At 51.0% G+C, this 69234-nt stretch overlaps 4 protein-coding genes across 11 annotated transcripts in view; 1 reads left to right on the top strand and 3 right to left on the bottom strand.

Annotated features, from left to right (window-relative positions):
• Positions 1-10957: 10957 nt before the first annotated feature.
• On the bottom strand, positions 10958-20717 carry LOC102569363 (zinc finger protein 436). Its single transcript, XM_019482393.2, has 7 exons — positions 20560-20717; positions 19995-20124; positions 19800-19889; positions 19403-19529; positions 15181-15297; positions 13626-13715; positions 10958-12834 (listed from the first exon to the last, which is right to left on the bottom strand). Exons 2-7 carry the CDS (start codon positions 20118-20120, stop codon positions 11537-11539), a joined length of 1848 nt encoding a protein of 615 aa, XP_019337938.2. The 5' UTR covers positions 20121-20124; positions 20560-20717; the 3' UTR covers positions 10958-11536.
• A 1969-nt stretch (positions 20718-22686) lies between these two features.
• On the bottom strand, positions 22687-26917 carry LOC106739708 (general transcription factor II-I repeat domain-containing protein 2-like). Of its 6 annotated transcripts, none has more exons than XM_059732499.1 (2): positions 26826-26917; positions 22687-24887 (listed from the first exon to the last, which is right to left on the bottom strand). In XM_059732499.1, the coding sequence occupies exon 2, from the start codon at positions 24876-24878 to the stop codon at positions 23082-23084; it is 1797 nt and encodes a 598-aa protein (XP_059588482.1). In that variant the 5' UTR covers positions 24879-24887; positions 26826-26917; the 3' UTR covers positions 22687-23081. The 6 variants fall into 6 exon arrangements, with proteins under 6 accessions (XP_059588482.1, XP_059588481.1, XP_019337941.1 ...); XM_059732498.1 differs by having other exon boundaries at positions 22687-26424; positions 26828-26907; XM_019482396.2 differs by lacking the exon at positions 26826-26917 and adding an exon at positions 26508-26786.
• A 45-nt stretch (positions 26918-26962) lies between these two features.
• LOC102566818 (zinc finger protein 883) lies at positions 26963-39134 on the top strand. 3 transcript variants are annotated; one of them, XM_014604541.3, is made up of 5 exons: positions 26963-27526; positions 28318-28444; positions 31075-31191; positions 32006-32095; positions 33651-39134. In XM_014604541.3, the coding sequence occupies exons 1-5, from the start codon at positions 27500-27502 to the stop codon at positions 35123-35125; spliced, it is 1836 nt and encodes a 611-aa protein (XP_014460027.1). In that variant the 5' UTR covers positions 26963-27499; the 3' UTR covers positions 35126-39134. The 3 variants fall into 3 exon arrangements, with proteins under 3 accessions (XP_014460027.1, XP_014460028.1, XP_014460029.1); XM_014604542.3 differs by having other exon boundaries at positions 33654-39134; XM_014604543.3 differs by lacking the exon at positions 32006-32095.
• A 23031-nt stretch (positions 39135-62165) lies between these two features.
• LOC132243298 (cathepsin W-like) overlaps positions 62166-69234 on the bottom strand; it is a 12743-nt gene continuing 5674 nt past the window's right edge. The window contains exons 3-11 of the mRNA XM_019481703.2: positions 68501-68614; positions 67928-68064; positions 67335-67431; positions 67047-67127; positions 66283-66396; positions 65696-65760; positions 65481-65574; positions 63611-63669; positions 62166-63119 (exon numbers count right to left, since the gene is read on the bottom strand). Coding sequence (XP_019337248.2) covers positions 63006-63119; positions 63611-63669; positions 65481-65574; positions 65696-65760; positions 66283-66396; positions 67047-67127; positions 67335-67431; positions 67928-68064; positions 68501-68614 — 875 coding nt within the window. The 3' untranslated portion in view covers positions 62166-63005. The remainder of the gene's footprint in view (positions 63120-63610; positions 63670-65480; positions 65575-65695; positions 65761-66282; positions 66397-67046; positions 67128-67334; positions 67432-67927; positions 68065-68500; positions 68615-69234) is intronic.

Genomic DNA, 69234 nt, shown 5'->3' on the forward strand with positions numbered 1-69234 from the left:
CGTGTGGATGTACCCATAGGGTCTAAGTTAGCATTCAAAATACTTTTCTATTTTCAAAGCCTTGTGATCTCAAATAAATTCTTATATCCCTATGGAAAGGTGGTGCCCTGTTGTCATTCTGGAAAATCATTGCAATTTCATCACTGTTTGGCAAGTTATATCTTCTTCTGTCAGATTCTTGATCATGATGGAACACCATACTAACGTTTGCAATTGAACAATTTTCTTTAGCTGCTCTTTGTTCTTCTTCCCTTACAACTTCACCTAACATTTTGTAAGAGGTTGAAAATGGGTTGATGTTTCTAACTAAGTGTCCAGGTCTTTCTTGCATTAAAGCAGGACCTCATTGGCAATTTGGGGGATGATTTAATCAGTCTTTAACTGCTTTGTTTGGATCCAAAATATAAAGTTGGCCATTGGATCCTTGCATCTCCTTCCCTAGGCTGTATATGAGGTGTTGGGTGATAAAATTGTCTGTAGACAGGAAAGCAATATGGCCCTGTTCAGGAATGGGTACAATATTTGCTCCCCAAAATGCAAAACTTAAAGACCTGTTAAACAACCAAATGTTTTTTCTGGGAGTTTTCATAAAACGTATGCTGTGGGTTGCTCATGAAATCTTTCAATAATGGGGGAAATTCATGGCGGTCAGGCAACTTCACTTTTCTTTTGTGACAGCAATTTTTAAACTTTTTATCTGATGGCTGCTCAGCTGCAAAGTTTAAAGAATGACAACATTGGCAAATGACATCCATTCTACCATAGGAATGCCTCTCTTATTTGGAATCATCTTTGTGTTCTTGCAGAGTGAACTGAGTCCAACTGTTTTCTCCCCGCACCGTGTTCTTGAGACTCATTTGCCCAGCTTTCTTGATGCTGTGTGGCATCTGATTATTATCTTTTTGTAGTGCCTTCTTCTTGAGACTCATTTGCATGACTTTCTTGATGGTGTTGGTCATCTAATTGTCTTCTCAAAGTGGAATAGTTTTGGGACTCATTTGCACAACTGTCTTGATTACAGCGTGTATTTATTTGTCTTCTCACAGCAGCCTCCTCTTGTGATCCATTAGCATGGCAATCTTGATGACATTGTGCATCTAATTATCTTTGCACAGTAGCTGCCTCTTGGGACTCATCTGCATGACTCTCTTGATGTTGCTACAAGTCCAGTTGCATTCTTGGTGTAGCTCGGTCCTCAGATTCATTGTTTTGTGTACATCTTTTTCTACTTGCATCTAATTGTCTTCTTTCAGCAGATTGTTCTAGAGTCTGGCTCAGTCTCCAAAGTTGTTCATGTTTTATATTTTGATGATGTTTTCTCTCTGCAAGAGAATTGTATCCCATTGTAAAACACTTGAAAGTTTTGTGACAATAATGGAAAAGTACGATTTTCTTGATGGTGTTGGGTATCCAGTTGTCTTCTCACAGTATCCGGGAACCCAGCTCCCACTTTTTCTCAGCTGGCTCTGCTGCCCCCCAGTGCCTGGTGGGGCAGGGTGCCCAACTTGCACACACACTGCACAACTTTTATTACATCAGCAATAGCTGGTAGGGAGGGGAAGTGGTAGGGAGGCAGGGGGAAGCCCCACTGCTGCGGGGTGGGGAGCTGTGGCACTGGAGGAGGAGGTGGAGGCAGTGGAGGGACTGTGTACATGGCAGGTCAGAAGAGCTGGTAGAAACGGGGCACAGAGTGGTCACCCATACCCAGGCCTGCTAAAGGAGAGGGGGGTGGATGAGTGTCCCTAGGGGATCGAGGGCCCTGAGAGAGAGAGAGAGACACACACACACACACAATCTCAGGAGCCTCGCCAGTGGGGGCTGGTCATTCTCAGTTAAGTTTGTAGTTTAACCTGCCCTGGCCGGGGTCAATGTCTTAGAGGGGAAGCTGTCCTGAAGACAAGGGCTGGGGCCTTGAAGATTGACGACCAGAAAGACCCATCCCTTCCAAGGCGGGCAGTGTGGGAAGACTTGCGGGGAGCAGCATCTACCCAAGGCCAAAGACGCGGTAAGGGTGGGGTAAAGGGGAAATTTGGAGCCCCATGAATACACCCCAGGGCCTATGCCCCTCCGGGTCACCAACAGGGAACTGCCTTCCCAACAATAACATCAAAGATGTGGCAGGTGAGAAGAGCAGTGCCCAGACCATCTAGGTGGCGCTGAAGCTGGGTCTTGCCCTGATGTTGCTGCGGGGTAAGGCACCGATGATGAGGGCCCTGAAACCTTACAACACATGTAACCTGGGTGGTACTCCAAGAAGTACCCCCTCTCCAATTGAAGGGATCAGAGCAGGTGCACAAGTGCTGTGGGAGGTGTAGGGACCCTTCTCCCCCTATAGAGCAGAGCCAGACCACCAATGGGCCTTAACCATATACCTTTTAATGAGAGAACAGTACTGGGAACATAACCAGTATAAACCAGGGTGGGGTATAGGGGACACTACAACACCCTGAGGGGGCAGGATTCAACAAAGGTTAGACACTTACAATCATAGACATATTCATCCAGGTGGCAAAAGACAGGGTTAACCAAAATGTAAAACACAAACAGCGGAATAAACAATACTGGTGGGTGAAATATAAAAGGCACAAAATACAAAATATCAAATAACAAGAAATATAGCGCCTAGATACCTGGGAGGAGAGGGAAAGCACAATGATGCCTTTCCATTGCAACAAGGATTTCTCCCTGTTACTTCACTCCCCACCCCGCCAAGTCATCCCAGCTGGGACTTTAACACAAATCTCCCACATGGGTAGGCAGAAACTCTGCCACACAGCCACCAGTGCTGGTACTGCTCCAAGCTGCTAGGGGTCTTGACCTTCCTGGAGCCCCGGCCTCACATTAAGCTGCCTGGCCTCTGATTGGAGGAGCTGGAAGCAGCGCTGGGAGCCTCTCAGGTTGCTGCTCAGATCCTTGCTGGAGCGGGGAAGCCTCTCCTGCTGGCCACAGCCTCTTGTAGGTGATCCTGGATCCCAGCAGGGAGCCTCTCCTGCCAGCCACACGCCGCACTGCTGAGGGTCCAACTGCTGCCTGCAGGTCCCACTCCTTCAGGGTCTTTTGGGACAACTGCTCCCACCCTGCTGGCTCAGCTCTTGCCAGCTCTTTGAAGCTCCTTCCTTGTGGTCCCTCACTGGTCTCCCCTGAGTCAGTGTGCTGCCCCTTTTATTCTCCTCCAGGTGACCCAAGGGGCCAATCAGGGGACAAAGAAGGTGAGTCTCTGGGTTCTGATTGGTGAGGAAAGGGAATCCCCAGCCCTCCAATCATCTTTTACCCCTTCAAAACCCCTGGGCCAAATCATTACCAGCTAGCCCGTCACACCATACCAGCGAGTGTGTGCGCATGTGTGTATAACTAGCCAATTGCCATCAAGAATGATGGATTTCAAATAACAAAGGAGTGTTTACATGGCCGCCCACCACCCCCACTCGCCTTCAAGGACGGCCATGTAAACACTCTCTCCACTGCCACCGCCACCACCTTAAGCCTCTGGTATAGGGGCTCCCTTTGTAGCAGAAAGCCCCCTTTTCCTCTTGCCTGCATTTGCTCTCCCCTCTTTGGATATGTTTCTCTTCTTCTACCTTTTCTTCCTTCCTCTTTCTTTCAGTATAAGATAAGGAATTGTGTTTTAAACTTTGTATGTGTGTATTTTGTATCTCCCCTTGTATTTTGGTATTTTTATCTATGTGTGCGCCATGGCATTACTCTTGTAGCTTATATTTTATAATCCTCACCTTTTAACTAAATGTGTTTAGTTTCAGAAGTAAGTTATACATTGTAACAATGTTAACAAGGGCAGGAATCAAACTGCCCTTCCCTGTATCAGGCGGGCCCCTGAAAGAGCCAGTGAATCAGTGATTGAATGCGTAACACAGTAGCAGGTAGCAATTAACACTTAGGGAAACCGCAGATCAACTAATGGGAAGAAATCAATAGGAGACAATGTAGCAACCAGTAATTCTCTAAACTTCAGTGTTCAAGGGCTAGAAGCCCTGGTCTGAGTTAATCAACGCCAGGGACCAACTTTTGGGCTGAATATCTCCAGATCGACCGCTCCCAGAGCCCTATTCAAAATTCATCAATGGACTCCCAAACCTGCATGTACATGCAGACGACCCCTGGGGCTGACAGATGCTGTCCAGTAGCCACCGAGGGGGAAGTCCCACGAGGGTCAACAACCCCTGGATTGGGCAAACCTGAAAACTGGGGAGTCACCAAAGTCTGCCAAGGACAGATAAAAAGCAGTGAAAAGTGACCCTCAGCAGCACCCTCTTGATCTCCAACTTGACCAGCACCCGACCTGTCCAGCCAGAAGGACCAGCCAGCAACCCCCTTCTGGAATATAACACCATGCTGAAAGAAGCCTCGACTGGCCATTGATGGCAGACTCCAGCGCCTGTGGGATAGGTATACCTGACACTTGTAGCTTGCTAATGTGTGTGTGTGTGTGTGTGTGTGTGGCGGGGGGACCAGCCCCAAGGTTTATGATTTGACTTCATTACAGCGTTTCAGTCCGCCGAATAAAGCAGAATTTTAAGGATCCCGAGTTGGACATTTGTAGCCAACACCTTCCCCCACCTGCCTCCACCTCCTCCCCTGAGTAGCAGGGCTTCCCCCCTCCTCCAAATTGTCCACATCCTTTCTGTAATGAGTCGTCCAAAACTAAACAAAATACTCCAGATACTAAACAAAATACCTCACCAGTGCTGAATAGAGGGGAATGATCACGTCTCTTGACCTACTGGCAACACACCTACCAATGCAGCCCAGTATGCTGTTAACCTTCTTGGCAACAAGGGCACGCTGCTGGCTCATATTCAGCTTATTTTCCACAGTAACCGCCAGGTCCTTTTCCGCAGAGCTGCTGCCCAGCCAGTCAGCCCCCAGCCTGTACTGGTGCATGGGATTGTTCTGTCCTAAGTGCAGGACTTTGCAGTTGTCCTTGTTGAACTTCATGAGATTCCTTTTGGCCCAATCCTCCAATTTATCAAGGTCATGTTGAATCCTAGCCCAATCCTCCAGTTTATTTACTACTCCCTCAGCTTGGTGTCAACTGCAGACTTGCTTAGGGTGCACTCCACTACATTTTCCTGGTCATTAATGAAAATATTGAACAAAACTGGCCCCAGGACTGAGCCCTAGGGGGCTCCACTTGATACTGGCTGCCATTTAGACATACAGCCATTGATTACTACCCTCTGACCCTGATGGTCCAGCTAGTTTTCTATTCACCTTACAGTCCATGCATGCAGTTTGTACTTCCTTAGCTTGCCTATGAGAATCGTGTGGGAGACCATATCAAAAGCCTTGCTAAATTCAAGGTACACCAGATCCACCAGTCTCCCTGCATCCAGAGTTAGTCACCTCGTCATAGAAGGGTTGGTCAGGCATGACTTGCCCCTGGTGAATCCATGCTGACTGTTCCTAATCACTTTCTTCTCCTTCAAGTGCTTAGAAATGGATTCCTTGAGGATCTCCTCCATGATTTTTTCCAGGGACTGAGGTGAGGCTGACTAGTCTGTAGTTCCCTGGATCCTCCTTCTTCCCTTTCTTAAATATGGGCACTATATTACCCTTTTCCAATCATCCAGGATCTCTCTGTTAGTTTTCAAAGATGATGGCCAGAGGCTTTGTAGTCACAACAGCCAACTCCCTCAGCACCCTTCAGTGTATCCCATCTGCCCCCTTTGACTCGTACAATTTGGCTTTTCTAAATAGTCCCTAACCTGTTCTTCTGCCACTGTGGGCTGCTCACCTCCTCCCCAAACTGTGCTGCCCGGTGCAGTAGTTTGACAGCTGACCTTGCCTATGAAGAGTGAGTTGAAAAAGGCATTGAGTACTTCAGCTTTTTCTGCATCTCTGTCACTAGTTTGCCTCCCCCATTTAGTAAGGGACCCACATTTCCCTTGATCCTCCTTTTGTTACTAATGCATCTGTAGAAACTGTACTTGTTACCTTTCACAGCTCTTGCTAACTGCAACTCCAACCATGCTTTGGCTTTCCTAACTTCCTCCCTGCATGCCCAAGCAATATTCTTATACTCCTCCCTAGTTATTTGTCCAAGTTTCCACTTCTTATAACCTTCCTTTTTTGATTTAGTTTACTGAAGTGTTCCCTGCTAAGCCAAGCTGGTCTTCTGCCATACTTGCTAGTCTTCCTGCACATCAGGATGATTTGTTCCTGCACTCTCAGGCTTTGAAGTACAGTCAGCTCTCCTGGACTCCTCTCCCCACTCAGACTGAATTCCCGGGGGATCCTGCCCATGAGGTCCCTGAGTGCAGGGCCAGCCTTTGTGGGGGAGAATTGGAGCGACTGCCCTGGGCCCTGCACTTTGGGGGGCCCTGTGGAGCTGGGTGGGAGCTGGATGGAGCAGCTGTGCCTTTGCCCCTCACAGTGTTAAAGGGCACAGGCTGATTTGCTCTGGGCCCTGCACCCCACTATGGTCGTCTCTGCCTCAGTGAGTTGAAGTCTGCTTTTCTGAAGTCCAGGCTCCTTACTCTGCTGCTCTCCATCCTTCCTTTCCTCAGGATCCTGAACTCATACTGCCAAGTTTCAAGAAGATTGGTGCAGGGGTTTGGGGGGAACTGGCCCTCAAGCTGTGAACAAGCTAAACTGGTGCCATGGGTGCTGTGGGACTGACCGTGTCTGTCTTGGGCGGGGAGGGGAGACACTGCTGCAGGCCTGGCTGCTAAGCTGCTGTGTTCCCAGTTACCGATCAATCAATCACGATTTACTCAGGGCCCAGCTCAATACACAGGACCTAGTTACTACATAACGACTTAACAAGCATCAATTAGCACCTGCAAAACCAGGCTAAGGAGAGGAAGGAATCAACATAGACAATCAACTGCCCCAAGAGAGACGGAGTTTTGTCTGTCAGCAGCTAAGGGTGCAGGGCCCCACAACCTCCCCGCACCGATCTCCTCCACAGCTGGCAGGCGTCACAGAAGGGGCCACCATCCCTGCAGCTGTCACCCCGCTGTGCCTGAACATGCAAGGCCATCTGAAGCAGCTGGATCTGAAGCCAGATCGAATCACTGCTGACTCGCACAGGCCTAATGAGCAGGATGGGGTAGTAGTCAGAGAGCCAGATAAGTCTTGGTAATTCCTCTGTGACATCTTGGATCCAGGCTCTGGGCTAGCATCAAACTTCCTGAGACAATGGGTCAGGTCGGCAGATGGATCCCTTCATCCCCTGCAGAAGGAAGTCTCCAGGAACCACCATCCATTGCTGCTTCTTGGTGGTGCTGGCCTTGATCCTTCCCACCTTGAAGAGGCCTGGCCTGTCCTCCTCCACCAATAGAACATGTTCCTTACCCTCTGTTGCTAGGGCTGCATGTCTGTTCTCCAGACAAACTGCTGCAGGTGGAGGTGAAGCTGTCTGCCTGCTGCCAGAGGTCAAAACCTTCCAGCTTCCACCTTCCCGGAAATCCATATCCTCTCCCTTCTCTAGTGCTGCCTCTGGCATAGCTTCCTTCATGGTCCCAGAGGTCTCCTCCAGCATTGAATCAATGAACTCCTCATGGCGGAAGATGCTGCAGAACCTCACCACCTCCTCCTGTAGCTCTCTTGCTTGCCCCCCACAAGAGATACCACCAGAAGACACCACTCACACTGCAGGCACTCCCCCACCCGGCTGTCATTAGAAGAAACCTGCAAGCCGCAGTCCCTACAGCACCAAACCTGGACATGGGTGGGAGCCATAATGGTGAGTGGTCCTGCCTGGACAGAAACCTTACAGGTGCAAGTAGAGGCAGTGGCAGCAGCTCTGACACTGAGACGTCCTCCAGGCATTTCCCTACGTCTCTTAATCAGCCTCTTCTATCTTACTGCCCTTCTTCCAAGCACACCTTCCCTAGTGAACTTGCCTGAAAGCTGCCAGCCTGTTTACTGTTCCTTGGCCCCAAAGGGTTCCTTTTCCCTGATTCCTCACACCAAGCTGAAAGGCTCTCCTCTCAAAGGGAGTGGTGGGAGGCAAACTGCCTGCAAACTGCTTGTCCTGTTTGCTGCCCCTGCTCACAGATCCATCATCTAAACCAGGGGTGGGCAATTATTTCAGGTGGAGGGCCACTTATTGAGTTTTGGCAAACTGTCGAGGGCTGCATGAGAGGCAACCAGGGGCAGATAAATGTTAATTTTCTAAAATTTTTAGGGCCCCTGTGGGCTGGATAGAATGGCCTGGCAGGTTACATCTAGCCCATGAGCCACATTTTGCCCACCTCTGATCTAAACTCTCCATAAGGCTACAGTCAAACCTGACACAACACAAGACACCACCCTCAGATCTGCCACAGGTAAAGCAGGGGAACCACTGCAGACAATGACCTGCTTCTATGAAATGTTGCCAATATCCACTTAAGAGGTCCAGGGTAGAGGGCCATACCCCTTGCTACAGAGGAAGGCAAATGCCCCCAGTTCATACCAATCTGATGGGGCAGAGGGGTTGTTGGTTGTAGCCGTGTTTGTCTAAGGACATTGGCAGACAAGGTTCTTTGGGTAAATGTGATATCTTTTAGTAAACCAATTAAATAGTTGGGAAAATTGTTCTTTGCAAGCTTTTGGGCACAAACACCCTTCTCCAGGCATAGAGAGAGTCTGCTAGTGAATTGTGTGCTCTCCTGGGTAGAATAGAAGCCAATATGCAAAATACAGGCATGTGAAAATGCAAATGCGTGGCAGTGAGGATCAGAGCATGGGAGATAATAGGTGAGAGACAGGGGGTAGGTGGGGAGGAGGAGGAAGAATGTTCACCTGGTGATAGATTGTAGCTGGTAAAATGCAGACAGGTTACCTGGGGTTATCAGATGCTAGGCAGGTTATAATGTACCATAAATCCAATGATACAGGGTCTGATCCTGCCTCAGGCAGGGGGTTGGATTAGATGTGATTTCTGGAGGTCCCTTCCAGGCCCATTTCCATTTTCATGATTGGCCTGAGGGATGGCCCTGGTGGGACAGACAGTCCTGGCCAGTTCTATGTCCCTGTAACCAGGACTCAGCTGCTCCCTTGATACCCTCCTGCCCAACAAGGGGTCCAGTAGACAGCTCTCAAGGCCACAAGGTAACATCAGGTCCATCCTGGAGAGGCCAGGCCCCTCTCTGCCAGCAGTCCATGTGTGTAAGGGCAGTATTCTCCCCCTCTCCATGGAAATTATAAGAATTTAAAAACATCCAGCAGACCTGGTCTAGCTGCACAGCCATCCTGGCTGCCACTCCATCTCCGCTCTGAACCAGGCTCCATGTCCTTCTCCAGTCTCCCCATGCCTCTGGGATGGAGCTAGGCCCTACGTGGGGTAGGCAAGAAGAGGCTGAGCAGATGCAGGTGTTGGGGAGTCCTGAACACTCCTCACCCATTTTGGCTGCACTGGGTGTGCCAATGCATTCCTTCTCCCAGTCTGAATCACAACCCTGAGCATGAGTGAAGTGGGTGGTAAGGGAGGGTGTTTCAAGGGAGCTGAAAGGCACAGGCCAGGAATCACACCCCATGCTAATAAAGCAGTCCCAGGAAAGAACAGCGATCACAAGCCACGACTTGGCTTTCCTGCTCCATTGCCCAAGAGATTGTTCTCTCCAAGAATTGGGTGGGAAAAGATTTGAACCTGAAGTATATCAAACTCCCCCACACCAAGGCAGAGGGTAGAAAGAGAGTTGAGACCTTGTCACCCAGCCACGAGCTGGTCCTGTTGCTCAAGTGATCGGATCCCCATAAACTGGTGTCTAGTTGAGAGGAACTTGTTTTGACTTCTCTTGTGCTTCTCCAGATAAAAGACTCCCCAAGGCCCCCTGCGTGTTGCATGGGCCTGGGTAGCATTTGGACTCTGTAGGGTCCTGAGCAGCAAGGAGGGGAAAGTTGCTTTGGAAAGTGCTTTAAGCAGCACTTCCAGATGAAGCCAAAGAACATTCCCACAGGGGCCTGGCTGGACTGGGAGTATCAGGGAAGCCATGGAGGGACCTCCTCTGGGTGGGTAGCCCTAAGAATCCCCAACAGGGGAAGCAGAAGTCAGACAGGACCTGGTAAAGTCTGCCACAGAGGGGATGAACCGGCTCAGCTCTATCAGGATGCAAAGAGAAGCCTCCATCATCTTCACCATCTTGGCTGGCTTGAGAAACCACGTTAGGATGTTTTGGGGAACAAACACTGGACCTGAGGGGTTGTGCCTGCTGGTGCCTCTCAGCCAGCCTGGCAGAAGGACACACATCTCAGCATTCTGATTGCTTTCCCTCACTGCCCCCAGGACAGCTGTGAGTCTCCCACACAGCATCGCCAAGCATTCCTTCCTGAAGGGCCCTTAAAGGCAATGTCCCTCCACCATCTTCCCTAAAGCCAGCACCTGTGAGGGCTCCCAGCACCTCTTTGGCCCCACTCCCCTCACTTGCTCCAGGTCCCATGGATATAATGCTTCAACTGAGCTGGCAGGAAGGGCTTGGGCCAGACCCTGATGGAGAGGCTGAGAAGGGGAATGCTTTGGGGAACTGGTTATCTGAGGCCAGTGAGAGCCTGATGTTCCTGGCTGAGAATGCAGGGGAAGAGTACTTTAGCTTTGCAAGGGCATATGATGGGCAAGATGGACCTCTGGTCTGACCCAGTCCATAGTCTTTCTTATGTACTGGGAGGGGATGGAGGAGGCAAAGCAGTGGAGCAGGTGCTGGGGACATGGGTTGTGCCCACATGGCTAGCTCAGGCAGGCATGAGAAGCTTTTCAAACCTCCTCTCCCACTGCACCAGCAGCTCTAGCAAAGTCCCTGTCATCAATATAACTCTGCCAGCAGAGGACAGTGCTGCTCTACTTCAGCCCAGGTCATCTGTGAGGCAGTGCAGCCAATCTCTCCACTGGTCCAGGCCACATCTACACTGCTGGGCATGGCTACAGGCAACAGGAGAAACTGTAATGCTGGGGGCCTGAGTCTCCCCATGGGAAGCTGCTTTCCTGGCAGTGGCACAGAGAGAAACCCCTCCCAAGGAAGGCTGACAACAGCAATTTATTTATTAGATTCACATATTGCCATAGCCAAAAGGCTCAGAGTAGCTTACAATAAGCAGCCAACACACAGGATTCCTCACACAATATTCCAGAATGCAAGAGCTCCAACCCCCTGCTTAATGCAAGCAAATGCTGCTACAGATCCTAACCACCACTTTCATCCAGAGACAAGAGACATTTCTGAACCTCACCCTCATGCTCCCCTCCTAACTACTACCGCCACTGCTCCCTTCTCCCCCCAAGCCTGCACCCCATCTCCAGCAGAGCAGCTGCAGCTATAACCCCCCCCACCCCACGACAGACCCCCAACTCCTCCTCCCTCCTGCACAATATTAAGTTCCAAAGAAGTTGAACACAAAGTAAAATAAATGGTTTCTGTGTCTGCCGTGGAGCCAAGCCATGCAACGGGGCATCCTTAGGTGCAACACAGACAATTGACCCAGGAGAAACTAGGACCCACCTAGCACAGTCCTAAGCTTATTTGTATTCTCTGGCCCAGATGTGACTTGTAAATCTAACTGTGACCTATTTAGACTCCTGGCAGACCACCTTGCATCCTCATGACCATGCAAACTCAGTGCCAGAGGAATGAAGAGACAAGGTCATTTCAGGACAGGCACTGGACATTTTCCTACAGGGCACAGGCTGCAGGGAAGAGGAGGTGGTGGCAGAAACGGACCCATGCGAGTCATGAGGGGCTGGTCCATGGGTTCCCTGGTGGTTGGTGAGAGAGGAGCTATGCCGGAAGCTGAGCCCACACTGCACACAGTGGTAGGGCTTCTCCCCTGTGTGCAGACGCTGGTGATCAGTGAGGGAGGAGCTATGCCGGAAGCTCATTCCACACTCGGCACAGCCATATGGCTTCTCTCCAGTGTGCACACGCAGGTGGTTGGTGAGAGATGAGCTAATCCGGAAGCTCATTCCACATTCATTGCAGCAGTATGGCTTCTCCCCCGTGTGCACACGTTGGTGGTTGATGAGGGACGTTCTGTGCCTGAAATTCCGTCCGCACTCACTGCAGCCATACGGCTTCTCCCCGGTGTGCAGGCGAAGATGGACACGCAGGTAAGATAGGTTGTTGAAGCTCTTCTGGCACTGGGGGCAAGGGTGTGGCTTCTCCCCTGTGTGCACACGCTGGTGGACACGGAAGTAGTATGGGTTATTGAAGCTCTTCCCACAGTCCCCACAGTGGTGCATCCTCTCTGTGCTGTGGACAAGCTGGTGCTTGGCAAGTGAAGAGCTCTGGGAGAAGTTCTTTCCACACACGGCACAGTGGTATGGCTGTTCCCCAGTGTGCAGGCGCTGGTGCACACGGAGGTAGGATGGGTCATTAAAGCTCTTCCCACAGTCCCTGCAGTGGTATGGCTTCTCCCCTGTGTGCACACGCTGGTGGACTTGGAGGTGGAATAGGTGGTTGAAGCTCTTTTCACACTGGGTGCAGCGGTATGGTTTCTCCCCGGTGTGCACACGCTGGTGGACGCGAAGGTGGTCCAGACGGGCATAGGTCTTCCCACACTCCAGGCAGAGATGGGGGCGCTCCCCAGAGTGTGTTCTTTGGTGCTCCACAAGGCGGTATCTGTACCTGAAGCTCTTTCCACACTGGCCACAGGAGTGGGCCAGCACTTTACTGTGAGTCCGTCCATGCAACTCAAGCTCCTGTTCATCACTAAAGCTCTTTCCGCATTCCCCACAGATATATAACACCTCCCTGCTATGGATGTTGTCCTCATGGCTCCTTGGGGGTCTCTGCACAGGGCTCTTTTGGGGCTCAATGGTTTTCTGTGCGCATTGCATAGGGAGCTGGTTTCTAACTGGTTCAGGCTCCTCCTCAGCTGGGTTCAGTATCCTGGCACCTGCTGGATAGAGAAGACAACCAGAGATAAGCTCCTGTGCACAGCTATTCCCCTGTCCCAAACAGACCGCAGAGTAGGGCCAGGTCTAGGCACTTGAATACTCAAGAGGTCAAATGCTAAGTGGCCACATTGCAAGGGATGGAGGAGCAGGTCAATGCATGAATTCACTAGTACCCTAGTACATTTCAGTTTCAGTTTCCCAGTGGTTCTGTCCCAAACCAAAACCCAGTCTAAGCAAGGAGAACTACACTGCTTTGGATTTCTTAAAAGGAGACACAGGTGGCATACGTGCACTAGCAAATGATCGGACTGGTTCTATGCCAACTAGGGCTGAGGGTGAGACCAGAGGAAGAATGAGGCTCTCTAAGGGCTCGTCTATACAACAGCACTGGGGGGACTGGAGAAGAGTCCTGCCACGCTTTAGACTCAATAAGTGAACCTGTGAGCCTGCCTGGGGCTCCTCCCCAGTACTTGCTCATCAGTTATGAGCCTTTGGCAGTCCTAAGACTAGTACCTGACAACAGGTCTGAAGTAGCCTTGCTGGCAAACTTCCAGGTCTCCTGCATCAGCAGGCAGGGGTGTGTGGGGAATGCTGAGCATAGTTATCTCTGGGATACAACATTGCTGCTGTGGTATAAGCAAGCTCTAAGGGCTGCTAGTCTTAGAAATAAAACCCAAATGATGTCAGCCCTTGTCCCACAAGGAAACATTTCTGAAAGGGGAAGATTAGAAGCCAGGCCTGATATAAGATTTCTAGCTTTCCATTCTGGAAGAATCAAAGCTCTGCTTCCTACCTGCGTGTAGAGAAGTGCCTGATCTGAGGAATAAATCCATGGAATTTTCTTCTTCTAACAAGTACCAGGTGTCCTCTGTGTTAGAAGAACCTGCAACGGAACAAAGACTTTGGAGGTTAACTTCCATGTGGACTCGGGGTCTCTAGCCAGTTAATTGAATCTAAAACAGCAACCCAGCCACAGATTCAGGCAAGCAGAGGCATGATTAAATGAGCTAAGCCACAACACGTGTGTAATAATTTTGTGGATGGCTTCCATGACCCCATTAACTGAATGTGTGGCAGGGTCCCAGCAGTATGTCAGGGCTGTGGGATGGGTTCCAATACAGATTCAAAGCTGCGACCAACAATCAGTCGACTGTCAGCCTCAACCCCGAGACCACACCTGTTGACTGGACATAGGTGGGGAGTCCTGATTACCCCTCACCCCTTTGGCTGTGCTGGGAGTGTCACTACATTCCACCTCCCAAATCCTCTGATCACAAAAGCAGCTCAGTCTGAATCATAATCATTAGAATGTGAGAGAAGCAGATAGTGAGGGACAGTTTCAAGGGAGTTAAGATGCAAAGGCCAGGGATCACACCCCATGCTAATAAGGTGACCCTAGGAAATAAAAATGGTTATAGGCCATAACTCAGTTTCCCTGCTCCCTACTCAATTGGCCAAAAGATCCTTATCTTAGAGAAACAGGTGGGAATACAGAAATCAAAACATGAACTGTATCTAACTCCCCCACACCAAGACAGAGGGGCAGGAGTCTGAAACTTTCCTTAAACCCTGTGGACGGATTCTGAGGGCCCTGAGACCTTGCCACCTAGCACTGAGAATGTCTTTGTATTCTCTACTGGATGCAGCTTCTCTTGTTAACATTGCCTGACTGATCAAATCCCAGTAGGCAGGAGTATAGTTTGGAGAACTTGCTTTGGCTTCTCTTGCCTTCTTTGAATAAAATAAAAGCCCCCAGAGATATCTTGGGTATAACAACACAGATTTCTACTTGCCAGGGCAGGGGAGCCCAAGATTGTGATCTTGGGCTCCCCTTCCTCTGGAAAGTAGTAATGGCATGACTGGGATCTGATCCCCAATCCCAAAATCTCATACCCTGCCATGCAAGTGTAGCAGGACAGGAGGCACAATTGTTGGGATCAGGGAACAGAATCTGTTGTGCCATTAAGTGAATGTCTGCCAGGGGCCATACACCTCATCATGCCTTATCAGAGGACTCTGTAGAGGTAGGGGCACCTTGAACTGGAGTGTAGCTGTTGGCCATCCTATAGAGATCCTCATCAAGGTGCCCAGGCCTCAAATTCCAGAGAAGGGGTTTATTTGGATTTCATCACCCAGCAGCCCTAAGAAGGGAATCATTGTCTGTGCCAACATCATTGAATTGCAAGGACTGGGAACACGTACATGCCTTGACAACACAGATCAGGGAAAGCTGTCCAAGGTCAGTGCCTTCGGATGGCAGCTCAGAGCAGGTTTGCAGGGTTCTAGCTCTCCCCATCACTGGTTATGAGTGCTCAGGCAGGGGTAGGGGGATGATAGCTATGACTCACCTGGGGACAGGCCTTCAGACCACGTCCTTTCTCCATGACCCTCATCCTCATAGACCCAGAGCTCCACCTCCCCTCGGTGGATGCGGCAGATCAAGTCAGGTGCGGGACCTTGATATCCTGTTTTGGGGAAGTGCATGAAGGGTAATTATGCTTGGTTACTCTTCACTCAGTTCCCATTTGGGATTTGAGGAATGGGTCCAAAGGACTCAAACGTTCTGAGGGGACCTTGAAGGAACAGGGAAGGTGGACATTTAGTATCAAGAAGGCACTCCAGGCAGAAGCCTTCAATAGATGATGGCTTTTGTTACCCAGAAAAACAGAAGAATGGATGTATGAGATATAAAGCATCAACCTACTCAGAGGTATCTAAAAGGTATAAAACTCCTGGTAGCACAACAGAAGGTGGGCAGAGGCCCAGTGATCTTTGTTGGGCCTTAAATTATACTTAAATCATTCAAAATTAAAATAAAGCTTTATAGTCGCTGCTTACACTGTTCAATTATCATTTAATTTTTACACTTAGCATAAGTCGACTCCATATACTTAGTGTAGGTTATTTTCTTAGCATAAGTTAGAACTATTTTTAATATTTTAAAGGTCATGCTTCTCAGTTTACAAGTTAATCTATTTTATAGTTCATACTTAAAGGTTTAGATCAAAAAAGTTGTAAAGCAGCACATAGGCCTCCTAAAGGTTATAAAATTCCACTATATTTGACGTTTAACATGTTTCTGTTTGTGGTATGAATGTGGCACATGTGAAATAGTGAAAAGAAGAAAGCACACCTGCAACAGGCAGCAGACCTGAAGTCAACGGCCGAAGATGCATACAGATAAGGCCAAGGTGAAGAAATCCGCCCACGACATCTGATCAAACCAAGACAACAGCTGACATAAAGGAGCAGCTAACGTAAGAGGTGGCAAAGAATTGCTGGAATAAGTATGGGCGAGATAGAGTCCTTGGGTGATAGCTCTGCAAGAATAGAGTCTCAATATGCATGTCCAACAAACGCCCGGCTCCATTCATCTTCACACCTGATTTGGCTGGCGACCAAATCAAGTTGAGCAACTGAACATAGTAGCATCTTGCAGAACAACTTTTGCTGCTATAGTGTGTGTGTGTGTGTGTGTGCGCGTGCGTGTGCGCGTGCGTGCATGCAAGTTTAACATAGATATATAAGAACATAAGGTATTCTGTACTGCATGAGAACAATGTATTAGTAATGATTTAGTTCCCCTCGAGGGTGGGCTAACAAAAACAGGAGTCATCATTGACTCCAAGATGAACATGGGCCGACAATGCGAGGTCATGGTCGGCAGGGCTAACCGGACCCTATCGTGCATCCACAGGTGCATCTCAAGTAGGGCCAAGGAAGTGATCCTCCCCCTCTATGCGACACTGGTCAGGCCACAGCTGGAGTACTGTGTCCAGTTCTGGGCACCCCACTTCAAGAAGGATGTGGACAACATTGAGAGGGTCCAGAGGAGGGCCACCCGCATGATCTGGGGACAGCAGAGCAGACCCTACAATGAGAGGCTATGGGACCTGAACCTGTTCAGCCTTCACAAGAGAAGGCTGAGGGGGGACCTTGTGACTATCTATAAACTCACTAGGGGGGACCAGAAGGGTTTGGGGAAGACCTTGTTTCCCCTAGCACCCCCTGGGATAACAAGGAATAATGGCCACAAGTTGTTGGAGAGTAGGTTTAGATTAGACATCCGTAAGAACTACTTCACAGTTAGGGCGGCTAGGATCTGGAACCAACTTCCAAGGGAAGTGGTGCTGGCTCCTACCCTGGGGGTCTTTAAGAAGCGGCTTGATGCCTACCTGACTGGGGTCAATTGGGCCCAGTTTTCCTCCTGCCCAGGCAGGGGGAATGGACTTGAAGATCTACAAGGTCCCTTCCGACCCTACTTCTGTGATTCTATGATTCTAGTTTAGCAAGTCTATTGTTATACTTCACTAAACGCAGCGTATGACCTTGTGTCCCCCTCGCCCCTGGCTCTCCTCAGAGCAGAGAAAACGTGTGTTCTCTGCTGCATGCACCTGCTCTTGGTCATGTAGCCCGATTGATAATATCCCAGGAAACCAGACTCCAAGTTCAGAGGAACTTCCATTGTTTTCTCCTGTACTTTAAAGATGCCTTACTGAGAGTGCAGGAACAAACCATCCTGATGTGCAGGAAGACTAGTATGTATGGCAGAAGACCAACTTGGCTTAGTAGGGAACTCTTCAGTAAACTAAATCACAAAAAGGAAACTTATAAAAAGTGGAAACTTGGACAAATAAGTAGGGAAGAATATAAGAGCATTACTTGGACGTGCAGGGATGAAGTCAGAAAGGCCAAAGCACAACTGAAGTTGCAGCTAGCAAGGGATGTGAAGGATAACAAGAAGGGTTTCTACGAGTATGTTGGTAGCAAGAGGAGAATCAGGGAAAGTGTGGGACCCTTACTGAACAGGGGAGGCAACCTTGTAGCAGAGGGTGCAGAGAAGTCTAAAGTGCTCAATGCCTTTTTTATCTCCACCTTCACAGGCAAGGGCAGCTCCCAGACTACTGCATCTGGCAGCACAATTTGGGGAAGAGGTGAGCAGCCCACAGTCCTGAAAGAACACGTTACAGACAACTTAGAAAAGCTGGATGTGTACAAGTCCATGGATGGGATACACCCAAGGGTGCTGAGGGAGTTGGCTGATGTGATCGCAGACCCATTGGCTATCATCTCAGAAAAAGTCATGGCAATCTAGAGAGGTCCTAGATGATTGGAAAAGTGCCCATATTTAAGAAACAAGAAGAAGGATCTAGGGAACTACAAGCCAGTCAGCTTCACCTCAGTTCCTGGAAAAATCATGAAGCAGATCCTCAAGGAATCCATTTCTAAGCACTTGAAGGAGAAAAAGGTGATTAGCAACAGTCAGTATGGATTCACCAGGGGCAAGTCATGCCTGAACAACTTGAAATAACCCAATTGCCTTCCATGATGAGGTGACTGGCTCTGTAGATGCAGAGAGACTGGTGGATGTAGTATAACTTGATTTTAGCAAAGCTTTTGATACTGTCTTCCACAACATTCTCACAGGCAAGCTAAGGAAGTATGGGCTGGATGAATGGACTGTAAGGTGGATAGAAAACTGGCTGAAGCATTGGGCTCAGAGAGTAGTAATAAATGGCTCACTGTCTAGCTGGCAGCTGGTGTCAAGCGGAGTGCCCCAGGGGTTGGTCCTGGGGCTGGTTTTGTTCAGTGTCTTCGTTAGTAGACCTGGTAGATGGCACAGAATGCATCCTCAGCAAATCTGCAGATGACACCAAGCTGGGGGAAGTTGTAGATATGCTATAGTGTAGAGTTAGGATTCAGAGTGACTTAGACAAATTGGAAGATTGAGCCAAAAGAAATCTCATGAGTTTCAACAAGGACAAGTGCAAAGTCCTGCACTAGGATGTAACAATCCCATGCACCAGTACAGGCTGGGGGCTGACTGGCTGGGCAGCTCTGCAGAAAAGGAACTGGGGGTTACAGTGAACAATAAGCTGAATATGAGCCAGCAGTGTGCCCTTGTTGCCAAGAAGACAAATGGCATACCGGGCTGCACTGTTGGGTGTGTTACCAATAGGTCAAGGGAAGTGATTATTCCCTTCTATTAAGCACTGGTGAAGCCACATCTGGAGTACTGTGTCTTGCCCCCCACCCCCCTACAAATAGGATGTGGACAAATTGGAGAGTCCAGAGGAGGGCAACAAAAATGGTTTGGGGGCTGGGACACACGACTTATGAGGAAAGACTGAGGGAACTGGGTTTATTTAGCCTAAAGAAGAAAAGACTGAGGGGGGACTTAATAGCAGCCTTCAACTACCTGAAGTGGGGTTAGACATTAGGAAGAATTTTCTCAGTAGGAGGGTAGTAAACCACTGGAACAGGCTACCCAGAGAGGTGACTGAAGCTGCATCCTTGGAGGTTTTCAAAACTTTGGCTGGGGTGATCTAGTTGTGGCTGGTCCTGCTTTGAGCAGGGGTTGGACTAGATGACCTGCAGACCCTTCCAACCCTAACTTTCTATGATTTTATGATCCTGGGTGTAACAACTTGATCAATGACAGCAGTGGGGAGAAACCAGATTTAAGCCAGCAGCTCAAACTTCATGAGAAGAGTATAATAAAAACTAGGAGAGGAAGGGGATATTTCTGAACTCCCCCAGCTCCAGGGAAAAGCAAGAAACAGAACTTACCCAGAGAAACAAGGGCTTGGTAATTCCTCAGCATCTGGTCCTGGTAAAGCATTTTGTCTCTGTCTTCCAGCAGCTCCCACTCCTTCTGGGTGAAGTACAGCGCCACGTCCTCAAAGGCCTCCTGGAGCTGCAGGCACAAGCAGTACGCACTCAGTCCCTTCTGCTCCAGCCTCATCCAGCCCCCACAATCCTGTGCCTTCCTCTGCACTCTAAGGATTTGCCAGCCAGGTTACACTGGACATGGATGTGAAACATCCCGCCGCTCAGTTGGTACAGGTTCCCCAGAAAAGCCCCAGGTGTTGACACAGCACAGGGTTTGTTTATACTAGAGGGAACTGATGCTCTAGCTAAAGCAGCAATGATCCTAGGAATTAACTATTTTCCCCTAGACACCTACCCAGGGAATACCAGGGCCTTGCAGGGCAAGGTCAGGAGTCTCCTCCTGCAGTTGTGGTGGACAACACTTTGCTGGCCTCAGTGTGAGCATCTGTTGACATAAATAGTTGCTATGAATAGTTTCACATGCAGGACATCACACCCAGGCCTAGAAACAAGAAGGACTTCGGTGCCCCCGGAACGTATGTAATCTTACCAGAGCCGGGGCTGCCGCAGCCATCCCTGCTGTATTCCCGGGAGGAGGGGAAGTGAAGGGCAGGGGCAGAAAGGGGGGACGTGAATCTGCAGTGGTCTGGGCTTGACTGGCGCAGGCTGAACTCATCGACCTGGAAACAGGAAACGTAAGAGAGCGAAGCATCGCAGTGCCACGCGCAGGGGCTGCTCGCCAGATCCTGGAATCACAAAGCATCTGGATTCCCTCGGGCACCAGTCACAGCCGCAGCCCGGAGCAGCAGACAGCCCCAGCTCGGGGGCTGGGACCCATGTCACTGCCCTGCGACTTGTCCCAAACGGAGCTCCCAATGGATCTCCCTCCAGGGTCCTCAGGTGCACCAGCGTGGCGCTCCCCGCTCTACCGCCCGGCGGTGCCGGTGCAGCTCTGTCCCTCCACGGCCCCGGGCCGGAGGGACCCGCCGGGCGTCTTCGCAGAGATGCCGCAGCTCCTCGGCGCCGGGCTCGGCGCTCCGGACCCCCAGCTCCTGCAGGCGGCACCCGCGCGCGCGCAGCGGGACCAGGCGCCGGGGCCTGACGTCACCACGCACCGCGGCCCACTCGGGCGGCGGCCCGCCTCTTGCGGGGTGGGGGCCAGCCTCCGCCGCTCTGGTAGCCCCGGGGGACGGCGGCTCGATGGTCGCTCCGCTCCTCCTACCAGCCCCGCCCGGGGCCGCGCTAACCCGTTCCTTCCCGGGCTACCGCAGCGGCGTGTGCCCGGGCACGCGTGCAGGTGTTCTTCAGCATTCCCGCGTGCACGTGTGCGTGCCCGTGGGCTCGATCACGTGTGCCCCCGCGTGTGCGGGTGGTGGGGGAACGTGCCTGTGCGCCTGCGGACGGGGCCTGGCCTTCGTGTGCTTGCCCGCGTGCACGGGTGAGCGTGCGTGTGGCTGTCGGCCTGTGCGGCTGTGTTCTGCATCCGTGTGCGCGTGCACGTGCACGTGCCATGTCCCCCATGGTCCCCGGGCCGGGGGGCACCTCCGTGACGCATCCCAGGTTCCTGTTCCCGGCAGCGAGGCGCGGCCCAGAGCCCCTGCCCTCCGGCCCCTCGCGAGCTGCAGACACGCGGGTCTGACCCGTGCCAGCACAACGGGGGCCCTGCTCGCGCATCTGTCGCCAGGACAAGCCCCTTCAGCACAGGGAAACCCAGCCCCAAGCGGGTGTGGAGACCTTTGGGCAGGGCCGCCGCCTGGCTGAGGGAACAGCCTCCTGTCCTCCAGCCCCCCGGGACCTCACACTCGTCACTGCGATGGGGCAGGAGGCAAAGGCCGAGGAGGGGCCCGGCTGCCCCACAGGGAGGGCCTCGCTCCTGCAGGGACCGACTGGTCAGGGCGGGTGAGAGGCGCTAAGGCCAGATCCTGATCCACTGGATAGGGGCCCTGCTCACGTCCCCCAGAAACTGTTCCTGGGTCTTTTTGTGTGATGTGGTTTAAGGGGAAGGAAGGGGCAGTGTCCAACAGCAACTCCGGCGCAGCCCTGAGGACAGGGGGGAAGTCCGGCCAGGACGTGGCTGAGGAGGTCAAACCTTAAGAGGCCACAGCCATGACAGAGCCCAGTTCCTCTTGGACTGTTGCATCTCCATGAGGAAGGATAAAGCCAGGAGCTGCTGCCTTTTGTTTCTGTCTCACTGGTTCAGACTCCCCCATAGCCCCAGGGCTGGTGAGCAAGGAGATGGTGGGGGGTGACTTGGAGCCCAGCCCCAACCTGGGAGCACGGGAAGCTGAGCTGAACGGAGCGGGCATGGCCGGTGACGTCCATGAGAACCAAACGACCGTGTCGATGGAAAGGCCCTCCCTGGTGTGCAGCTCCACAGCCCCTGCACTTCAGCCCAGCCAAGGACACAGTGAGGAGAACATGGGTTTGACCTGGAGGGAGGTCTCAGGTCTGTGATACCATGTCTGTGTCCATGGCACTGGGCCCCCCAGAGTAGTTCATGCAGGAACCATTTCTCCTCATGGCCTCCATGGAGCCCAACACCCCAGAGGCAGGAGGGCAGCTCCCTGGGGCCTAAGGGGAGGGAGCCTTTCCCTTCCCCCCCTGGGGTCTGCCCTGATGGTGACAGGACAAACCACCCCAGCTCTGCCCACCCCTGCCATGGGCAGAGGGGTCGAGTCCCCAGACCAGGGCTGCGCAGCCCAACCCCCAGGGCTGGGGGGCAACTACCACAACTGCCCCTTTGGAAGGAACCATTGTTGGGGGGGGAGTTCCACCCCCAGGGGAGCCAGTCTGGGGTATTATTTTCCCCTCCTCTAAAGACATTATAAATAAACCCCTTCCCCTCACATAGTGCCTCCCTTTCACCCTTGAGGAATTAAACATACTTAAGTGCTGGGGCACTTTCCCAATCTCCTGCCCCCCCCCCCCCCCCATTGAAAATGGTCCCTTTCAGACCTGGGCGAGGGAGAGTGATGTCTCCAGGAGACACATGGGCCCAGGGTGCTCCACCCCAGAGCCAGCATCCTGGAGGGGCAGGGGCAGAAGGGACCTGGACTTCTGCTTCTTCCAGGCTGAGGACAGCAGGGCTGGCATACAGCAGGGGTGGACACCTATTTGGGCTAAAGGGCCACTTAACGAGTTTTGGTGAGCTGTTGAGGGCCGTGCACATAAAAATCTTTCAGAAGACATCATTGTAACAAATTATAGATAAAGAGTAAATCTTATACTAAAAATCAAACAACTACTGTAAAATATTTTAATTTTATTTCAAAAAATATTTTGTGTCCTGATTTATGTTTTTTTTAGTGTATATATAAGTGATTACATGAAGGCTCAAAACAAGTCTTACTCTTGTATATTGAAAAAATAGGTTAAAGAAAAACAAACTCACTCAATGGGAAGGATGAAGAGGGACCTACTGAAATTGTGATTTTTGTGGAAACTGTGATTTCAGGCAGGCTCTGTAAAAAATGGTGGGCTCTGATTTTGGCAGGCTTGCAGGCCCCAGCCCATTCTGCTCGGGCTCTTTGGCCAGATGTGTGGGGAGTTTGTGCCATGCCCAGCATGTGAAAATAGTGGCCAGCCTTGCAATCTGACCACAAAATCAGCCAGCCACATCCTTGAGTTCAGTAGACCCCTAAGAATGAAGTCTTGAATGTGAATTAACCAAAGAATCAAAGTCAGGCATCATCTCTGTTGTTGCTATGCGGACCACTCCTGCAAATTGGTCATCGCTCACTGAAAACCTGAGATTTGATTTACTGACTTTCATCACAGAAAATGTCTGCTCACATATGTACATTGATCCAAACACCACAAGCATCTTCTGGGCATTAGCCTTGATCTTTTGAAAGTTCTGTTCATTGAGAGATGCATAAAACCTAGGAAGCGGCACTAATTTGAACTGCTGTACAAGCAATGCATCACACTGCAGGTCAATGAGCTCAAGTTGGAGCTCAGATGGAGCATTGTCAACATCAAAGGTAAAAGGTGAGGAGACCAGAGACAGGTCATTTTCTATCATTTGAAAATCCTCAAATTGGCGAGACAATTCAGCATGCAAGTTGAGTAGTGACGACATGTACTTTTCCAGGTTTTGATCACAAACAGTTACCTGCTGCAATGTAGGAAAATTGCTGAACTCCTTGTTTCCTATCTGATGGGAGAAAAGGAGTAACTTCATCATAAATGACTTCACACTAAAATGCAACTCATGAGCAAAAAGCCCCTTCCTGTGTAGTCTTGAATTCAGATCATTCATGAGGCCCACAATATCAACAGCAAATGCAAACTCAGAGAGCCAATCTGCATCATTCAGCTGTGGGAAAGCTGAATCTTTTTCTTCTAAGTTCAAAAACAAACCAATCTCAGTTCTCAGTTTCCATACACTTTTCAAAACTTTACCCAAGCTAAGCCATCTTACATTGGTATGATACAGGACATCTGTGTGCTCAGATTCAGATTCCTCAAGCAGAGGTACAAACTGTCTGTGGTTTAATCCTTTTACTCGAATGTAGTTGACCAGTTTTGTAACCGTGTCCATGACAGTGCTCAGTTTTAGAACACTTCTATAGAGGGCCTCTTGATGAATACTGCAATGCAAAAAAATAATGTTCTGTTCTGGATTTGTTTCTTTGACTTGGTCTTGAATACTTTTCAGCAATCCAGTGTGTTTGTCTGTCAAGTTTGGATTTGTGTTGATAGTCACACACACCAATTTTTTCCAATCCACTTCTAATTTTGACATGCATTGATTTACTGCCTCCAATAAATCTTTTCCAGTTGTTGTGCCTTCCATGGACTGTACTGATGCCAGTTCTTCTGTGAGCTCAAAATTTTTGCTGATACCACGAATAAACATCAAGAAATGGGCTGGGTCCTTGACACAACTTTCCTGGAGTGCCAATGCAAAATATGAGAAATTGTTGACCTTCCTCTTCAACTGCAGGTCCAGGTTCTTAGAGATATCCTCGACATGTCTCTCAATAGTTTGCCTTGACAAGCAAATGTTCTCAAACAGCTTGTTCTTTTCTGGGCATAAAATTGTGGCAGAGACAACCAGACATTCTTTTATAAATTCTCCTTCAGAGAATGGTTTGCTGTTCTTGACGATTGTGTGTGCAATCTCGTAGCTTGTTCTCATAATTCCATCTTGTGCCGATTCCATCCTGTACCTTGTTTGCTCTTTCTGCATTCCAGCAACCATCTCCTCAGTTTTCTTTGCTTTTTCTTTGGCAGACAAGTTCTTATATTTGGATGCATGCTTGCTTTCAAAATGCCGATTCAAATTGTATTCTTTGAACACCGCCATGCTTTCTTTGCAAATTAAGCATGCAGGTTTTCCACCCACATCAATAAAAAAATATTTAGAAGTCCATTCTTTGTTGAATATTTGGCATTCAGCATCCACCTTCCTCTTCTTTGATGAGCTCATTTTATTCTCCTGTGCAGTAGTGATATTATATATATATATATATATATATATATATATATATATATATGTATATATATTAGGGATGTAAATATCACTTTAAAGACTACCTGTTTAAACCCGTCTAGTTATATCAGTTAACAGTGACTGATATAATACATACCTACCAGTCAGATCCTGTTCTCTCTCTCTGTCAGCCTCTGGTGTTCTCTGCTCAGTTTTCCCTCTCAGCACTCTTGTTATGAAGTACTTTGACCTCCACTCCTGTCCCTATTTTCATTATTAGTTGTCCCTAGCATTCAGTAACACATCAGTAGAAGCTGCCAGTACTAAAGGGGGCTTATCATTTACTTGGCGGGCCTGGCCCAGAAAATCCCCTACGTGTTAAAAGTCCTGTCAGCCTCTGCTGCCTGTTGCCGTGGGGCACAGGAGCAAAGGCAGGAGGGACCTGGGGTCTGAGCCAGCCTTATGCTCCGAAGACGTTGCAGAAGCCAGGTTCCCAAAGGGACTGGCCACATTCTTGGAGGAAAGGAGTGTATGTGGCTATGGAGCCTGGATGTGGGGGCAACCAGAGCTTTCTGCCCCTTACTGCTTCCCCGTCCAGCAGTGGCGTTCAAGTCCATTCATAATCCCAAATGATCAGACCCTGAGGCTGGCAGTGACCAAGGACAAGTGCAGAAACCCCCTCCAGCATCACCCTCATGCCCAGCAGCTCCACGGTACAGTCTTCTGCCCCAGGCTGCTGCTGCCTCTGTGGCCCTGAGACCAGGGCTGGGCTGCATCTCAGGGTAGATAAAAATCATTGATTTAAAAAAAAAAAAAATTAAAAATCAGATTTAATTTAATTTTTTTTACTTAAAAAAAAAATTAAGATGCTCTTTAAAAAAATAAACCTATATAAAAATAGTTTTAATTTAAGATGCGTTAAAGCTCAAAGATGTCATCATGGAATAGGGATTATAATGTCTAATTATATACTATTTGAGACAATATAGTCATGTAAGCTTTTTAGAAAAAATGTATAAATAGGTCACAACAGACTATATTAGGGGCCCAATCTTATGCAGTTGCCAGAGACTCCTCTATAGATTAATATAGATTAAAGAAAATTGCTTTACCCAATGGGACCCAGTGCTGGGTCTAGATCAGTGGCTCTCAACCCTTTTTGCACCAGGACCCATTTGTAAACATTGATAGCCAGTCCCAACCCGCTGCCCCCAGGCCCCCATTGTGTGGGACGGAGCTGGATGTGTGGGGCAGGGTAGGGCATGTGTAGGGACCCAAGCAGCCCCTTGCAGGCTGCAAAGGCTTTCCTATGGCTTCCTATATTTTTCTCCTTTAAAGGAGAGTCCATTTTTAAAGTCTGTTGTTGACCCTTTCATATATCCTTGCGACACACTTTTGGGTTACGACCCACAAGCTGAGAAACATGAAGCTCCCATTAAATGTCTAGACTGAAGATCCCACTGAACATCTCTGTGGTGATGCTTAGTTTCAGTTCTCAAACGGTAGCTTTGCGTCTCCAGAGATAACATCATTGTTAACAGCACTATATGGAGAGGGGAGATAACAGACCTGATTAGCCCATCAGCCCCCGCATCTTTGCAACTCTCTACAGAGTCAAGCGCTTACCTCTCTCTAAAAGTGCAAAGTTTTAAGAAGTTAAATGAATGGAGGTCATCGAGCGCGCTCTTTTTGTAGAAAACAATGATTCAATCGAGGCTTCCCGACCAGTGGCTAAATCAAACCCACCCTGCTGTCTTCGCCGGGAAAGACACTCCGTCGCCCGCCCAGGCGCCAGGAATCGCCCCCCCCGCCCGGCACCCAGGTGCGGCCCCGGCGGGAGCGGCACCAACACGTTTGCGCTGCACGTGGGCGGCAGAGAGAGACGGCAGCACGGGCCGGGCCGGGCCCGGGGCCGCAGCTGCTGCGCGGCCCCCGCATACCCACACCTGATCCTTCAGGGTCCCGTCGGGAGCGGCCCCCTGCTTCCTGCTCCCGGTTCCAACGCCTCTGCTGCCCAGGGCGCAGCGACCATAGAGCCGCGGTCCTCCCGTGCCACCAGAGCGGCAGCCTCCCCTCCCCCCCCAGCAGGAGGTGGGCCGCGCTGCGCGGTGATGTCAGATCCCGGCGCCCGGTCCCGCTGCGCGCGCACTGGTGCTGCCTGCAGGAGCGGCGGGGGTGCTGTGGCATCTCTGCGAGGGCGCCCGGCGGGTCCCTCCGGCCCGGGCAGCCTGTGTGCGAGCCCGGGGCCGTGCGGGGACAGTTGCACCGGCACCGCCCGGCGGCGGAGCGGGAGCGCGGCTCCGGCGGACCTGTGTCCGCTCCGTGGGACGCTGCGGGGAGCCCGTCGGGCGAAGGACCTGCCAGGCAGCAACGTGAATCCCAGCCCTCGGGCCAGGGGGAGCCGCCCCGTGCTTGTGGCTGGCGCTGCTAGCGGGACCCCGCTCCGGGCCTACGGGGCTGACGGTGCCGGGGTCTGTGCCTGGCGCTGGAGCGTGGCACTCGCTTCTCTCTGCTGTTTCCAGATCCATTTTCCTGAGTCCAGCCCGGGCCACTGAGGATCTGCATCCCTTCGTTCCTGCTGCTTGGCTCCATTCCCCCCTATCTTTCCGCTCTGCAGGATGATGGCTGCAGCAGTCCTGGCTCAGGTGAACTTCACCAGGGAAATCCCTCTCGGTTATGGGGGTGCAGTGAATCCCTGAGACAGCGCTAGGGAGCTCCCCACCCCAGACCAACATGAGAAGCAAAGGGGGACAGCTGACGCTGTGCTGCAAGGCCCTGGAGTTCCCTGGGGAAGTGTCTGGGGGAAGAAGATAAATGCTGGGATCAGCTTTCCGAGGTAGGGGGTTCGCCCTGTGAGTCACTGCGAGGAAAATGGCTTTCCTGGAGGAGACACAAACTCTGCAGCGTAGGCAGCTTGCTGCTGGAGTGATGGTGGTGGCTGCTCCCGCTGGGGTGTACACAGCCTGTACAGCACCACCTCTGAGATCATATGGGTGGAAGGAAAGGAACACACTCGTCTGTCAGCAGAGCTTTGACCACACCTCTCTTTGCTCAAACAGCATGTCAGCCGAGGGCTGGGGAGATGTGAATCCCTAACTAGCATAGCCAGCCTGGCAGATGGTTGTGCAGAGTAAGGCTCAAAGCTATGTAGGTCCTGGGGATATCCTGAAGAGGTATTTGCTGGAGAAGGATTCATATCTTGGGGTCACAATTGGTAGTTTAGTTATGGCAGTGTGCTCTAGAGTAGGCACACTCCAGTCTGCGTGCACACCAGGGGCTTTGCTGGGGATCTGTCAGCTGAGCGTGGGAAGTTTCACATCCATGCCCACTGTAGCCAGGCTGACAGATCATTATAGTGCAGCATAAGGCTCAGGGCTTGGGGGGCTGGATGAGGCTGGAGCAGAAGGGACTGAGTGTGTACTGCTGGTGCCTGCAGCTCCAGGAGGCCTTTGAGGACGTGGCTCTGTACTTCACCCAGAAGGAATGGGAGCTGCTGGAAGACCGAGATAAGGTGCTTTACCGGGACCAGATGCTGAGGAATTACCAAGCCCTTGTTTCCCTGGGTAAAGTTCTGTTTCCTGTTTCTCCCAAAAGCTGTGAGAGCTCAGAAATGTTCCCTTCCTCTCCTTGTTCTGCTGTCCTCTTACGAAGTTTGAGCTGGTGATTTAAACCTAGTTTGTCCCCACTGCTGTCATTATTCAGGCCACTGTGATGTTTTGTATTGTCATAGTTTCCTTGGTTTTTTTTGGGGGGGGGGTTTCAAATCTATCCCCCTTCACTTTGGTTTTCCTCTTGGTCAAACTCCTGGTTGTTTCATATGTTGCAAGATGATGTCCTTCTGCGCTCCCCAGAGCCCACAGAATCATGGAGAAGTAGGGCTGGAGGGAAGCTCCAGAGGTCATCTAATCCATCCTCCTGCCTGAGGCAGGATCATCCCTATATAAACCGTCCTATAGAAATCCATTTTCTAACCTATTAGCAAAACAGCACGGTCAACCCTGACACAACACCAGACATAACATCTGAACCTGTCACAGGTATATCCTGTTGTTGTAGTCATTAATATATGCTCACAAGTTCCCAGGTACAGAAGAAGGCAACTCTGTACCCCCTTTTCCCTCCCAACTCCTTAGCCCATACCAATTTGACCACGGGGTAAAATTCCTTCTTGATGCTTATTCTTGCATGTGTCAGCACTGAACTTCAGCTTGTTAACTCCAGCCCAGCTGTCCAGTCTAAGATGACTCCGAATTGTGCTCCCATCCTCCAGTTTGTTCACAATCCTTCCCACTTGTGTCTTCTGCAAACTTGCTCAAGCAGCTTTCTACGCCAGCATCCAAATCATTAATAAATAGATCATCTCCAACACAGCGTTCACAAATATCGCGTTTACCTAAATCCAAGAAGACTTTGAATTTAAGATGACCATCCAATAAATAGAATCTATACATGGAAAATGTATAAGTCTGTTATAATTATTTATGTATAGAGTCTAATTATCAGTGGGGGTGGGGGTAGAGAATTTTGAATTCATCCCCCTACCTCTGCAGGAGAGAGAGAAGTGGCAGTGGAGCAGGCGGTAGGGGGTCAGGCAATAGGGGGCAGGTGGTGGGGGTGTTAAATGACCTGACCCCTGTTGCTTGCTCCTCCACACCTTGCCTCTTGCTGTCTGTTCTCTGCCCTCATTTGTCCTCCAGCCCCTCTCTAGTACAGGGCACAGAGCATGTTCAGTCCCCAGCCTGGCCACCCAGCAACTGTTGTGGTGGCAGCAGCTTTGGCCCAGAGCCAGAGTCCGGGCCTGAGGTGCTGGGTTGAGGCAGATGCTACATACAGTTGCTCTCAGCATCCAGTGATTCTCAGCCAGGGTGTTGTGGCACTGTGATACACTTTTAAGCTACCTCAAAGTATTAGCACTGTTCAGTGTGCAGACACATAGACATAATTGACAAGAGAAACCCAGAGATTTTAATATAGGATCCACGGTGTCAAAATGCTCTAGCTCAGGAGTTTTCAATGCGTACCCCTGGGGGTATTTTGGAAGGCCTGAGGGGGTACATGGCAGCGGCACGGAGGAGCTGGTGGCACTTTCAGTTTTGCTACCGCAGGGGGGACCCCCTTTCGCTTGTGGACTGGCTGCTGGGCAACTTCCCGCTTCTTGACTGGCTGCAGGGGGTACCCTGACCAAAAAAAGTTGAAAACCCCTGTTTTAGCTCATTGTGGTTTTCCTGAATTGTTTGCAACACCAACATTTGTCTGTAGTCAAGAAAAGACAAAAAACAAAATACTAGAATTTTCTGACAAGTGCCTTTAATGTGGTTGAGAGCCACTGGCTTAGTCTCTGAACTTGGGCAGAGTCAGTTGATTTAACAGCCTGGCCACATGTTAGTTTTTCTAAAATCTTAGAACTAAGGAAATTCAGACAGTTAAGATCACTTTCTTTTTCTTCTGGAATGTAACCTTCATCTCTCCTAGGTTTATAGCCATGTGCTGTTTGTAATTTCTAGGTTTTTAGCCATTCTCTTTATTTGTAATTATTTATTTTGTAATTTCCATAATCTCGCTGTTTGAGTCCAAGTAATATTTTCTTATTTTCAGGATCTGGAAAGATCTTACTAGTTTAACAGGAATAAAATAATTTGACACAGTTCCCTAATCATAAATTTAAAAAAAATAGCTTTATTAAAGTCTTCTTATAATCATTTTTAGGTCCAGTTAATTTTGTTGAGACTGGTATTAGGAATAACCCTGGTGTCTCAGACCATATCTGAGGGTCAGTCTATAACTGCTTCTTCACTCATAATAATAAGTTATATTCATTCATAAGTGGGTCTGTTCTCTTTCTTTTCAAGCTGGTAGCTAGAAATCTATAAGAAATCTTTCTCTTCCTTTTTCCTAGTACATCACAGATCACTGCACCTCTGCCTACCTTTCATGCTGCTACTTGGACTTTTATACCCTTTATATACTTCTCAGTGGTTCATATTTTTTCTTATGACTGCACTTAGCAGTGTGAGAAGGGCTGTCATTTCTTGAAAGATTTTCCTTTTGTAGTGTTTTCTCTTTCATCCTAAATGTCCACCTTCCCTGTTTTTTCAAGGTCCCCTTAGAATTGGCTCCATTCCTCAAATTCACATCAAGCCCTGGATGGTGAGTAATTAAACATAACCACCTTTTGATACACTTTCCCCCACAGGATATGAAGGTCCCATACCAGACTTGATCTGCCGCATCCAGCGAGGGGAGGTGGAGCTGTGGGTCTGTGATGATTATGACCCTGAAGAAAGTGTGCAGTCAGAGGGCGTGTCCCCAGGTGAGTCATGCCAGTTTGCCTTACCCCACCTCCTCAGAGTGACCTGCAACTCTGCCCTATCCTGCTGCCTCAAGGTACTGATCTCAAACAGTTTATCCTGGTCTCAGTTATCCAGGTAGGTGTGTGTTCCCTTGCCTTGCAATTCAAAGATGTAGGCACAAATGACCTTCTCCTTCCCCTGTTAGGGCTCTTGGGGCATGAAAACCAAATTCACCCCTCCAGCAATTCCCCATTCTCTGTCTCTTTGGAGAAGGAGCCTCAGTCACCTACTTTGGCAGGGAATCTGTCATGGAGGTGAGGACCTGCCCCCAGGAAAGCCTGACAGTGCTAGGGCCAAATCCTAGCCTGATATCCTGTTATTAGTCACAAATGTCATTTCTCCATGGTATCATGGGCTGGAATTCCCATTTTCACTCAGCAGTGTGGGAGTTAATACTCCAGCCCAAGTTGGCCAGATCTCTATAATGCACTTTGCCAGGGCATGATTTGTATTGTATTGTTTCATGGCAGTTTTCGTGGTTAGCAAGCACTGGCAGTCATTGGGGTAGGGCTGTAGGTATGCTGGGACACTTTTGCCCATTACTGCTGGTCCCCTCCATTAAATGAAACTAACATTTCTCTGTAGCAGGGGAATAAAGGCAGTATTTTGTCAGTATCTTGGACTGTATTACATAGCCCACAGGGATGGGTGGGATTCACAGACTCTCATGGTCTGGGAGATGTAAACCTGTCATGGTTCGCAACAGGATCTCTTTTCCTGCTGCATCTCTGCACCTAGAGCCCACATCCAGATTATCTCTTATGCCTGGTACAGATTCTTCTGACACAAAGGGCACCTGGGACTCATCAACAGAGGAAAATTCCTGGCACTCGTTCCCTAGAGGAGAGACTTCCCTGCAAGCAGGTAGGAAGCAGAGCTCTGCTCCCTCCAGAAGGGAGAAGTAGAGAGCTTATTTCCAGCCTGGCTCATCGGTTCCAAAATCCTCCCTTTTCAGAACATTTCTCTGAGGGATGAGGGCTGACATAGTTTCTTTTTATTCCAAGAAGCCCTTAGGACTTGCTTATACCTCAGCAGTGGTGTGTTGCAGAGAAGGCAGTGTTCAGCATGCCCCCCCACCATCCATGTCTGCTAACATGCTCCAGGCACAGAACTTTGCCAGTGAGGCTGCTTCAGTCTGGTCCTCAGATGCAGTTCTCAGAGCTGCCAGAGACAGAGAGCTTGAGAGTGATCACTGGGGTTGAGCCCCAAGTAGCCTCACTGATGAAGTCATGGGTCTGTATCAAGGGTGTCAAACTTGTCTGGTCCTGCAGGCTGAATGTGTAGTATGGGACCAGTCCATGGGCCAGATGAATGGCATGGGGCTGGCCTTGCAGGCCAGATCAGGCCCACACACCTCCCTCAGCCCTCTAGTGCTAGATCCAGCGTGTGCTACACCAGCTTTCATCCATCTGGGACCAGATGGAAACAGGCCCGGCATCTTGGGCATTTGGCTGCTACTGCGGGAACAAGCTGCAGTATTGGGCTTCTTCCCACAGTGCTGCTGGGGCCCCAGTGCTGTGGCTCTCACTTGGGTGCTTGGCAGCCCAGCAGCACAGTGGCTTCTTCCTGCAGCTGCAGCTTAGTGCTTGGGTGAGAGCTGCAGTGTTGGAATCCTAGCACTACTGCGGGAAGAAGCCCGCCATCATGGGTGCTCAGCTGCTGCTGCAGGAACAAGTCACAGTGCTGCGTGGGCTCCAGCACTGTGGGTCTTACCCAGGAACTTGGCTGCAGTTGTGGAAAGGCTCTCCTATCAAGGCTGCAAACTGGATAACCTGGATCTGGCCTGTGGCCCATATATTTGAAACTTGTGGTTTGTAGTATGGCAGTAGTCCATGAGTAGGGGCATGCTCAGTACCCTCTTTCCTCACACTTGTTACAGTCAAGGTGTAGCTGAGCTCTTAGAGAGTCTCATTCTTCCATTAGGATGATATCTCTCATCTCCCAGCTATAGAGAGTGTGGAGCCACAGCCCACCCTGTGCCAGCACACACATCCTACGTGTGTTCCTCTGAAAGATCTGAGATGATATAGTGGTGCAGTGAGTGGTAGGTGACCGAGGCAGCAAACCTGGGTGTCCACTTAGAGGGGGAATATGAACAGGAGCTGCTACCATGGCCACTGCCAGTCCAGCAACTGGAGGCAGCTGGGCTCCAGCCATTTCCTCTGCTGGTGTTGTTACCCAGAATGCAGATCCTGGCTGCTACACCTCTGAGGTCTCCTTGCTCAGATGAGATTTGGATTTGGGACAGAGCCACTGTGATTCGGTCTGAAATTCACTAGGGAACAGTAGCACAGTGTACTGACCTGCCTCTACCCCCAGCATTGGAAATACTTGGTATTGGACCTCTTTTCTCACAAAGTACCAGAGTGCCAAGTTCTGTTCTTTGCGGCCCAATTTCAAGGTTGCCTTATCTATCCAGCAGGTGCCAGGATGCTGAGCAGAGCTGAGCAACAGCCTGCTGAAGAACAGCTTGCAAACCTTGACCTGATTCCAGCCGTTAACCAGCTGCTTATGCAATGGGGACAGAGAACAGCTGAGCCCTGTAGGAGGCGTATATGCAGTGAAGGATTCAAGGGACAGAAGGACTTGAGGAGCCATGAGGGCAGCACTCCCATGGGGGAGGAACTGTATATATGTGGAGAGTGTGGTGAGAGCTTCAGGGGCCAACAGGAGCTAAGGGTGCATGGGCAAACTCATGGGAGGCAGACGGCCCACCCTTGTGCTAAGATGGAGCAGAGCTTTAACCAGCTGTCCAAGCTCAGAGTCCAGCACTGCATCCACACTGGGGAGAAGCCCTACCAGTGCACTCAGTGTGGGAAGAGCTTCAAGCAGAGCTCTACACTTACTCAGCACCAGCGCATCCACACAGGGGAGAAGCCATTTCACTGTGGGGACTGTGGGAAGAGCTTCAACCAAATGTCCCACCTACAAGTCCACCGGCGTATCCACACGGGGGAGAAGCCGTATGGCTGTACCGAGTGCGAGAAGAGCTTCAACCAGCTGTCTCACCTCCAAGTGCACCAGCGCTCGCACACGGGGGAGAAGCCCTATGGCTGTGCCAAGTGTGGCAAGAGCTTTGCCCGCCAGGACTTCCTCCAAGTGCATATGCGAATGCATACCGGGGAGAAGCCATATCACTGTGGGGAGTGTGGAAAGAGCTTCATCCACTCGTCTCACCTCCGTGTGCACCAGCGGATCCATACCAGGGAGAGGCCGTTTCACTGCACGCAATGTGGGAAGAGCTTCAGAGATCCCTCTGCTCTGACCAGGCACCAGCACATCCACACCAAGGAGAAACCACATGGTTGCACCCAGTGTACAAAGAGCTTCCACCACTCGTCCTACCTCCAAGTCCACCAGCGTGTCCACACAGGTGGGAAGCCACATCACTGTCCCAAGTGTGGGAAGAGCTTTAACCAGCTGTCCCAGCTCCGCGTCCACCAGCGTATCCACACTGGGGAGAAGCCCTACCACTGTGCACAGTGTGGGAAGAGCTTCCGGCAGAGCTCCACTCTTACCCAGCACCAGCGCATCCACACAGGGGAGAAGCCGTATGGCTGTACCGAGTGCGAGAAGAGCTTCAACCAGCTGTCTCACCTCCAAGTGCACCAGCGCTCGCACACAGGGGAGAAGCCCTATGGCTGTGCCAAGTGTGGCAAGAGCTTTGCCCGCCAGGACTTCCTCCAAGTGCATATGCGAATACACACTGGGGAGAAGCCATATCACTGTGGGGAGTGTGGGAAGAGCTTCATCCACTCATCCCATCTCCGAGTGCACCAGCGCATCCATGTCAGGGAGAAACCGTGCCACTGCAGTGACTGTGGGAAGAGCTTCAGGGATCCCTCTGCTCTGAACAAGCACCAACGAACCCACCAGCCTGCCCCTTGCCATTGACATAGGGTGGTTTCTGCCATTTCTCCACACAGTTGGTGTCCTGAAGTGGGAGAGGGGGAAAGCCTGGCAGCTGGTCTAAAGTGCCCCCACCTCCACAGTCCCCAGGTGTTGGGTTTGCATTTGCCTTGAAGATGGGAGTGTTCTCCTTTAGCGTTTAGATTATGGTTGTATGGTATGGTTTGGATAGAGCTGATCCTGCCCCAGGTAGGAAGTTGGACTAGATGCAACCTCTGGTTGGACTAGATGGTCCCTTCCAGCCCCACTTCTCTATGACTGACTCCTAGGAGAACCTCCGTAGTTGGGGTTCCGGGCTGCAGCAGGGATGGAGGAGATAAGCAGACTCAGGCCTGTGCTGCAGGAACTCTGGTTTGGTGCCCATATTGGTTGCCCATGTTGTACTTAAGGGTGGCATTTTGACATTGCCCAAGATGAGCCTTTCTTTTACTTTTCCTACTTTTGTAGTGTTAGGCTTGTTTCAGGGGAAGAATTGACTGCTTTTGGGGGAGGGGGTGCAGGTTTGGTAGAAACCTTGGGAAGGGTGGAGGATCTCTTCTGAGGTTGAGGTGGGGTGATGGGAATTGGGGAGCCGGGGGTTCAGAATGGTGTCTTACATTTGGCTGGAAGTAGCAACTGGGAGGCATGGTTGGGTAGGTGGTGGTGGGGGGTGTGTGCTCGTGTATGGGGTGAGGGGTGGGGGTTGGAGTTCTCACATTTTGGGCTGTTTGAGGAACCCTGCCTTGTATTTGTTTATTGCAAGCCTGGCTGAGACATTCATGTAAGGCAAGGTATAAATAAAACAATAAATAGCTAAGTCAGTCTACCCCTATGGGGAGTCACTGCCCAGAAAACAGCTTCCCTGGGGAGATTCAGGCACTTGTGCCTGTCTGCAGGATCTTTGATGGTGCAGTGATGATAGCAGCGCCCTTGTGTAGATAGTCTGTGCCAGCAAAGGGTGTAGATTCATGACCTCCTGGTTGATGTGGGCTGAAGCAGATGAATGTATTCCCCTGTCAGCAAAGCTGTGCCCACACCAGGTGCTTTAATGGAGCAGCTGGGTCAGTTGGAGGATGGGAAGTTTCAGTTCTGCCTGACCTAACCATGATGGTAAAACACCAATGTCCTCATTTCAAACACCATGCAACCTTGCTTCCCTTTGTTTTTGCCTCTGTGATAATCCTACAATGCCCCAGACCATACCTGCCGATGCCCCAGCACCCCTGACCCCCAAATCCTCCCAGCATCTTTCACTCTGTCCTAGGACCCCCAGTCCCCTTCACAACCACTGCTCTCCCCAGCCCCAGTGCCCATCTTCCTCACTGCCCTTATTCACTGCCACACTCTTCTGTCCCCACAGCCAGCTCAGTCTGGGTGGGGTGCTGGGTGAATGGTTTTCTAGGCTCAGGGCTTGAGCACGCGGGGAGAATGTAGTGTTTGTCTTGGGCAGCATTATAGCATTTACCGCAAGGGAAAGCATTCTGCCCTGGAGTAGGGGTTATGGGATATATGGACTGCTTTAGCAGTGTGTTCTTGGGGTGGGGGGGAGGTGCTCATGGGGAGCCTGAGGATTTTGAGGGGTCTGTAGTGAGTAGAAGAGTCCTGCAGGAATCATAGTATTTGGGGTGATAGAGGTTGGTGCAAGTGTTGCTGAGGGGTTCAAGTGACAGGGAGCCAGAGGGTCTTGGATGTGCTATAAGAAGCCAGGGCGGCTCATGGGGAATGGGAGGGATACAGAAATTAAGGGCCTTTCTCTCGCACCCTACTTGGTGAAGCTGCCTGGTGAGAAGAGCTAACATTAGTGTGGGGAAAACTGAGTCCTCTCGACCCCTCCTTGGAAGAAGGGGCCTGTTACAGGGAGGACGCTGTGGCAGGTGCTGAGGGTAGCTCCCTGGGGCCGCAGGGGAAGGAGCCTGTTCCCTTCCCCCCACCTCCGCACACTGGGGTCTGCCTTGATGATGGTGACAAGACAAACAGCTCCAGCTCTTCCCATCCCCTGCCATGGACTGAGGGGATTCAAATGCCCCAGGCCAAGGTTGCACAGCCCTAAGCCCCCCCCACCCCCAAGGGCTGAGGGTGCAGATGTGGGAGGGGGACAGCTGCCCCTCTGGAACTGCCCATTGCTGGGGGGGGGGGTAGTTATACCCCCAGAGGAGCCCCTCTGGGGTATTATTTTCCCCTCTAAGGGTATTTTAAACAAAACCCCTTCCCCTCAAATGGTACTGACTTTTCATCCTCAGAGTTAAAAAGTCCTCAGCATTGGGCAATTTCCCTATTCACTGCCTCCAGCGTGGTCCTTCCCAGCCCAAGAGCAGGGGCTGTTTTTTCCCCCTTAGGCTGGGGCAGGGTTGTCCCAGCCGCCTGTGGAGGGTTTGGGATCAAGAGTATGGTCGAGGGTAGAAAAGTAAGAAAGGTTTATTGACTTAACAAAAACACAACTACGCGTAGTAACAAGACAAACAATGACAGACAAAAGCAATTTGCATCAGCAACTTATTGGCAGTCCCCTCTGATGCCTGATACACAGCAAGTTTCTCTCCACAAAGTTCAGCGAAGTCAGGCGTCCTTTAACAGCACTGTCTGAGGGGTACCGGGAAAGACCCTGGAATGCAGTCCTTTGGGCTCCTTGAGGTCCACGGGCCCACTGATCCAGGCAACAGCTAACTAATCCTTTTTACAGAGCTGTATCTTCCTTCTGAATAGTTGCCAGATATTCCAGCCAATTTAAAGCTTCTGAATGGTTCTGATAACGTACAACCGCTCAGATTCCTTTTACTTCAACTGTCCTTAGACTGACCAATAGCAGTACAAGCCTTGCATTCTTTTGATAAGGTAATTTTAACTACGCCACAGGGCCTTACTACTTCAAGGCTTTGCTAAGTTTACTAGGCCTTACTTTATACAAGGCCTCACTACATCTTAGACTTTAATTAGGCTTTTAGCAACAACATATAGCTTAATATCTAAACAAATACAGAAAAACACTTGGTCTAATCTTCATAGAGCCTTCAGCAAGCACCTTGATCACACAGGCACACTTTTCACCTGTCACACGGGGGTAGTGACACACCTGCCCTGGGAGACATGGGAGGGGGGGAGGTGAGGGGAAATGGCTGTGGGGGGCAGGGGTGGTTCTTGTGCCATGGACAGTGGTATCAGAGGCCCCTATGGTGCTAGCATCTCCCCCGGGGCCAGGGTTGGAGAAACCTGTGTCCTTCCTCTCACGATGCCCTTGCATGGACCTCAGGGCTCCAGGGATTATGCTGCTCCCTCCCTGCTGCTGCACTTGCTGCAGGGGGCCAGCACCCACAGGCACCCCTGCCCCAGCCATGCCAGGTGGAGGTACTGGCTGGGGGCTCTAAACCTGCATGTGTTCCTGCTTCTGTATTCCCCATTGTTGAGACACTGGTGGGTGGGGGGGGCTGCATTATGACCCCTGAGACCCAGCAGCTCAGGCCTGTGAGGTGTGGGGGCAGGGGCTCAGCTGCCTGCTGGGCACCTGGGAAGTCCCATCACTAGGCCGCAGGGACAAGATGAGCTGTCCTGGAGGGGGGCAGCCCTGAGCCTCTGTTACCAGCAACCCAGTACCATTTGGTCTTTTGAGAAACAAAACTACAGCCCTTCTGTGATCAGGACTCCTTTGCAAGCTTAGATTTCAGGGATGGTTGCAACTCCCTTACTGATTATCCTTTGTGTACACCAAGTCAAAATGCAATCACATTTTCCAGTGATACTCCATTCCCTCTTAGCAGGTCAGGTAGAGGTGAGACAGGTCTATAACCCAACCTTTTATAGATTATATCCCATAACAGGCACTGCTTTGTTTATCTAGCTACCAGCAACAGCACTACACAGATTCTCACCTGTACTGGCTGGAGGAGACACAGGGAGGCGGAAGGTGGCATGCAGGCTGGCAAGACCTTGTCTTGACTCTGTAGTGGTTTTCCCAAAGATCCCCCATTTACACCCAATATTTACAAGTGGCTCATTTAAATAAAGATTCTGATTGGTGTTATTCATGTATCTTTGTTTCACTGAAACTTCAGGAACGGGACTGAACCAGTTTTCCTGTGGGCTTGGAAGATGCCAATTAGCTTGGGCCTGTGTCCTTATGAAAAGTACACTTCTGGGAGGGAGGACATAACTCCCTCACCACATGGGAATACTTCTCTTCATGTTCTAGTTCTTTTATGTTGCCGACTAGGCCAGTTCTAACACCTGCAATCAGAGCTGACCCCATCAGGGTGCAGGGCCCCGCCCCCACTCCGATCCCACAGCCCCAGAACTGAAGAAGCTGCTGCAGGCAGCAGTGGCAATAGCATCAGCAGCAGGGGGGTTTAGTGCGCCACTGGACGGGGAGCCACTGCTCCATCCAGCTCCACACTGCTGCTCCTCTGCCTCGCTCTGCAGAGCCCCCCCAAAGTGTGGGGCCTGTGGCAGTTGCCCCAACTGCACCCCCCCAGGGATGGCCCTGTCTGCAGTGGTACACTCTGGCATAGGCTGTGTGGCCTGCTGTAGCCACATGTCTGCAACTTGACATGAGTCCTTTGGAAGTGGCCAAGGCTGACAGCAGGTTAACAAAGCTAGGTGATTATTGCAATTGGATTTGAACTGACTACATACAACTCAATTGTTAGCAAAAGGCAAAACATCGATAGTTGCTTTCAGTTACTGTTAACATTTTACCGAAAAGCAGTTCTTCATTCTTGGCCTAGCCTAACAGAGGCTTGATAAACAGATTCTTAGTCTACTTTCCCAGGGTGCTGTTACTGATTTAACTGCAAGCTTATTCATTGTTGATTGTATATCAAACACATACCATTCATTACTCAGGCTTTTGCTAGGTCTGTAGTCTGCCATGGTCAGTGTGGTCTCTCAGTCACTGGCCATACCTACAGCTTACACCTGAGCCCCTCCAGGCAGACAGCCCCTGCTGTGGAGTTGGGAGCCCAGGACCCTCCCAGCCCCTCATGCCTGCCAGCCATCTCTACCCAACCCTGCCTGCTAGTCTCCAGCTGCAGATGTTCACTGTGCCTCCTCCCAGGCCCTGCTACAGTGTCTGTTTGCTGTCAGGGACTGGTTACCCTGTGCTGCAGTGGTATCTCCAGGAGACACCTATGGAGCTGGGAAACACCTGTACTCCACCTCAAAGCCAACAATCCTGGAGGGGGAGGGATGGAAGAGAACTGGCTCATCTACTACACTAGCTTAGGGGAAGCAGGGTTAGCATATAGATGCTCGCTACAGTCAGTATCATGGAAATGTCCATCTGTCCCACATATTGCCCCCAGCAGAGAGCCATGGGGAATATCTGTCCCATTTGTATGCAGACGTGTGTGCAAGCATACAGACACATGCATGCACACAAACACATACAGATGCACACACACCAGTTGAATTGCTTGCAGCATCATGGTGATCTATCTATTCTCCCTCACCCGTACCACCTGAGGTCGGCACCCACAGCTGGTGGGTTGGTTGACCCCCGCTTTGTTCCACAACTGCTTGATGGAGTCAGTGACACTGATGGCTCTGAGCTAATGGCTATTGCAACCACTGAAGAGGGTCATTCATAGAATTCAGAGAAAACATAGAGAAGTGTGGCTGGAGGAGGCCCCTAGAGGTTACATCTAGTTCAACCCCCTGCTCAAAGCAGGACCATCCCCAACTAGATCATCCCAGTCAAGGCTCTGTCCAGCCAGGCCTTAAAAACCTCCAAGGATGGAGACTCCACAACCTCTCTGGGTAATCTGTTCCAGTGGTTTACTACTTTGCTACTGAAAAAGTTTTTCATAATCGTTAACCTAAACTTCCCTTGTTGCAATTTGAGACCATTGCTCTTTGTTATCTGCTACCACTGAGAGCAGTTTAGCTCCATCCTCTTTGGAACCAGCACTCTGGTAGTTGAAGGCTGGTATTAAATCCCCCTCAGTCTTTTCTTCTCCAGACTAAATAAGCCCAGTTCCCTCAGCCTCTCCTCACAAGTCATGTGCCCTAGTCCCCTAACCATTTTTGTTGCCCTCCACTGGACTCTCTCCAATTTGTCCACATCCTTTCTGTAGTGGGAGGCCCAAAACTGGATACAGGGCTCCAGATGTGGCCTCACCATTGCTGAATAGAGGGGAAGAATCACTTCCCCCCATCTGCTGGCAATGCTCCTACTAATGCAGTCCAGTATGCCCTTAGCCTTTTTCACAACAAGGGCGCACTGTTGGCTCATATTCAATCTACTATCCACTGTAAGCCCCAAGAGCTTTTCTGCACAGCTGCTGCTTAGCCAGTCGGTCCCCAGCCTATAATGGGGCATGAGATTCTTCCATCCTAAGCGCAGAACTTTGTAGTTGTCCTGAGGTGAGTTTGTAGTTTCCCAGATCCTCCTCCTTCCCTTTCTTAAAGATACTCACTATATTTGCCCTTTTCCAATAATCCGGGACCTCCCCTGATCACCATGAGTTTTCAAAGATGATGGCCAGTGACTCTGCTGTCACATTAGCCAACTCCCTCAGCACCCTTGAGTGCATTGCATCTGGCCACAAGGACTTACACATGTCCAGTTTATCTACATAGTCCCTAACCTGGACTTTTGCCACTATTGGGTGCTCACCTTCTCCCCAAACTGGGCTGCCAGATACAGCAGTCTGGGAGCTAACCTTGCCTGTGAAGAATCAAGTGAAAAAGGCATTGAGTACTCCAGTCTTTTCTGCATCATCTATTACTAGGTTGCCTCCCCTACTCAGTAAGGGACCCACACTTTCCCTGACCCTCCTCTTGTTGCTGACATACTTGTAAAAACCCTTCTTGTTACCCTTCATGTCCCTTGCTAGCTGCAACTCCAGTTGTGTTTTGGTCTTCCTGATTTCATCACTGCATGCCCAAGCAATACTCTTATACTCCTCCCTAGTTGTCCAAGTTTCCACTTTTTTTAACTTTCTTTTTGGGTTTTAGCTCACTGAAGAGTGCCCTGCTAAGCAAAGCTAGTCTTCTGCCATACTTGCTAGTTTTCCTGCATATCGGGATGGTTTGTTCCTGTGCTCTCAGTAAGGTTTCTTTAAAGTACAGCCAGCTGTCCTGGACTCCTCTTCCCTTCACACTGGCCTCCACATCATCTGCATCACATCATCCACACGCAGTGTGGGGCAGTGGGGGGCAGCAGGGATCATGCCCTGCCCGGCAGCACCCGCTGAGTCGGGGCTTTTTTTAACAAGTGCGGGGAGCTGGGGCAGGCGGGGCAGCCATTGCTGGACTGGGAGAGGGGTGGGGGATGGGCCTGGCTGATTCGGAGATTCAGCAGCAGCCGAATCTCCGAATCAGATTCAGCCAAATCGAATAAGGACAGTGATTTGAATCACCAAAGTGAATACTAGTTGCTTCACACAGGCCTGCTGACCACCCACCTGTCTGCCCCCTCCCCACTGTGGGGCAGGAACAAGCCTCGGGTCTGGCTTGTGCCTCAAGCCTCAGTCACCAGGGCAAACCAGGAAAAGTGTCCACCCTCCTGGAACTGCAGGTTGACTTCAGAGAGTAGGGTCTGCACACTGAAAAAAAAATGTTATGATGCCTGCAGGCTAGTATCTGCCATCCTGAGTGTGGGTGCCTGCTTACTGCTTTTAACGGCAAATAAAACCATGCTTGGCAGCCCACATAAAGCGGGCAATCAGTTATTAATTCCATGCATTAACTCCAAACCCTGAACTAAGAGAATAGGATACACCTTTCACCGGCACAGGTCATGAGTGGTTTCCTGACACCACTCACAGCATTAACCCCAAGTTAGATGACCAGTATTCAATAATATGCTTCACTCTGCGCTATTTCTGTAATAGTGCTGAGGGGGTCAGGGTACATCACGCACCATATTATCCCTGATAATGGAGAAGGGAGCACATACAACAGACACTGACTGATCTCCAAAAGAGCTGATCTACAACCCCCCAACATACTCTGAGGCCCTTTGGACACCCACCACAGCAAATGAAATAGGAGGCGACAAACACAGATCAGTTTCTTTGAATTCTTTATTTAATAAAATAATTCTAATATTATAAAAGCCATAGTCTATCTGTCTCTCCATAACACCTTATTTATACTCTGATTGGCCGATAGAAACAACAATCAGAGTGTGAATACAGCATACAGGCAGGAGGTGGTGGCGCGACAGAGCGCTGCCATGATGGTGGGGACAGGGGATGGAGCGGGGCAGGGGGTGAGCCCCCCCGCCTTGCTCCCTGGAGGCGGCAGCAACAAAGCACATGGAACGCGGGAGGGAGCAGGGGCGGGGGGAGCGCAGCAGTGGCGTGGGGGGGGGGAGCAGGCCCCCCCCCACTCCCTGCAGGTGGTGAATATAGAAGGGGGGGAGGCTGAGCCCAGCGCTGCTGGCCTCGCCCCCTCTCTCTCCCGTACTGCTCCCTCCAGAAGTTGGGGGGTGGAGCAGCAGACCCAGGCTGATGCCAGGGGCAGGGAGGTGGCCTGGCTCAGCCCAGCCCAGCCCTGAAATGGTGGCAGGAAAGGTTGGGGGGTGGGGGCTGGGCCTGGCACTGGCCCCACAATGGTGGCAAGGAGGGCGGGGGGCATGCTGGGCCTAGCCTGGCCCCAAAATGGAGGGTATGGGGGGTGCACCGAGCCCTGCAACAGCAGCAGGCAGGGTGGCGGGGCCAGGCCCAGCCCTGCAGTAGTGGGGGAAAGGGGGAGTGGCCCCCTCCCCCCCACTCTGTAGAGGAGGTGGTGGCAGCAGCGTGAGGGGGGGGAATGGGGTCCGGGCTGTGGCAGCTAGGAGGGGACGGGGGGGCCCCAAACCCGAACTGCCGGGGGGAACAGGTTTGGGTCTAAAGCAGGGGTGGGCAATTATTTTGGGTGGAGGGCCGCTTGATGAGTTTTGGTGAGCTGTCAAGGGCCGCATGGGTAGCCCCGCCCCTTCAGTTTCCCCACCCCCTGGTCGCCATCTTGGGACTGGAAGTCCCGTCCCCCCTGACCCCTGACCTTTGCCACTGGCCCTGGAAGTACCCCTTTTGGAGAGGTGGCCTTGGAACCGAAAGTTACGCCCTGTCATATGGTCTGTGTCATAAGACTCACCCACCCAACACCAAACTGCCCCACTCGCCATGTCTGTCCCAGAATCCCCTGCCCTCATCACATGATCTCTGACATCAGAAGATGTACCCCTTGACTGGGAAACACTGCCGAACACCAAGGCCCACCCTCACAGTACATGGCCGGCTCCTGGGGCCCCAAGAGTTCTGCCCTGTGGGCCACAAGGCACAGGCACAAGGGTTGTGACCCCTCTAACATCCTGCCCCAGCAGTGGGGTTTCAGGACAGCTTCCCTTCCCCTGACCAGTACTGGTCACCAGACCCCTCCCACAAGCAAGAATCCAGCCCACCCCATCAGGCCCCAGGCATCAAAAGATGGCCAACCCCCCCACCCATCACTGGTGACAGCATGACCTGGTCCTCACCCATCCCAACCTGCCCCCCCCGCCATGGCACAGTAGAACCCAGCCCAGGCCTAGGTCCCCTCACCAGCACAGCACCCTCCAGTGCTGTAGGACCCCTCTTGTCCTGAGCCACAGGGGGCTCAGCCACAGCATCCCACAGGATGGGGCTTGGCCAGCTCATTCTATCCACTATCAAGCAGTGGCTTCCCCAGGTGCTGCTGCACTTTCCCCCTACCTGTGCCAGCTGGTCCCAAAAGGCAGGAGGCTTTGCCACCACTTCTGTTGGCCAGTGCCAACCCGGCTGGGCTCGCCCGTCCCCAGCAGCACATGGGAAGCTGGCTTCAGCCGCACGCCAAGCAGCATGGCACGGCACAGCACGGCACAGGACGGGAAAAGCCTGCCCAGCAGCCACTTCCCTGGGCTTACCTGCAGGGCAGGGCCCTTCCCAGTCCCGTGCAGCAAAGCAGAACCTGGCCCAGACACTCTTTCCCCTCACTGGCAGCACAGGTTCTTGCCCAGCCCCCCCTGCCCCTCTCAAGCTGCAAAGGTGACCTGAGCCAGGGGCAGGGCAAGGCCAGCTGGGTCAGGCTGAGGTCAGGGTTGGTTGCCTCACAACCAGAACCCAATGAAACAGCCTGAGAAGACTTTTAGAGAGGCAACTGCCATTACGTGGGTTTTGAAGGGGCTCCGCGGGCTGGAGGGAAGTGCTTGGCGGGCCGTATTTTGCCCACCCCTGCCCCAGAGCGATGATCAGCATGCAAACGCTGGTTGGGGAGCCATTGTGTGGAATTGCCTGGCTGCACACGTTCTGGCTGCTGCAGGTGGAGAGGGTGCTCTGTAGGCTGCTGATCAATGAGCACAGAATGCTAAACCATTCAGCAGTTACTGTTGAGTGTTTCTATAAAACATTTTGTTGCAACACTTCTGTTTGCCTCATAAATACAGGGAGTGGGCGAGGGGGAGCAGGGAGGGCTGAAGTCTACAGGTTTTCCTTTGCTCTGTGTGTATGGGGGGAGGGGAGGGTGAAATGTGGCAAGGACATTAAAATACATTACCTACCACTGGCCACATTAACCCAGTGCCCAATATGCACTTGAAGAAATAAGAAATTCATGATTCGTGTGCATTTTATAAACGCTCAGAGAATTTCAGCACCCTGTTTGGAGACGGAGGAGTTGATAATGAAGCGGCTGCTCCTGTCTGGGCATGGGGTATGTCCAGTCAGAAGGCCAGGCTCCCTTGTTAGCTTGGACGGGAGCTTGGATGGTTGGTATGTGGATTTGAATTTGGCAGGAGGAGCACGGGGGACAGCCCGAGGAAACTGGGACTTGGCGGGCTATGGGAACAGAGATCCGAACAGAGACCTGGTGAGCAGTGTCTGGGGATGGAAGGGAAACGTTGAACAAAAGAATGACCCCCAACAGTACAAGAATGTGAATACAGTTTACATGATGACAGAAATAAGAAAATAAAAAATAAGAGAAGAATAAAAATAAAGATAGGAGTGAAAAGAATATGAATAAAATAAGAATAAAACATTTTAAAATATTGGTGAAAAAATTCAAAAAATTACAAAACATTTGTAAAATTATGTATTAAAAATTAAATTAATGAATTAATATAGCTGTGAGCTACAGACATGACCGGTCTGTAGCAGGGATTAGCAGCGTGTGGCGCCCCCGCTGTAATTTAGCATGAAGAGATCAGCGGGGTGGATTGTTATTCAGTGCCTCCTGTAGTAACGTACTGTGAATAGTTCACTGAGCATTTCATGAGATGATTGACGGCAGTGGTGATGCGTAAGGGGTGCATGGGGTGCACGTGCAACCCCTGAGAGCACCGCTGCGCCCCCTGACTGGCTGTGATCATGTCTTTTTCTCAGTGTTGACGCGCATTTCACCACTTATACAACTGCAAATGTCGCAGTGCCAGGCACTTTTCAAAGCACCCCATGCTGTGGTGCTTGCACGTGTAAAAATGCCCCCAGTGTTCAAACTATTTTATCTTCTAAAATGTTGCTGTCCGTGAGCCATTTCTGGTAATGTCTTGCTTTTATTTCACAGCCCTGCAGACTGTTTTTAGCTCCAGTAAAAATTCAGGCAAAGTAATATTAACTCGCATGTAGAAATGATGGACAGCAAAGTATGGGAGACATTGTCAATATGCTTAAGAAGGTGAGAGTTTGTTTTATGAATCTGAATCAGAGATGTACTGTGAGCGGGTGAACAATCCTAGCTCCGTCTCCCTCTGAACTCGCCTGCCACAATGGAGCTACTGAAGCCCCTAGGTATGTATCTTGCCTTGGGGTTGTAGTCTTGTCATCTTGAGTCCTGCAATCTTGGTGTCTTCCCAGGTGACCGGGCCGGCTACTCGTCTTTCTCCCTGTCTGGGGTTTCAGCCGCCCCTCGCTCTCCTCTTGTTGCACAAATGGCTAGTTTCGTGCCCCTGGAGGCTTGTCCGATTCACCTCTAAGAGAGAGTCTCACACACTCAGGCTGGGTCCAATTCGAGTTTATTTGTTTGCAAACAGATCGACCAGGGAGCTGAGTCGCTCAAATCAGAGTCGACCTCAAACTGTGTCTGAAGCTTCTTTTTATAGCCAACATAAACAATAGATTTCAATGTGTCATGCAATTATTGGCAGACTTAGCATTACATCTTGCATCGTATGTCTTAGCAGTTACATGTTTTATGACGGCTTACATACATGTATCATTTACATCTTAAATCCCCTCCCAGGGGCAGTTCTTAAGCCCCTCTGGTCATCCTTCAGTCAGGGTAAAATTTCTTTGCATCAACATTTTTCCCTGTCCCTCTTCGCTTATCTCTTGTAAGGAGTTATTTATTGCATCCGTTCCTGGCTCCGTCTGCAGAATGTTAGTTCTACTCGTAAATCAATTGTTAGTCTACTTGTCTTAGTGATAAGTGTGGAAGCGAGAGTAAAAACATGCGGAGTGCATAAGCAATTACAAAAGCAGGGTGTATAGATTATGCTGTATTTTTACCACAATTCCCCCCTCAAGATGCTTTCTAACTCTAATCTTAATAGCTGTCAGCTATGGCTACCTTCTGATAATGCACAAACATCTCTCGGTTGACGACTGACTGAATAGTTCGTCTCAGAAGAGCCATGAAGCAGGGTATCATACAGGGAAGCAAACAAAGTGTTGACATCAGTATACAGAAGGCCACTAACGCACCCCTTAACCATCCAGGCTGGGGAAGCCAGGATGTAAACCAATCAAAATTCCACCCGTTCCATGTTTGGGTTGGGACATGCGCTACCTTTTCCATGTCATCCGCTAAGTTCTTTATCAATTCACCATTATCATCGATTTCAACACAACAATTGGACAAATTTAACTTCCTACACACCCCTCCTTCACTGGCGAGTAAGTAGTCAAGAGCTAAGCGGTTTTGCAGTACCGTGGTACGTAGTTGAGTGAGCTGGTTGCCAATTAGATGCAGGGCTGCGGCAGTTTTATTGGTAACAATTTCTACTATGGCCTGGAGACTAATAATTCGATTCGTCAAGTATGTGGGCTCTCTCCCAACCACGTTTGGCTCCCAAGTTGCTGGACCATAGTATTGAATGATCCTCTCCGCTGGCCATTCATCGGTACCCCATCGCTGACCCCCTCCTGTGGCTATCTTCTGAAAGGAGTTATCAGTGCTGCGCTTGACGCGATAGGTTTTAGGTTGTGTTGTCCAAGTGCCAGGAGATGTGGGCTGGGTTATCCAAACACCAGGAATCAAAGCTCCTAGATAACAAGTCCCAGCCCAATTGGGAGGAAGCTGTCTATATGCCCATCGCCCACAAATCCACCATAGCCCACAGGTTTCATTGGTTATGGTGGATCGAGAGAATATTAAAGTTAAAGTTAGTGAGCCTCTTATCATAGGGTTTTCTTTCACTGTGGTACCGTTTTGACTGTGGGTACAATTGTGGCCCCAAATTGACATTTGCTCCTTACCCAATAGGCAGCCACAGGGTTCAAACGTGTAATGTGAGGCATTTGCACATGTCCAGGTGCCCTCTCGAGGGGCAATTTCTTTGGAAATCCATGTTTCTTGGCATCTTGACTGCCCAACCTTAAACCCTCCTCCCTGTTGGGAAATGCAAATAGAGCCCCTGATTTTTGCCACCATAAGCCTTCCAGAACCATTATATCGTGAAGAGAAATTAAAATTGCGATTAAAGCCCCAATCTGAGACTATACCTGTCCTATTGAGGGGGATAGGCAAGAAAGGGACTCCCTCATCACTAGAAACAGGAGTAAGCGCACACAAAAGGCAACTGTGGTTAGTTAAAGCCTGGGCAGAGTCTTTGAGAAGGGCTACCCAGGAATTTCCTACCCATGGGTCCGGAGGTGGGCCTTTAAGTCTCCAGATAGTAGTAGGTGAGGGGCTACTAACAGTTGTGGGCACAGCTCTCCACATAATAGGTTGAAGACTTGAGGGTCTAGCCTTAAGGATTGCCAACCAGAGTTCTGGTTTTGGCTTTACACACCTTACCAGCTTATCTTTACCAGCATTGAATACAAATCCTAGTATAATTTCTCAACACGAACAGCATGAGGAAATGGGAAATAGGTAGGCGTCAGATATAGCAAACTTAACGTTCTCATAGATGGCCATAGTAAGGGTTTCAGTTATGTTTAGAGAACATTTACAACAGTCTGGAGTTGATACTCCAAAAAGGGACAAAAGTCCCAACAAATAGATTAGGGTCCACATCTTTGCAAGCGTAACTTCAGATCTCCTACTGGTTCGCTTATCCACTTGTCGGCTCCTTGTTCCCGGGTGTTATCAGCTTCCGGAGTGACCACACCCTGGGAGTTGGTGTCCTCCCGATGAAAAGGCTTCACCCTCAAGCAATGGGTCCACTTATCGCTGTTTGATAAGCGAACAGCTGTGTGTGTAGTTAGCAGCACCTGGTAGGGTCCCTCCCACTTTTCTGCAAGGGGATCCTTTCTCCACTTTTGTACCAGGACCTGGTCACCCGGTTTAAAGTTGTGGATCAGTGCATCAAGCAGGAGACTCTGGAAGGGTGCAGCGAACCTGTGTAGGGAAGACAAAACAGACTGCAAGGCAATAACATGTTTCCAAATTTCAGATCTGCCCAATTCTACAGTAACCGGCTCCCTCCATCCCGCTGGCAAGACTCTGGGAGGCATACCAAACATCAATTCAAAAGGTGACAATTTAATCCCTCTATGAGGTGTACTACGAATATGAGTTAAAGCCAGTGTGAGCGCCTGAGGCCATTTCAAATGAGTCTCAATACAGATCTTTGTTAATATAGCCTTCAGTGTTCTATTCATGCGCTCCACCTGGCCTCGACTCTGTGGTCTCCATGGAGCATGGAGCTTCCATGTGATATCTAAAGCTTTGGACACTTCCTGTACTATCTTCCCCACAAAATGACTGCCTTGATCTGACTCAATAGACTCAGGCAACAGAAATCTGGGTATTATCTCGTGGAGCAGTACTCGTGTCACCGTGGATGCGGTAGCCGTTCTTGTGGGGTACGCTTCCACCTATCCAGTCAGTTGATCGACCAATACCAGCAGATAACGGTAACGACCGGACTTAGGAAGTTCAGCAAAGTCAATTTGCCAAGCTTGTCCAGGATACTGGGCCCACGGCCTTCCTCCCATGGGGGCTGGTGGTCTTGCAAACTTTGGGTTTACCTTCTGGCAGGTCAGGCACTGAGAGACCACTCTCTGGGCATCCAAATAAAGTCCTGGAGCCACCATTTGACGAGTCAACAAGTCTCCCATCGCAGTGCCTCCCATGTGAGTGGAGGAATGCAGCCGGTGGAGTATTTCTCCCAATAAGCCTCGAGGTATTAACACTTTTCCTTCAGGTACAATCCACCATCCCTGCAAATTCTTACTGGCCTTAAGCTCGGCGGCTAGCTTATCTGACCCCGGGCCATACTTCACTTTACAATCTTCTAAGAAAAAGGGTACCTCATGGGCCGAGCCCTGAAATACTGCCTCTCCTCCCATCTGTGCTGCCTCTTTGGCTGCTACGTCAGCCTTCGCATTTCCCCTTTTCTGGCGCTCGTCCGCAGCCTTGCCATGGGCCTTTACGTGTACCACGGCCACCTCTTTTGGTAGTCGAAGGGCCTCTAGCAGCATTACAATTTGTGGCCCATTGGCAATCTTTTTTCCAGAGGCCGTGATGAACCCATGCTCTTTCCACAACAACCCATGGGCATGAACAATGGCAAAAGCATATCGCGAATCTGTAAAAATGTTCACCCTTTTGTCTTTTCCCAATTCTAGTGCACGGGTCAGGGCAGTGAGCTCCACTGCCTGTGCTGACCAGTTTGCCGGGAGCTTTTCTTACCACACCGTCTCAGCCAAAGTTACCACAGCACATCCCGTATGCCGCATGCCATGTATCACACTACTCGAACCATCTATGAAGAATTCCTCCTCTGGGTCCTCAAGTGGGTCATCTGTTAAATCAGGACGAATTAATACTGTCTGTGTCAATACCTCTAAGCAGTCATGGCACGGAGGTCCCGGTTCTGGCAGGAGGGTCGCTGGATTTAAAGCAGTGGTGTGCTTGAAGGTAAGGCCTGGATTAGATAGGAGAAAGATTTCATATCTGGATTGTCTGGAGGGATTCAAAAATTTCCCTCCCTCTCCTCTGAGAATCTGGGAAACCCCATGTGGCGTATGTATTTCCATATCAGCTCCCATGACAATCTTTTGGGACTCCTCCACAAGAGTAGCTGTGGCGGCGACAGCCCTCGAACATGCAGGCCACCCCTTTGCCACTGGGTCTAGGACCTTGGAGTAATATCCCACGGGCTTCCAAATTGGGCCTACTGGTTGAGTTAAAACCCCGGAAGCCACCCCTTTATTTTCATGCACATATAGTCTATAGGGCTTGCGCCCATTTGGAATCATCAACGCAGGGGGTTGCGAGAGGGCAGCTTTCAATAACTCAAATGCATGCTGGTTTTCCTTAGTCCATTTCCAATTAGCGAGGCCTTCCTTTGTGAGGGATTCATATAGGGGTTTGGCTTTTCCCCCATAATCTGGAATCCATAGTCTACAAAACCCAGTTAGGCCCAAAAAGGCTCGCAGCTCTTTGGGGTTTCTGGGGGCAGGCATATCCTGTATTGCTTGGATTCGATCCTTACTCAAAGCCCGAATCCCCTTCTCAATCTCATAACCCAAAAAGGTAACCTTTGGTTGGCAAATCTGAGCCTTTTCCCGTGACACCTTATATCCTTTCTTTCCCAGGGTGTTCAGCAGGGATTCTGTCGCTTTTTTTCCTGTCTGTACGTCAGGACTTGCTATCAATAGATCATCAACATATTGCAACAGCGCCACCTCAGGGTGTCTCTCTTTCCAGTGCTCCAAGTCTTTTTGCAATGCTGTTCCAAAGATATGGGGGGATGAGACAAATCCCTGGGACAGTACTGTCCATAACAATTGAGTCTTATGATATGTGTCTGGATCTTCCCATTCAAAGGCAAACAATTTCTGACTATCTTCATGTAGTGGGATAGAGAAGAAAGCATCTTTTAAGTCTAGCACAGAAAACACCTTGGCATCTGCTGGAACTTGGGTCAGAATGGTGTGAGGATTTGGAACCATAGGGTGATCCACTAAAATCTTTTTGTTTACAGCTCTCAAGTCTTGCACTAACCTGAAGGAGGTGCCATCTGCTTTGGGCACACCCAGGATCAGGGTGTTAAAGGGGGATGATCCCTCTATTAACCACCCATACCGCTTGAATTTTTCAATCAGCGGCTTCAAGCCGGCGCGGGTGGCTTCCTTCAGAGGATATTGCTTCACACACACAGGACCCTCTCCCTCCTTCAGGGGAATCTTGAATGGATTTATGTGTTTTGCCCAGGCAGGAGTCCCATCCGCCCACACACATGAATCAACATTCTCTAAAATCTCAATTTCTTTGGCCTCTAGCACGGTCTCGGCTGTCCGGAGGGCCATTTGATAATTCGAGCCCTGTTTCACTGGCAGCCGCACTACAATTTGACCCTCACGGAAGAAGATTTCCGCTTGTAATTTTATTAGTAAATCTCGCCCCAGAAGAGCTACTGGGCAGGCAGGGTATACTACGAAGGCATGCTCCAACATGTTATTCCCAATCTTTGTGAGGAGGGGCTCACACACAGGCAATCTGGTTCTCCTTCCCTCTATCCCTTCTACAGTCACATGCTTTCCGCTTTCTTTAGCTAGAGGGGGTTTCACTGGGATCATTGAAAAGGTAGCTCCGGTATCCACCAGAGCTTCATAATCTCTGCCACCAACCCTTATATGTACCATGGGATCCTTCCGGGTGTTTGCCCGCAGGGCGGTGGCCTTGGACCCCGGTCCCCTTCAGCTAGAATCTTCCCCTGAGGATTCCACCTGCATCTGGCGGACCCCCGATTGGGTTTCCTTCTTTTTGTCCTTCAGCTTAGGACAATCTCTTCTCCAATGTCCCTTCTCTCGACAATATGCACATTCATCAGGTTTAAGTCAGCCTTTTCCTTTCTTCTGCCCCCCCTCAGGTGTCTCCTTCCATCCCCCGCCTATGTTTGTACTCTTGCTCAAGGCAGCTGCCAGCATTGCCATCTGCTTTTGCCCGCGCTTTTCCTCCTTCCTCTCTGCTACCTGATCCCGGTTTCCATAAACCTTATACGCAATTTCCACGAGTTCCGAAAGAGGCTTCCCTGGTCCCCCTTCGGCCTTTTGCAGCTTTTTACTTATGTCTGGGGCTGCCTGTCCAATGAACATCAGATTCACCATGCGGTGATTTTCTGGGGCCTCAGGGTTCAAGTTACTAAATTTTTTAAAGGCATCGAACAACCGCTCCAGAAAAACCGAGGGAGATTCATCCTTCCCTTGATGGACTTCGTATAATTTAGAGAGGTTAGTCACTCGTGGCACTGCCTTGCCCAGAGCTTCCACTATAATTCCCAAATACCTATTGTTTCGCTCCCTTCCGTCTTCCAAATTGTTGTCCCAATCAGGACTCTCAATAGGACATATGCCCCATATATTTCCTCCCTGCCCTATGCGCTCCTCGGCTATCCGATCCACCGTTCCCTGTACCAAGCGTCTCTCCTCTGAGGTCAGAAGGGTATGTAACATCATTTGAACATCAGCCCAGGTGGGGCGGTGAGTCTGCCCTACTGATCGGAATAAGTTTTGCATTTTCTTGGGGTCCTCTCTAAAAGAAGGGTTTTGATTCTTCCAATTGAACAAATCTGACGTATGAAACGGCACATAAACAAAGGTGGTTTCCTTTCCTGGAGCTGCTACTTGTCTCATTGGACACACATAATTTGGGTGTTGATTGCGGGTCTTACGAGGGGGTCTAGCTGATACCCATCCATCCCAGAATGTTGGAGACCAGCCAGGGCCAAACAAGGGCTGAACCGGGTCGGTCTCTTGCAGGGGTGAGTCGACCTTTCCCTCACGTTCATAAGAAGGGGGGGCTGTTGCAAGGAGACTCCTTGGGCCTTCTTCCCCCTTCCCTCCCAGAGTGTTGGGGCCGGTTTGAGACAGCGCTGAGGGACTCGCTGAGCCTCCCTCTCCCGGGCTGCTGGGGCCAGACTGGGATGACGCTAGGGAACTCTCTGAGTTTTCCTCTCCCGGAGGGCTTGTACTGGCCGGTGATTGTGCTCGGTCTCTGCGTCTCAGACCCTGAGTCAGATCTCCCTCACTATCAGAATCAGGAAGGACTCGGGGCTTTTTCCCAGTGTCTTTTGCCAGTAACATTTTACACATTTTCCCTTTACACTTTTGGACCCATGGGGGAATAGGATTCATCACAGCGCTTATCCAGCAATCTATATATGGATATTGATCCCAATGACCGTCCCTTGTTACCACATTCAACACTGCATTAGCCAATTTTACATCAAAAGAACCAAACTCTGGCCAGCCTACTCTGAATGTTGGCCACTCTGATCGACAAAAAGTAATCAACCCGTCCTTTGACATGTTCATTCTGTAATCTCCCTTGAACTTACTAAAATTTCTTAGCATGCATCCTAATGGGGTCGCAGAGTTTTCTTCCCGGGAGCTACCTGAACCCATTGTGTCAACCAATATACAAAATCATTCAAACACCTGTCCACTGGGTCACGAGGTTCCAGCTGAGCCCCCTTGCATTCGACACTACCTTGTTAGGCAGAATCGGGGTGGCTAGACTCAGCCTTAGACCCAGACCTGGTCAGCGGCTCATGTTTCTAATGAACAAAGTCCCCGGGGCTAATGTTCAGATCAACATGCTGAACGCTAAAACCAACGTCCAGACTTTCAAAGTTCAGACCTATATGCTGAACGCCAAAACCAATGTCTGGACTCCCAAAACTCCCCGGCAGACTACTCAAGTGACACAAGGAAAGCGAATACTTACTCTGCCAACGCCCTGGCACTTTCTCTTCGGACCCACTCAGCCTGGGTGACTCATTCAATGGAGAGCCTTTAACCTCCCGGGTGTCCTGACTCACGTTCCCGGTGCCCGTGGCAGACTCCAAAAGTGGTCTGGTGGCCACTCCACGGACCCCTTTGCCGATCTCGTCATCCGACCCCGGGGTGGTCCAAAGGGCAGCTCCTGGCTGGCTCGCCAAATTGTTGCACAAACGGCTAGTTTCGTGCCCCTGGAGGCTTGTCTGATTCACCTCTAGGAGAGAGTCACACGCACTCAGGCTGGGTCCAATTCGAGTTTATTTGTTTGCAAACAGATCGACCAGGGAGCTGAGTCGCTCAAATCAGAGTCGACCTCAAACTGTGTCTGAAGCTTCTTTTTATAGCCAACATAAACAATAGATTTCAATGTGTCGTGCAATTATTGGCAGACTTAGCATTACGTCTTGCATCGTATGTCTTAGCAGTTACATGTTTTATGACGGCTTACATACATGTATCATTTACATCTTAAATCCCCTCCCAGGGGCAGTTCTTAAGCCCCTCTGGTCATCCTTTGGTCAGGGTGAAATTTCTTTGCATCAACATTTTTCCCTGTCCCTCTTCGCTTATTTCTTGTAAGGAGTTATTTATTGCATCCGTTCCTGGCTCCGTCTGCAGAATGTTAGTTCTACTCGTAAATCAACTGTTAGTCTACTTGTCTTAGTGATAAGTGTGGAAGCGAGAGTAAAAACATGCGGAGTGCATAAGCAATTACAAAAGCAGGGTGTATAGATTATGCTGTATTTTTACCACACTCTCATGCCCAAAGGCAAAATGTAGCTGCTGGATATATACTGGCTGTGGCGGGCTAATCACCCTGCCCTGCCCTGGCTGCATGATTCCCTCCACCTGATGGGGAGCATCATCGGGTCAATCTTGCCTGACCCTGTCTTAGTAACAGGGCTCCCACCTGAGCCCCTGTTACACACCTCCCCCCGTAGTTCAATAGCCACCCCCAGGAGGGGTAACTGAAAAGAGTAAAGAAATTACCTCAATAACAAAAAGGAAAAAAGAAAGGCAAAAAAGAACTCTTCCAAAGCTGGTGTCTTCTCCTGGCCTCAGCCTGGTGGTTCATGGTGTTGTCCCATCTGTTCTCTGTCCGCGAAAGGAAGTTGACATTCCTGTTCTTCTTCCCTTCTCAGTGTCTTACTGTAAAATAAAAGGATTGTAAGGCCAGGGACCACCTCATCAATCTGGCGTTATCCAACTTAGCTGTTCGTAGTCAGTGTAGAGGGACATGATTGGTGATCAACACAAACTCCCACCCTATGAGGTAATAATGAAAAAGTTCTACCCCCCACTGGATGGCTAAACACTCTTGCTCATTCCTCGAGTAGCAGGTCTCCGCCAGGGTTAGCTTCTTGCTGATGAAGGCTGTGGCAGAAGGCCACCTTTTTCTCTCCCCGAGGTCTTTGCTCTGTGACAATTTGATAAGAATGGGCCTAGCAGAGAGACATATCCTTACCCTATCTCTTTGGGTAACCTGAGCTGGATACATTCCTGAGGGAGAGGGGAAACCTGCTCTCCCTGCCTACGTGACTGGCATCACATACCTGGGTGAGGGGCTTCCTTCCTGGTGGGCTAGAGTCTGCCCAGCAACTAGTGATGTATTTCAAATTGGTTGGCTGGCAGCCAACAGGTGCTGGCCTCCATTGGACCAGGTAAATGAGGTCACAAGGGCTATATAAGTTAAGGACTGCCTGGGAGGAGGGAGGCAGCAGCCATGAGGGCTACTCAGGAACAAAGAAGAGCCGTACCATCTGAAACTGGCTCTCTCTCTCAAAACTCATGATCAAGGAACTGCCTGCCTCCAGAGGGATTCTCCAACTGCTTCTGGATGATACTTGTGAGTAAGCTAACTGAGATCCAACTAGATATATAGCTTGCAGTAACTCAGATGCAAGATCAGAGGCTACCCCAGCCACAGGAGTTTGCTCTATGGGATTTCTCTGATATTGCTCTACCCTGTACCCTATTCTAACCCTATCCTCTGTAACCAATAAAGTTCTCCTTTGTGACTGGTGTAGGAGACTTATTGAGTGGTGGGTTTAATTATGCCTAGGAGGCCCCTTGGGTCTGCAGACTAAGGGAGACTATCCTTTTTGGCCCCTGACTTGGAGAAGTGCCCCAAGTTCTTGAATTGGGTCAAGTACCCATAGGACTATTAGGCCTGTGTTTCCCCGAGGACACAGGACCCAGATAGTCCCTTCTTGGGGTGGTGGCAGCACACATTACCCCCGGACTCTGCAGTGGGGCTCGAAAGAGGGTCTGCCAGGCTTAGGCGCCCCTGGAGGGACACATGGAGTCTGGAAGGTGGACGGGCGTAGTGAGGTGGGAGAGCTCCCCCTACTGGCCTGCTACAAAGGCGATGGGCCTTTTGTTGTCCCCTTCCTCCTGGAAGAAAATTGCCCCTAAGGCCATGCCTGAGGCATCTGTCTGCAGAAAGAATGTCTTCTGGAAATTCGTGGTATATAACCCTGGATGTTGACACAAGGTCTCCTTAAGCTGTTTGAAAGCACAGAGGGCTTCTGGGTTCCACTGGACCAGGTTTCGGTGGCCCTTGGTCAGCTCTGTTAGGGGAGCTGCCTTTTCTGAGAATCCCTGAATGGTCCACTGGTAGTAATTGGTGAAACCAAGGAACGATCACAGTTGTTTGAGTATCCGCAGCAAGGGGTGTTGTCATATGGCTGCCACTTTGGCCACTACTGGCGTTATGCTACCTTGTCCCACTATGAAGCCCAGGTACTGTGTCTCACCCTTCCCCAGTGCACATTTCCAGGGGTTGGCCGTGAATCCTGCCCATCTGAGTTCTTCCAGGACCTCTCATAAGTGCTGGGGGTGGGCAGTGGAGAAGAGAGTGGGGCTGGGGCTGGGGCAGCGGCAGGAGCTGCCCAGTTGGGGTGGGGCACGGGACTGAGCCTCAGGACTGAGCCGTGTGGGGTGGGTGGGGTGGCAGCTCCCGCCGCTACTCGCACTGCTGGGAGGGCACAGGGGGGTGTGTCCCAGATCTGCGCATGGAGCAGGGTGGGCTGCTACTGCGGGCTGAGGCCGGGCTGGGGCTATGCTGGGCTGTTCCTGGCTGGGGCTGGGCTGCACTTTGAGCGGGTGGTGGTGGTTCTGGGAGACACACTGAATTAATCTGAGCTGCCAGTGCCAGACCGCAGCCAGCAAGGCCAGCCATACCTTGTCATGCATCCAAAGGTGCATCTCAAGCCAGTCCAGAGAGGTGATCCTCCCTCTATGCGACTTTGGTCAGACCGCAGTTGGAGTACTGCGTCCAGTACTGGGTGCCGCACTTCAAAAGGGATGTGGCCAGCCTGGAGAGGGTTCAGAGGAGGGCCACCCGCTTGGTGAGAGGGCAGCAGGACAGGCCCTACGAGGAGAGACTGAAGGACCTGAACCTGTTCAGCCTCAGCAAGAGGAGGCTGAGGGGGGACCTGGTGGCTGCCTACAAACTCATCAGGGGGGATCAACAGCAAATAGGTAGAGCCCTTTTCTCCCCAGCACCACCCAGGGTGACGAGGAACAATGGTAATAAGCTGATGGAGAATAGGTTTAGGTTAGAGATCAGAAGCAATATTTTACAGTTAGGGTGGCCAAAATCTGGAACCAACTTCCCAGGGAAGTGGTCCTCGCCCCTACTTTGGGCAAATTCAAGAGGAGGTTGGATGATCACCTGTCTGGGGTCTTGTGAACTCAGTATTCATTCCTGCCTGTGGCAGGGGGTCAGGCTAGATGATCTGTTCAGGTCCCTCCTGACCCTAGCTACTATGAAACTATGAATTATTACCACGCTGCAGCAGACTGCAGTGTCTCATGTATCAGCGTTCCTGCACTGAAAAATGGCAGTGGGGGTGCTTTATCTGAAGCTGGTCAAATGAGCTTTAGTTAAAGCACCCCTGACACCATTTTTCAGTGCGGGGATGTTGATACATGAGACACTCCTGGTGCTTTACATAGAGTAGCTCTCAGAGCCGCTCTAATTAAAGCATCCCCACTCCCACTGCCAAAGCACATGTATAAATGCCCTTAGATCTGCCCATGGAGGGATGCCTGGGTTTTTGCCCAGCTGTCAGTCCAGGAGACAGAAGGCAAAAGGACTGTGGGGACAATGGGTTAGCTCCCATTCCCAGCTGCTGAGGTGGGCACCCAGATACCTGGATCCTTCAGTTGGGGGACTGAGCCACTGAGCAGATGGCAGCTGGGCTGCCCTATCTTGGCTATTTAGATAGGCCTGCTGCTCCCTTAGCAGAAGCAGCGGGAGGGGTAAGAACCAGGATGTCTTGGTTCTAGCCCATCTCTAGGAGCTGAATGAGATGAAATGGAGGGGGGCAGCTGGACCCAGGATCCCTCAGTCCTATCCCGGCTTTGGGAGGGGAGTGGGGTTTGTTGGGTTACAGCAAGGGAGTCCCAGAAGTACTATCAGAGACCAGAGCAGCTCACCCATCCCCTCAGGGAACAGCCCCTATCGCCATTCAGGTCATACTCTACCCCCGGCCTCCTTGCACCTTCAAGAAGGGATGCATTTGGGGCCAGTGGCAGGATGTACTCCCAGCTCACTCCAGCCAGGCATGGGTGCAGCTGGGAGCAGAGACCCAGCAAATAGAGCAGGTATTTTATGTGTGCATGTGCATGTATATGCCAGATGTCTCATAGATTCATAGATTGTAGACTCGGAAGGGACCACAATGGATCATCATGTCTGACCCCCTGCCCCTGGTAGGAAAGAGGACCGAGGTCAGATGACCCCAGCCAGGTGACTATCAAGCCTCCTCTTGAAGACCTCCAAGCTAGGTGATAGTACCACCTCTCTTGGAAGCCCATTCCAGATTCTGCCCACCCTTACTGTAAAAAATTTCTTCCTAATGTTTAACCTAAATCTACTCTCCATTAGTTTGCACCTGCTATTCCTAGTTACTCCCTGGGGTGCTCTGGTAAATAGCGCATCACCAATTCCCTGTTGTCCTCCTTTGATAAACTTATAGGCAGCTACAAGGTCTCCCCTCAGATGTCTCTTGTGAAGGCTGAAGAGATCCAGATCTCTCAACCTTCCCTCACAGGGTCTTTCATGGAGGCCACTAATCATGTGAGTGGCCCTCCTCTGAACCCTCTCCAGATTCTCTGTGTCCCTCTTGAAGTGCAGTGCCCAGAACTGGGCACAGTACTCCAACTGCGGCCTGACCAATGCCGCATAGAGAGGGAGCATCACCTCCCTTGATCTGTTGGTCATGCATCTGCTAATACACAAGGTGTGATTGGCCTTGTTGATGGCGTCGTTACACTGCCGGCTCATGTTCATCTTTGAGTCAACTATGACTCCAAGATCTCTCTCAGCCTCTGAGCTGCTGAGGAAGTCATCCCCCAACCTGTAGGTGTGCTGGGGATTCCTCCTTCCTAGGTGGAGTACCTTACATTTATCTTTGTTGAATTGCATCCCATTTCATTCCTCCCATTGATCCAACCTGTCCAGGTCGGCCTGTATCTGCTCCCTGTTCTCCGGTGTGTTAACTTTGCCCCATAACTTGGTGTTATCTACGAACTTCGAGAGGGTGCTCTCCACACCCTCGTCCAAATTGCTGATGAAGATATTAAGTAACACTGGTCCAAGGACCGAACCATGCGGGACCCCATTGCCCACCTCCTTCCAGTCCACCACCACTCTCTGGGTGCAGTCCCTAAGCCAGTTGGCCACCCACCTGACTGTGTAGGTGTCCACTCCACAGCCTGCTAGCTTCCCTATGAGAATAGGATACGAAACTGTGTCAAAGGCCTTCCTAAAATCCAGGAAGATGACATCAGCCCCAGCTCCTGTGTCAAGGCAGTGCGTGACCTGGTCATAAAAGGCTATAAGGTTTATCAGGCAGAATCTACCTGTGATGAACCCGTGCTGGTTTCGTTTCAGCATCATTTCTCCTGGTGGGCCTTCACAAATGTGCTCTTTGATGATTTTTTCCAGTATTTTCCCAGGGATAGAGGTAACAGTGACTGGCCTAAAGTTACCCAGCTCATCCCTTCTCCCCTTAAAAATGGGCACCATGTTGGCCCTTTTCCAGTCCTCAGGAACTGGCCAGAGCACCATGAGTGCTCAAACAGCCGTGCCAATGGCTTAGCTATGACACTGGCCAATTCCTTCAGCACCTGTGGATGGAGGTCATCCAGGCTGGGCTGACTTGTACCCATCCAGCCCTTCTAAGTGCTCCTTAACTAAATCAGCACTAACCTCTGGTGGTCTGGTGCTTTTTGGACATCTGTCCATGCTCAAGGTGGGGGAATTGTCTTGGTCAGTACTTAGGAACACTGAAGCAAAGAACTCATTGAAGAGCTCCGCCTTTTTCCCTGTGTCACCCACCAACTGTCCTGATTTGTCCTGCAGGGGCCCTATGTTACTCTGCACTTTCCTTTTGCTTTCTATGTATCTGTAGAAGGACTTTTTATTGTCCTTAATTATTGAAGCCAGCCTAAGCTTTAGTCCTGCCTTGGCCTGCCTAACTGATTGCCTGTAATAGCACGCCAGAGAGGTGTATGCCTCCTTGGTGGCTGCCCCCTGCTTCCACTGCCTGTAAATCTCTTTCTTTGCCCCCAGTCTTTCCTGGAGTTCCCTGTTCAGTCAAGGGGGCTTTTTTATCCCCTTACCCCCTTTTCTGCATGAGGGGATAGACTCCTTTTGTGCCCCAAGGATCAGTTCCTAGAGAAAGCTCAAACCCTGAGTCTCGGACCCATGTGTGCACACATGCATGCATGTGTCAGACACCTGATTCTTTTGTGTGTGTGTTGAGGTTGGGGGACACACACCTTGGTTCTATGTATGTAAGTTAGTGTGTGCACATGCATGTCTCAGACACCCAATTCCTCTGTGTGTGGGGGAAACACCTGACATGCATGTATGTGTGTGCACATGCATGCATAAGTCCCAGATGCCTTGAGTTTGTGTCCAGGTTCATATGTGTGTGTGGGTTGTCTGTGTGTCCTGGATGCCTGGATTGTGTGTGTGCCGCAGACGCCGGGGTACAATGTATGTGTGGGAGCATGCACATGTGCCTGGGCTCATGGGTTTTGTGCTGGCTAGGGGGGTTGATCCCAGCCCCCTATTGATCCCAGATAGGTTGTGAAGACCAAGGAAGATTTGAGAAGCCTGTCCCAGGAAAAAAAAATCTCCAACTCAAAAATTCAATCCCAAGCCATTTTAATAGCAATGCTAGTACTGGGTACAAACAGGAGCGCCTGGGGAAGACCAGAGGGATCAGGCAGATGAAGTGGTGGATGAGAAAGAATCACTCTTACAAAACAAGGCAGAAATTAGGCCTAAAGTTACTGAGCCTTTAAAAGGTGGCAGCCTGTCAAGGCCAAGAAATTTGTCCCTCAGTTCCAGAAACAAGGTTTCCAAGCAGCCCCCTTCTCCGCTCACTGCAAATGGGCAATAAAAGCAAAGGCTAGGGCTTCTTGCCAAAGAGGGTATTTCCAAGGCAAATCTGTGCCTTGTATCCCCCACTCAGAACCAACCAGGACAAGCTCAGTAAAGAGAGACATCTGACAAAGCTAGTAACCGTATTAACTGTGCATGGGCTCTTTCCGCATTAAGATAATACTGCTGCTTCTAATGGGGCAGTCACATGGACCTTTCCAGGTCTTTTCTGGACCAGGCCAGGCAATAGACCTATTTCAGTGACAGTAGAAAGCTGTCTCTATTGCCAGACCAGATGCACCTGTACCAAGCCACAGAGTCCTCCTGGCTGAGCCAGTTGTGTCCTATATTCGAGGACCTCCTCCCCTAAGCAGTTCCATCACTGGTTGCCCCTTCTTCCTATCTTACCTCTAGCTAGAGAACAGCAAGCAAACAGGACCTGAGTCTAATACTCCACTACTAAGCAGCCTAAAGCCTACACCCTTTCCACCCCCCACCCCTCCCCACAACCCCTGCAAGTCTCCCATATGCTACTGTTCATCTTCCTTGCTTGTTGATCATGGTAGGGAAGAGATGCAGCCTATCCATCCATCCATCTGTCCTGTCAGGGTGGGCAGGACTCTATGGCAGCATCAAAGTCACCCTCAGGTACCATGGCTGTGACAGGCAATGAGGCAATGCCACAGGCATTGCCTCCACGGTAGATGCGGAAAAAGCCCTGGGGGGGTGAATGGGATAAGCAGTTGGGGCTGGGCACAGCTCTCATACGCCCACATGCTGGGATGACCAGCCCCTGATGTGCCTCACCCCAAAGCCAGTTGCAATCTGGGGCCCTGGAGCCCTATATATCTGGTTATCTGGGGCCCTATATAACCAGTCCCCCAAACACCCCACCCCAGAGCTAGCTGCCATCTACAGTGAACAAGGGGGGGCCTATATAACCAGCCTCCCATAATCCACCCCAGAGCCAGGCACCACCTGCAGCAAGGGGACCCTTATATAACCAGCCCCCCAAACACACATCACTGCAGACCCAGCTACTGTATATCAATGCCCCAAACACCACACCCCAGAGCCAGCCACCATCTGCACTGAACCAGGGGGCCTGGTATGACCATACCCACCCACGCCATTGCTGGCTGCACCCCAGCACACAATCCCAGCAGCTGGCACCATGCTCCATTGGCTGTTCTGTGCCCCTCAACTCACCTCCTCCCCCCACTCAGGCCCCCACGAGTTCTTCACAATCCAGTACGGGGTCTTCTTCTCTGGAGTTGGTGAGGAAAAAGCAGGGGACAGGTCAGCACTGGGGAAGGGCAGTGAGCGGTTTAGGAGAACTCTGAACCTCATCCCCTGCTTCCATCTCTGTCAACTGTCTGTCTGTCTCCATCACATCGCCCTGGGGTCCTCAACCCCATCCTGCCTCCCCTGGGGCTCTCCTGTCTTCCAGCCCCTTAATCTTGTCTCAGACAAAGAGCAGGATATACATCTAAATAGTAATAGAACATAAGAACATCAGAGCTGCCATGGACTGGGTCAGACCATAGGTCCTTCTTGCCCCATCTCCTGTGCACATGATGACAAAGAGTGAAGGCTGAAAAGGAGAGTGAACTGGGTCTCATCAGGGTTCCCCACCCCCCTCCCCCACTTGCAGCCTCCTGCATGTAAGGTCTAGGAAGTTTTGATTCAGAGGCTGTGCCCCTCACTCCCATGCTTATTAACTCCGGATGCCCCTTTCCTCCAAGCATGTGCCCAATCCCTTTGCAGATCTGGCTAAACTCAGCTTCCACCACATCTGGTGGCAACGAGTCCCACACTTCAATGACATGCTGGGGGAAAAACAACTTCTTGGTGTCAGTTTTAAACTGATTGCCTCCTTATGTATTGGCACCTGCTTTTCCTTTGGATTAAATCAGCAAGGCTGAGAGGTAGGACACTGGTGTGTGGGAAGCTCAGTGTCTCCATATACACTGCCCAGGCTTTTGCAACCAGCTTCACTTTATCCTCCAAGCAAGGATTACTTTCAGTGAGATGATGTGTCACTTGACATAATTCTATTGTCTCACAAGACAGAAAGATGCCTACTACTGCTGGTTTCATGTGGTGATCCCTTGTTCTTGTCTGGTGAGAGACAGGCAATAATAAATCCCTAGTGACTTTCTTTTCACCATTTAGTATTTTGTAAACCCTTCTCATGCCCCTCCTTAAGTGATCTCTTTTCTCAACTGAATAGGCCTATGTATCTATACATCAATCCCACACTATCCATCCATCTCTTGACCACACTCTCTCTCTTTTTCCCTCTCTCTATCCCATTATCCTCTCCACACATGAAAGCCCCTCTATGCCACTCATCACTCTTGTTGCCCTTCTCTGGACCTTTAGTTCTTCTCTATCCTTTTGGAGGTGCAGGGACCGGATCTGGGCACAGTCTTCAAGGTGTGGATGGATCATGGATTTGTAAACAGGCACACTTTCAGTGTAGATCAGTGCAGCATGGAGGGGCTTCCATAAATGGAGAGACTAAAGAGGCTAGCAAGACAAAGAGAGAGAGAGAGAGAGAGAGAGAGGAGAAAGAGACAGATAGATGAGTTGATAGATGGATAGATTGTGGGGTGGATAGATGGACAGGTAGACTCTGGGGTGGATACCATGGATAGATAATGCTGGGTGGATAGATGGATGGATAGGAGGATAGATGGATGGATAGTAGGTGGGGTTGCTATACAGACAGACAGGTCTACTCAGTTTAGGAAACAGACATTTGAGGGGGGTGCATCGGAAACTCTTGAGCACAGGAGTGAGGAGCATGGCTTCTGAATCAGAATTCTCTAGACCTTCAATGCAGGAGGCTGTAAGTGAGAGAGGAACAGGGGAAAAACCCTGCTCAGACCCTGTTCACTCTCCCTTCCAGCACCTGCTCTCTACTGCCATGTGACAAAGGAGATGGAGCAAGATGGACTTGTGGTCTGACCCAGTCCATGGCAGCTCTGATGTTCTTATGAGATGCATCTGCCATTACCACCATCCCCCATGCCATCCTGTCTCCCTGCCCCCCGCCTACCCATCCCCCACTCACCTAGGCCGTAGCCCACCAGTAGCACGGCATGGTTTGTTTCTTCTGGGTTGCAATGGCAAGCCATGTTCTTTGTGATGATGCCCTCTACATAAAACTGGGGTGGGGGGGAAGGAGGGAGCACAGGTCAAGGGTAGAAGCAGGCTTTAGTAAGGTCAACCAGGGGCTAGGGGCAGGGCAGGCTGGGGAGAGGGGCATAGGTCCACAGGGGCTCCTACCTGCAGCAAGTCGGCATTGATGCACACGGTGACAGGGCCCCTGGCAGCAATGTGGGCAGCCAGCTCTGATGGAAAAGGCCACAAGTGTGTCAGAGCCAGGGGAGCAGGGTGGGATGGGGAGAGACCCCCAACGTCCCTACCCATCCTCACAGCCTCTGGACTGCATGGTTCTCTGGAATCCCACATGTACTGATGCACACATGTAGTTGAGACATGCACATGCCTGCTTGCACATGCAGGTGTGCACACAGATGCACACACCAGACATGCAGGGGTGCACACAGGGATGCACACAGATGCATACACCACACACACAGGGATGCACTCAGATAAACACAACATACACACAGATGCACACACACAGGGTTGCACACAAATGCATACACCACATACACAGGGTTTACACATGCACACACACATGGATGCACATGCACGCACCACAACACACACAAGCCCCCCAGCAAAAACATAGCCAGGGCCTAAGCAGTTTCTCTCCTCTCCTTCTGAAGACCCCTCCTAATCCCAAAAGCTCACACCCTGCCCCCTGTGCCTGCTCCAGCCCTGCCAGGGTCCCCACAGCTCCTCACTCTTTTCATCAGATGAGAGGAACTGGAAGGTCTCGATACAGGCAACAGCTTGGTGCCTGGACTCGCACAGGTTCTGGCAGCCCATGTATGGGTACTGCTCCTCTTGTGTCAGACCTGCAGCAGGGGAAGAAGGGTCAGCAGGGGAGACCGGGAGGGGGGGTGTCTGTGCAGAGCCTCATGCTATAGGGGCCCTGATCTCAGCTGGGGAGTCTATGCAATAGGGGCCCCAATCTCAGTCTTGAGTGTGGGGGGAGGTCTGTGCTATGCCTGGTGTGATAAGGGACCCTATCTCAGCTTGGGGGTTTTTTGCTGTGCCTGGTACTTGAGGGGTGATGAGCTCAGCCTGGGGTCTCTGTGTACCTGGTGCTATAGGGGCCCTCATTTCAGCCTGGGGGTGGGGATCTGTGCTGTGCCTGGTGCTACAGGGGCTCTGATGACAGCCTGGGGGGTCTGTGCTGCACCTGGTGCTATAGGGGCCCTGATTTCAGCTTTTGGATCTGTGCTATACCTGGTACTTTGGGGTGCTGATCTCATCTTGGGGGTGGTTTGAGTATCTGGTGCTACAGGGGCCCTCATCCCAGCCTGGGGGTGGGGGTCTGTGCTGTGCTGGGCTCTACAGGTGCTCTGATGTCAGCCTGGGGGTTCTGCACTGTGCCTGGTGCTATACGGGCTCTGATCTCAGCCTGGGGGGTCTGTGCATTGCTCTGCTCCATGGAATGGGGGGAACTGAGCCAGGGGAGCGATGAGGCCCAGCCCCCACCTACCGTACATCCAGGCAACAGTGAATGCATCCCAGGGGAAGGCGCCTCCACAGGCCACCTGCAGCCGGCTGCAGTCCAGCACCTCTGCAAAGCAATACACCCTGGGGTCACCTGCTCCTGTACAGGGGGCTCCCCTTGCTGCTCCACTCCCCTGGCCTGGGGTCCCCCAGCTTCAGGCATCTCCCTGGCCCCCAGCTCCCCCAGGGTGCATGGCTCCCCCCTCCGCTGCCCTCTGGAACCATCAGCATCCCCCCAGAAGGCCCCAGCCCCCTTCCAGCAAGGGCCTCGTACGCTGCACAGAGAGGTTGTAGAGCTCCTGGTGCCGGATGAACCAGAGCGACTCGATGTTGGCGACTGCGGCAAAGGCCCAACAGGAACCACACAGGCCCTGGGAGAAGGGGGACAGGACAGGGGGTTGGCTGGGAGCCTTGTGGGGGAAGGCTGTTTGGTGGTAGAAGCAGGGTGCTCCCACCAACATCAAGCTTCCTCATGATGGTGCCCCTCACTCCCGACCCACAGCCCCCTGCTCCCACCTAGCCCTGTTACTGCCCCTCATTCCCAACCCGCAGCCACCAGGTACTCTCCCACCCTGATGGTGCCCCTCACTCCTGACCCGGAGCCTCTCACCCTCACCTAGCCTTGCTGGTGCCCCTCACTCCTGACCCACAGCCCTCAGACTCTCTCCAGCCCTGATGGTCCCCTCACTTCCTACCCATAGCCCCTGCCCACCCCAGCACTGCTGGTGCCTCTCACTCCTGAGCTGCAGCCCCTACAAGCCCTGCCAGCGCCCCTCACTTCTGACTCACAGCCCCTGCCAGCCCTGCCAGCGCCCCTCACTCTCAACACATCCCTCGCCCTGCTCCCCCAACTCCAGTTGCCCCTACCTGGTTTTTGGCAGGTGTGACGGCCCCTGCCTTCCTCCAGTCACAGCTGGGGGGTGCTGGCTTGCTGGGGGACTGTGCAGGGGGGCGTAGGGTATGGCCAGGCATGGGGCTCAGCAGCTGTGCCCGGAACTCCTCCTCTGGGGGGAACGGGGACAGAGGATAGGGGTTCAGTGGGCAGAGTTCAGAAGTGGTATGTGCATCCGTGTGCAGCTCTGTGTGCATGCGTGTGTACATCCGTGTGTGTGTATGTGGGTGTATCTGTGTTCTTCTTGTGTGTACATCTCTGTGCATCCCTCTGTGTGTGCTGTGTGCATCTCCGTGTATCCCTGTGTGTGCATGTGTGCATCCTTGTGTGCCTTGGTATGTGTCCCTGTGTGTGTGAATGCCTCAGGGCTATAGGGAGTAGTGTTTAGCTGTGGGGGTCACTAAGGGAAGCTGAGCAGGCTGCTGGGCTTTGTGGGGCTGTGGGTCACAGGTCTGGCTGGGGCAGAGGGGGCGGGGCTTGGGAAATGGGGCAGACTGGGGGGGGCAGGAGGTGGAGTTCAAGGACGGTGGCGGGAAGGGGGGTCTCACCAGTCAGGTCGCTGAAGCGAGTCATGCCGAACCGGGCCAAGCCCTGCCCGGCTTCCTCCAGGGCCCTGGCAGTGGCCAGGTTCTGCCTGAAGATCAGCAACCGCCGGTGCTGCTCTGGGGAGGGAGATAGGGGTCACTGAGGAGCAGGGGGTCCTGCCCCAATCAAGCTGTCCAAGACTTCCACCCCCCTCCTATGAGCCACTCCCAGCCCCTGTTTTCAGTCACTCCAAGCCTGGACAACTCCCTCCTTGCAAGGGCACCTGCTCCCCAGGGTCTCCAACTGGGGACATAAGAGCTCCCAGGAACTGCACAGGGTGAGCCCCTCACTCAGTGCTCAGTAGCTACTGACATCCTTTTCCTCCAAGAATTTGTCCAATCCCTTGGAGAATCTGGCTAAACTCTCAGCTTCCACCAAATGTGGTGACAGCGAGTTCCCCCCTTTAGTGACACACTGGGTGAAAAAAACCTTCCTGGTGTTAGTTTTAAAACAGCTAACTGTGGTGACCCCTCGTTCTCGTCCGGTGAGAGACAGTCAATAATACATTTCTAGTGACTCTCTCTTCTCCATTTAGTATTTTGTAAACCCTTCTCATCTACCCCCTCCAGCATCTATTTTCTAAAATGAATAAGTCTGTCTGTCCATCCAGTTGGAGTTGTAGCTACCAAGGGATGTGAAGAGTAACGAGAAAGTTTTCTACAAGTATGTCGGTAGGTAGAGGAGGATCAGGGAAAGT

This window comes from Alligator mississippiensis, chromosome 8 (genome assembly GCF_030867095.1).
Source record: "Alligator mississippiensis isolate rAllMis1 chromosome 8, rAllMis1, whole genome shotgun sequence".
In the NCBI taxonomy this organism is placed as follows: Eukaryota; Metazoa; Chordata; order Crocodylia; family Alligatoridae; genus Alligator; species Alligator mississippiensis.

Excerpts from the sequence above, each read along its gene's own strand:
- LOC102569363 (XM_019482393.2), bottom strand. The coding sequence starts at position 20,120 with ATGAGTTCAGCCTGCGCCAGTCAAGCCCAGACCACTGCAGATTCACGT. Across the intron at positions 15,298-19,402 it reads CCAAGCCCTTGTTTCTCTGG|GATATCAAGGTCCCGCACCT; the intron begins GTAAGTTCTGTT and ends TCCCCAAAACAG. Across the intron at positions 13,716-15,180 it reads GTCTGAAGGCCTGTCCCCAG|GTTCTTCTAACACAGAGGAC; the intron begins GTGAGTCATAGC and ends GTTCCGTTGCAG.
- LOC106739708 (XM_059732499.1), bottom strand. The coding sequence starts at position 24,878 with ATGAGCTCATCAAAGAAGAGGAAGGTGGATGCTGAATGCCAAATATTC.
- LOC102566818 (XM_014604541.3), top strand. The coding sequence starts at position 27,500 with ATGATGGCTGCAGCAGTCCTGGCTCAG. Across the intron at positions 27,527-28,317 it reads CTGCAGCAGTCCTGGCTCAG|CTCCAGGAGGCCTTTGAGGA; the intron begins GTGAACTTCACC and ends TGGTGCCTGCAG. Across the intron at positions 31,192-32,005 it reads GTCAGAGGGCGTGTCCCCAG|ATTCTTCTGACACAAAGGGC; the intron begins GTGAGTCATGCC and ends TGCCTGGTACAG.